At 43.7% G+C, this 72089-nt stretch overlaps 1 protein-coding gene across 2 annotated transcripts; it reads left to right on the top strand.

Annotated features, from left to right (window-relative positions):
- Positions 1-21987: 21987 nt before the first annotated feature.
- MYL3 (myosin light chain 3) lies at positions 21988-57088 on the top strand (the record flags this gene model as incomplete). Of its 2 annotated transcripts, none has more annotated exons than XM_081996727.1 (6): positions 21988-22259; positions 46402-46429; positions 51581-51730; positions 52888-53061; positions 55363-55440; positions 57060-57088. In XM_081996727.1, the coding sequence occupies exons 1-6, from the start codon at positions 22137-22139 to the stop codon at positions 57086-57088; spliced, it is 582 nt and encodes a 193-aa protein (XP_081852853.1). In that variant the 5' UTR covers positions 21988-22136. The 2 variants fall into 2 exon arrangements, with proteins under 2 accessions (XP_081852853.1, XP_081852852.1); XM_081996726.1 differs by lacking the exon at positions 57060-57088 and adding an exon at positions 55584-55657 and having other exon boundaries at positions 55363-55467.
- Between the last annotated feature and the right edge of the window lie 15001 nt (positions 57089-72089).

Below are 72089 nucleotides of genomic sequence, written 5' to 3'. Positions count from 1 at the left end.
GAGTCACAGGGAGTGAATTCAGCATGGGATGAGCAGTGAGAAAAAGAGAGGAAGGAACAAGTGGTAAGGTTTTAAACTGAAATAGGGTAGATTCAGACTAGGTATCAAGAAGAAATTTTTTATGATGAGGGTGGTGAAACACTGGAACAGTTTGCCCAGAGAGATGATACATGCCCCATCCCTGGAAACATTCAAGGTGAGGTTGGATGGGGCTCTGAGCAACTAGATGTAGTTGAAGATGTCCCTGCTCATTGCAGGAGGCTTGGGCCAGATGATCTTTAAAAGTCCCTTCCAACCCAAACCATTCTATGATTCTATGAATAGGACCTAACAACTGTCTGGTGAAAATTAAGAGAAGGATCTGGCTCAGCCTGAGGAGCAAAATTAGTTTCTATGTAAGAAAGAAACCACATTTCTGGCCTTCTCTTTCTCTCATGTGTATTCTCCTCCCTCTGTTACTAGTTTAGCTCAGCCTCAAGTTATGACGGGACAGCAGGACTGCCCTGTCTCTGGACAGAAGCCCTGTTTTCATTCTTGAATAACAACCTGATATACCCTTCATACCTTCACACTCTCCTTGTTGCCCACCAAAATGTTTATGAATTCATCTATCCTCTTCTTCACACTCTAACACGCTCCTGCCAAGGACACTTTTCAGCACAAGGATTCAAGCCCTTCACCCTTCTCAAACACTCATACACTGCTCATCCCTCCATCTCTCCCTCCAAGGTATCTGTTGAGTCGTTCCAGAATGAATATTAATTTTCCTCAAACTTTCATTCTAGCAAAGTTCTTAACATAGGCACATCTGTGCATCCTAAGCACAGATCAGATGCCTCCTAAACTCCTTGTGATGCTGTGTGACACACCAGAACTCCTGAGCGAGGTGGTATATTAATACTGCAGTAAAGTCCAAAAATCCTTTGTCCCCATTAGTGTTAATACTATCTGCTTATTGAGTCCTGCTTTGCAATTTGCCTGAACTAAACTTGTTTGTACAGCCCAAATTACAGATGGAAACACATCAAGGTTTGGATATCTTTATTGGGATAAAAACCAATAGCGTCCAAATACTCTTGCAAGATAAAAGATGGTAAGCAGAACCATTGATGCCACTGACAACTTTGTGTGTGTGTGTCTGAACTAATACCTGTTGCTCTTCTCCTCTGGGAGATGGATAGTCCCGCAGACAACAGCTTTCCGTCACTGCCGTGTCTGTCTGGTTTTGCATCAGGGCTGAGAGGTTAGTGCTATGTGGCAATGCCAGTCCTGCTAGAGTTGCCTGGGGTTTTCCAGCAATCCCTTTTATGATGCAGAATGTCCCTACTCTGTTGAAAGGGACTTATAAGCTTCTCTAAGCACAACTGATGCTGCCTGCAATGGCAATAATGTGCCTTATAAAAGCTAACTCCCATTTAAATAAACACACGCTGGATTACAGTAGCTCCTATCAGAGGCTCGTTTCCAAATACTGCTAAAGAAAATATTGAAGAACAAGAGAGCAGGAAACATGCTGGAAAAATTACCTTGAGATAAATACTGTTAAAGTTTATTTTTCTACTCTGTTTTAATGTGGTAATAGTTGGGGATATTACACAGATGAAATTACATTGGCTAACTGGGTTTGCATCTTACATCACCGTTTTTCATCTTCTAGGATTTCCTTCCATTGGATTCTGGGGAATTTATACTATGCTAAGTGCTTTCTTGGTATGGAAAAGAGGAATCCTGGTGGAGGCGTGTTTTGTAAACATGCCTTGGCTATCGGTGCACAGTTATGGTAAGCATGCAAACTTGATGATTTTCTGTTGGGTGTGCAATATGCCTAGCACATCTGAAATTCTTCTATGCGCAAACACGTGTGTTTCTGAGTGCTTTGGACTATTTGAGATGACAAGCACAAGCCGAAAAGATGATTTGCTTTAAGTAAAACATACTATGTAATAATAGCCCAGGGACATTTCACATGCAGCTGTTAACAGCAGAAAGCAGAACAAATGAATGCAGTACCCCAGAACACTAAGTGTTTGCAGAGGGGAGGGATCAAGTTTTAAATAGACCCCAGATTTTCTGGTCTGCAAAAGCATTCCCTGTGTGTTGGAGCATGTAGAAAGTATTTGTAATTGCTAAGCTCCCTTCTTAATTCATGAAGAAAAATAGGTACCTCTAAGAGGAGAATCACCTCATCTTAAAACCAGAATGGAAAGTCAATTACAGTAAGCCGAGCCATCTAGATGATCTGAAGTATTTATTAATTACTGCTCTAAGAGACCTGCTTATCCAGATGAACTTTCACAATGAATTTTTCTGCACACATCTTTAGCTATCATACTTCTTAGAGGAGCTATCTATTGACTCTCTATGCCTATAGACTATGCTGGCTCTTAATTTTCTTCCTCTTCTTTGTGGACTTTGGTGCCAGGTTCTCAGTGACAAAGACATGGGATTTCTTTTCCGGGAATGTGATATTTTGGAGTGACTGACCCGAGGGACTCTGTCAGAATCTCTGAAAGGAACTGGGCGTCTCTGGAAGCTGCTACGAGACAGGTAAAGGAATGCAGCCAGCTGCAAAACATAGCTATACCTGCTATTTTCCTGACCGCTGGGAGTAGGATTCATCTCACTTGAAAATTAAGCACTTAGTCTAGGCGAGTTGTCCAGGCTGCTTAGAGAGGCAGAGCACTCTCAGGGAGCTCTCCTAGGTTAGACACTTGAGTCAACACAAGTTTACTGATACTACATGTTTACATGGATTCAAAATATGAACAAGTTAATGACAGATAAAACCCACTAAGTTTACTGTATAAAGATACCCACCCTGGGGAAGTCTCTGAGGCAGAAATTTCTGGAATGTATTTTGAGGATGTATGTTTGTTTTGATCTTGTATTCTTCCTAGGCATTTACTGTTGCCCAGTTTCCAAAAAGACTGTGCTAGGTGGATCAGAGGTCTGATCTCTGCAGTTCCTCTTACATTCTTATTTTTTTCAAGTGCGTTGAGTCACTCTCTGGAAGTACCTATATGTTTTCATGGCTAGAGAGCAAGTGAGCTTGGATCAGTTGTTACTGGACATGAGGAATGGGGTTCTTACATCATGTTAGACAACTACAATATAGACGTCTACACTGGTGTTAGCCGCTCACAGCACCCTCCAGTCATTGTAGAGGAAAATGACATTTTTAGGGAGCAATCCATCTCATGTTGAAGTCTGTCTCTTCTATAGACCAGAAACACTCTACCTGTAAAGTTTCTTTTTCTCTCCTGCATATTTTTCAGGGAACAACATGTTTCATACTAACTTCTGTCTCTTCTACAGACCAGTTGCATTGTGAGCTCAAAGTTTCTATTTCTCTTCTGTTTCTTTTCCAGACGTCTGGAGCACACAGACTCACAGTAAGTGAGCTGAAGTCCTACTCCATACATTTAGGTAGCTGAAGATAATTGCTGTGGATCTCACCTTTCATGTCCTTGTTCCAGACATAACTAACCTTTTTCATGCTTATTTTTCTCATAGAAAGAACTGATTGTGTTTTCTAGACTACACGTGGTCTGCCTTTGACTGGTAATCTGGTCCTCACGCCCAGCGCAGTGGTCCGGTGTGATGCTCTTGGAGTCTCTCCACCAGGGATACACAGAAGGCCTCCTTTGTTCTTTGAACTGTCCGGTCCACTGCTTCAGTTCACCATTTTCCACACAGCTCCCACCATGGTGGACAGGAAAGGTTTTCCCATGTTGACATAAGATGGTTTCCATGCTGTCTGGTGAATCTGTGATGTCTTTTTTAACTCTTGGAGCAAGAGCAAACAGTATTCCATGGTGCAGTAATCAGCGTTGAACAGTGAGGTGAAATTTTATTGTGTAGGTCTTGCAGGAGACGGTGATGACCTCTGAAAGGTCTTCCTGCTTCTTTCAAGATTTTTCTTGACCATGTGGCATTTTTTGATCAGAAGTACCTATCGGTTTATATAAAAAAACAGGATCTCTCCCAGACTCAGGACAAAGATGCCACATCCACAGGCCATCTCGCTGAGGCAACAAGCCTGAGATTCTCAGGCTCTCTGTAGTATGTAGTTGCCACACGGCAACACAGCAATCCTTGTTCCTTCTGAGCAGTTTCTTTCACTCACCTAACAAAATCGCCTATATAAGTGGGATGGTGGAACATGCTGTTAAATGTTTATTACTGAAAATTTGAGGGAAACCACATGGATTTGCTAGACAAGACTTACAAAACCAAGTTGCAATAAAAACTTTATAGCATCTCCCCCAGCACCAGAATATAGACTTCCTTTTTTTTTATGAAATGTGCATAAACTGATGGGCAAAATTTGCCTCTCTGGCTACATGGCAAACATCCATTTCTGACTCTGCTTATATGCACCAGATGAAGAGTTTTCCTGTTACCACTGCATTTGAAAAATTAGCATTCAACACACAAGTGAGATTTGCACTGCATGGGGCAGAGTTGCAGGAGGAAGCAGAGGGCAACTAGCTAGCATAAATTCCTTTTATTTTATTTCACTTCTTTCTCCCTCCACTTTGGGGACATTTACTATGAAATTGGTAGGTGTGATTCTGACATCAGATTGGACAAATGGTCAGATTATCTCAGTTTAACGAGTTACCTGTGACAGACCTCATCAATTAATTTCAAATGCCAAGCGTGGTGCATTGAGCAAAGAAATTCTGCTTTATGTAGCAAAGCTTGTAGCACAGGCAAATACAGTAATTTCTTCAAACACATTTTCCTTTCAACTTCAGACTAGTACTAATCAAATCTACAGGTGAAAAAATTATTAATATTAATATCAATATTCTGTACTGTTACAATACTGCACCAACAGAAGCAATTCTCTGTATGGCTTGGTGCTGCATAAAACTTAAAGTAGTTGAAAGTTCCAAAGAAAAATTAAGAGAATCTGCAGTGTGAAAACAACATAGTGAAGAAAGGGCTAAAAAGTTATTTTCAAGTTCTCAGTGTCCAATCCAGATAGGCAAACTAATCAGAGGGTTAAATTGCAACAAGGATGAATCTGCTTAGGCATCTGTACAAAAACAAACAAACAAACATAAAAATCCGCAAAAATATGTGTAATGGCTTGGGGAAGGAAACCTTCTATGCATCACTTGGGAATACAGATAATTTCCCATCCCTGCAGATTTTGGGAACATTCCTGCTGAGAACGACAGGTAGACTCAGCCCCGTCTTGGCAGAGGAGACATGAGTGAGATGAGTTTCTGAGATTTCAACCAACTCTGCAATTGCAGAGAAAGGGTTAGTTTTGCAAATATTTTGTTAATTCTTCATTTGCTTTTTTTGGCATAGGCAGGAAAACGAAACCTTGTTAGGATGAAGATTTATAAATAAGATTAGAATCAGGCCTAATGGAGCAAAAGGGGACTCTAGTAGTTTTTCTATTTGACAGGTCCTATCCAGTTTTGTCCCATATGTCAAGTAATGCTAACAAAGGGTTTCCTGTTGGAAGAACACTCTCAGGAAATACTGCTTGAAGTAAACCTAAACAGAATAAATTGATTTTGTCATTCTTTAGGGGAAAGATGAGGCCTTATAAACACATTTTAATTACATGCAATCACTTTTGCCTTCTGTGTTCATGCATATGCAATGATCTGCCTTTTACCTGATGTAACACAAGCCAAAAAGATACTCAAAAGTGGAGGAAAGTGGCTTTTTCAACTGTGTAAGTGGGCAATTCCTATGACAAATTGAACGGTGCTGAAGGAGCTTCTATGAGAGCAAGGAGAGAGGACAGGTAGAGTCAGAGGTTGAGTTGTCTCTCTTTGACCATCCGCCATGAAGACCGAAAAATTTCTTGCTCTTTGCCTGCTTCCACCTTCTATGCCCTGCTGACTGTCTTCTACAGATCATTCTTTGAAGTTAACTGTTTTTACAGTTTGCTTTGGAGCGGTTCACATGGGTGTTACCTTTTGCCACAAGGTTACCTGTCTTTGTGCTGAAGTGGATTAAGGAGTGTCCCACCTACCCTAATTCTGCTGGTTGCAAGGGCTTGAGGTTTCTTCTGGGGACTGGGAAGAACAGACGTTGTGGGGAGGCTAAAACCACACCAGCTATGTATAAAACCAAGCCTTCATCAGCAAGTCTTAATGACTTCGCCTGGAGTACCTAATGAATGTCAACATTGTCCTGTGCACTAGCAGGCTGCAGGAATACCAAACTTCAAACTGGTGACTAGAGACAGACAGCTGAATGCACTAACATTTTTGTCCAGAGGAACTAGGTCTGGAATCCGTCCTCTGCCCACTGACAGCTGAACCTTTGGTATGGTCCAGTATGGCAGACCATTTCCCCACCTACCATCTCTCTCTGTTGGTGAAATAAGCTGAGACTGAGTATTCCTAGGCCCAGCGAAAAAAGTCTAAGACTCTAATATCTGCTTGGCTAGTCCTGTGATGCTTTGGTCTCCTTTCCTTCTTCCTCCGCTTTTCCAAGTGATTAGTGAAAAAAAATGACTCCAGACTCATCTGACTCCTTTTGTCGCTGCTGGGACAGAGAAGACACGCAGATAGCAGAGCCCTTCTGGCTCGTGGGCCTTGTCATGGTTTTTATAGCCTGTGCAATTAATAGCTACCCTCATCAGGAAGGTTATTCAACAAGAAGAGCTGGATCCCATCTGTATGAAAACTTCCTGTGGAACCTGGACTGCTGTCAGCCTACCTGACTGCATAATTGGTACCATTCACTGACACACTGAGCCCAGTAGTCTACATGGTGACTGGGGCAGTCAAAAAATGGAAAAGCCTGGAAGATCCTCAAGACAAGTCCCAAGATTGGTTCACCCCCGCACGCGTAATCCTCACCAACGCACGGGGGGACTCTCCATGGAGATGGCTCCTTCCCATGAGGTCACCTTGGTTACTGAGCCCATCTAGGTTTCAACGTGATTTCTTCAATGCAAAACAGAGCTCTAGGATCAGATGACAGCAATTGCTCCCACTGCATCCAAAATACTGCCTCTCAGCAGAAAAATATGTCTGGAATGCACCGTCATTGTATTACACAGGGGCGCGATTTCACTGCAGGGGATACAGTAAAATCCTGAAAGATGTTGGCTGATCAACAGATCATGCCATAAGACTCTGCTCAGATTGCTTTTGGCATAGCTGCCTTGAGACAATTCTAATTAAAACCAGCTGGCCCTAACTATATTTAGTGATATTTATTTGGGTTTTGATGCTTCTTTTTTTCTTCTGTTTAATCCATATGGCTGTAAAGAATTTCTAAACAAGTAGGAATAAGCATGTTGTTGATCAGCTAATGAGAACAAGAGCTGGAAAAAAGGGGATGGCAAAGCCAACTGAAGGGCATGATATACCAATGAACTGGCCATAACCAAGAGAGCTGTCAAACTTTATGTGCTGTAGGGTTGTGACTGGAAAATAAAGTAGCAAATTGTCATACCTGTGTGACCGAAGGGGTGGGATTAGTCCTGATTCCTAATGGGGTTCCCAACATCCTGACAGACCCTGGGAGACCATCCAGTCCCATGGCAGGAACAATTACATCTATGCTCTTCCTGACAGCAGTGTATTTAAACTCACCTTAAAGCTTTCCAGGAGGCAAAGTTTTCCATAAGACAGATTCCAGCAAACAGCATTCATCCTAACACAGAGTTTCTCCTAACATTTAAGCAGAAAGATTAACTGTCTTGCAGTTTAAGCTATTGGTTATCACAGACATTGAGAACAGAGTAGTTTTGTATGCTTTAAAGCATTTTTTCATGTTATTGAAGGTTATCAATTTCTTGCCTTCTCTTCCCCTCTTCCCGTCTTTTTTAGCCCATACAATCCCAGTTCATTCAATTCGTCCTCAGAGTTCACATTATCTGGATATGTGGTGTTTGGCAGCATCTGGGGAAAGCCTACCTTCCTCTCCCTGCATGAAAACCAAACCTACTTCTGTGTCTCTATCTATCTATCTATAGCATTTGATGGGTTGACATTTGTGTGAGATGGGTGGGCTGCATAGCACGTGGTCATCCAAACTTCACAAGAGTAGGTGCTCACCCCTTACCAACCAGTACTCATCAGACAAGAATTTACACAACTGGAAGCCCCTTCCCTTCGTCCCTCCCTTTAAATCAACTTCCAAGCTCATGTTGTAACAAGTCAGATGGTCAAATAGCTTCTATTACCCTGGGATCTGAGCAACGCCCATCACTTCATCCAGCACCTCGTGAGTGGTGGCCAGGGATCTGATGTTTTGTGAAACCATACATTTCACAGCTGATGAACCAGAAGGGAAAATCTGGTAGATTCTGTGTTTTATGAGAATGGGGAGAACAATGCTGTCATCAGATTGCACTTAATCTTTCCCTCTTGGCAGCCCAGATGTAAGCGAGGTTGACATGCTGCTTTGTTTCAGACTCTGCAGTGCTGTTGTGAATATGACTGTTCTCTCTGCAGCTGTCATTCAACGTGACACAAATGGGACAAAATCAAACTCTACAAGACTTGGAAAACCCACCTGGTGGGTTGTCTATCTGACTTGTTTATTCTTATAACTCTCTTTTTCTGTAGTTTGCCTACATTGAGTGGTTCTGTACAGGAAAAGATGCCCAACAGGCTGACATTGACTGAAAAAATGTTCATATCCGTAAGCAGTTGTAGGTGGTTAACAGTTGTAGTTTTCTCTATAGATGTTTTTACCAGCTGAGGATGGAAAATGGGTGTAGCAATGTCCGTTTCCATGTTGTAATCTGCATTCATTTCATTAGGTTTACTTTGCACAGTTAGGTGAATCCCAGAAGACAATCATAGTTGCCTATCTTTTCAAGATACACTGAACAATTTGTCATGATTGCACTTCCACTGGAGGACATCTGAACAAATCTCAGTATCCACCTCTTCATTCACGTCTGCAGGGCTGAGACTTGATCACGAAATAGGTCTCTCCCTGCCCAGTATAGGATCTGCTGCAAGACTGACAGCCTGGGACCGCACAGCTCCTCAGGTCTGAGCTAAACACTAAATATTTATCATCATCACCCCCAGCTAACAGACAAATCTCTCTGTATTATTCTGATTCTCCCTTACCAAGTCCCAGAGGACTGCAGACTTTCCTCCACCATGCTTTCTGTGGAATTTCAGGAATCTTGTGCCTATCCAGTGCTCCTCTCAGAAAATATGGAAGTAACATAAAATAGCCCGGTTATTCAAAAACAAAATTAACAGGAAAATTTTGATTTTTTTTTTAAATGACAATGTTAATAATGCTTTCATATTGACCATATCCATAATATGATTATATTACAGAATCACAGAATCATTAAGATTGGAAAAGACCTTTAAGATCATCAAGTCCAACTGTTAACCCAACACCACCGTGCCCACTAAACCATGTCCCCAAGTGCCACGTCCACACGTTTTTTGAACACTTGTGATGGTGACTCCACCACCTCCCCGGGCAGCCTGTGCCAATGCCTGACCACTGTCTCAGTACAGAAATTTCCCCCAACACCCAATCTAAACCTCCCCCGGCACAACTTGAGGCCGTTTCCTCTTGTCCTGTCGCTGTTACTTGGGAGAAGAGACCAACTCCCACCTCACCACAACCCCCTTTCAGGCAGTTGCAGAGAGCGATGAGGGCTCCCCTCAGCCTCCTCTTCTCCAGGCTGAACACCCCCAGTTCCCTCAGCCGCTCCCCATCAGACTTGTGCTCCAGACCCCTCCCCAGCTCCGTCGCCCTTCTCTGGACACGCTCCAGCACCTCAACGTCCTTCTTGGAGTGAGGGGCCCAACTCTGAACACAGTATTCAAGGTGCGGCCTCACCAGTGCCGAGTACAGGGGCACAATCACTTCCCTACTCCTGCTGGCCACACTATTCCTGATACAGGCCAGGATGCTGTTGGCCTTCTTGGCCACCTGGGCACACTGTTGGCTCATATTCAGCCAGCTGTCAACCAGCACCCCCAGGTCCCTTTCCGCCGGGCTGCTCTCCAGCCACTCCTCCCCAAGCCTGTAGCGTTGCATGGGGTTGTGGTGACCCAAGTGCAGGACCCGCCACTTGGCCTTATTAAACCTCATACAGTTGACCTTCGCCCATCGATCCAGCCCGTCCAGATCCCACTGCAGAGCCCTCCTACCCTCCAGCAGATCAACACTCCCACCCAACTTGGTGTCATCTGCAAACTTACTGAGGGAGCACTCGGTCCCCTCATCCAGGACATTGATAAAGACATTGAACAAGACCGGCCCCAGAACCGAGCCCTGGGGAACACCACTTGTGACCGGCTGCCAGCTGGATTTAACGCCATTCGCCGCAACTCTCTGGGCTTGGCCATCCAGCCAGACATATGAGTGTGATATACAAAAATTAATATATATGTATATTCATAAATGTAAAGTTTCCTTGGCAGATTCATTGAAATATATTGTATTTTTCACTTCCTGCTATAAGTTTATGTATTTACACAGTAACTTACACATACTCATAAGCATGCATGTTGCAAAGCAAGCACTGCTCCAGATAAGCCGGTGTAACAAGCCAGACAGCAAGCAAATATGCTTTGATATCAGAACCTCAGAACATTCTTACAGAACCACTTTTGGGAAATACTTTAAAATGGTCAAGCATATCTCTGGTTTGTTGACGTCAGCAAGTATGAATTGGAGTCATTCTTTCCAGGAACCATCCTCTTCTATTACGTCCCTGCGGTGTGCTGTAAAACCAAGATGTGACTGGCCTGAGCTACTGGGGATCACATGTCTCTTATCCCATGAGCTGGAGTCCAAGGTCCACTTGCGTGCTTCGCCCCAGCATATGTTCAGTTTTGATGTGCTCTCAGACACCGCTTTGGGATCTTGAAAGGGATACCCAGTGCGTATTCAACTGCTGTCAAGTGTTAACCACTGGTAATAAATTGCTATTTTCGGGGAGGCAGAAGGGATTGCCTTTCTGTGTGCTGTGTGCAGGATATCCTGCAGACAACACTCACGGGACATGACTCATTAGTTGCTTCTGTAGTAGACTGATATCCCCTGCAGGTATGACAGCACAGAGGACACTTGGAGGAGTGCAGGTTTAGTGTCGTATTTCCCATGTCCTTGCGCCAAAATATCTTTTGGTGTTCTGTACAATACAATCTCTGGAGAAACTCTTGCAACTGAAACCGGGCAGGATCAGGCTATTATGTATTTTATGACTTTTTATTTATTTATATCAACATTTGCTACAGAGATTGGAGGTGTTCTCTGTGGGGATGGGCTTGTTTGTTTTAATATTGACATTTGTTCACTAGATATGCTTGGAGTAGGTTGTGTCTTAGTGCGAGTTTGACTGTTTCATGTATCCTACACAAAAAGTGTAATCCCATGGGGACCAGACACCCTTGGTATCTCTTCAAACAGAAAGCTGAAGTACTAAGAAAACCTAAGACCAGAACAACAGTCCTCTTACCCTCTTTCCCGTGAGTGTTCTAATAACCCAGTCATAGGACCATTGCAACACACAATCCACCTACACTTGTCTTCCCACTGCAAAGTAGCATCATTTTGGTCTCTTTATCAAAGTCCGATGGGTAGGCTTGGCAGATGCCTGGGAGGTCAACACGCTCAAGCCATTTTTGAGAAGCGTATGAGGATTATAGTGAAAGGGGAAAAGAGTCTTGTAGATGTATTCTTCATGTGGAAGGGTATCCATCATTAGCCCTTTCTATCACCAGCAGAGCACAATGCCAAAGGGAAAAAGCTTCAGCCTAAAATAACATTTGAGAGGTCAGTGACAAAGTACCGGCCTCCCCAGTGAAAAATGCATATTAAATAGAACTGACTCATGACAAAGAGCTTTCCATGTCCCAAAATCTGTGCTTCTCTTATCTCAGATGAGATTCTGTAAATGTTAGCAGTGGATCAGCTGGCCAACTGTAAAACTCATGCAGTCTTTAGTCATTAGATATCTATCCAAATCCTATTCCAGCTTCTTGAGTCTGTATATGGGGAATTTCTCTTGGCACAACTAAAAAGCTAGGGCAAGGAGAGGGAAAAATACAACAAAGAGGGGGAAAAGGTTAATTTTTGAAGAATAATGGAAGTTCAATTATATGTCAAGACCAAAAATATGTGTTTGGTTGACGCCTTTTTAAAAAAGATCTCAAGCTCCTTCAGAAATGTGACAGCTGATCAACAAAGAAATAAGAAATAAGAGGACAAGATGATAATTAAAGTGTAGCAAGAAATGTAACTAGAAATACACCCTAGGGCAAGCACAGGGTATGAATGCTGAGAGGGTTAGCATGGGATCACATTCCCTGTTCGTGGGCTGCATTGTGTCTGTGTATCATGAACCGATCCACGGGCAGATCTGGATCTCCATGTGTTTTGCACATACTTGAACGCTTACTCGGCTGCCAGAGCTCAGCTCCCTTTTCACACCTCCGTCGCTTCTTCAGCCAAGCAGTGCCTGGTGGAGGGTCCCCAGCATTTCAAGAGCGAGAAGCAGAGCTGGCCCTTGAGTCCTTCAGCCCAGGACATTCCTGGCGTTCCTCTGCCAGCCAACTCTATGTGACTATTGTTCCCAAGCTGTTGATTCAGATTGGGTTACAGCCCTTCACAGGCGGGGTTGAGTTTCACAACTGGGGCAGAAATTCCATTGTATGAAAAAGGAAGATGAGTATTTTGGGAAGTGACATTAATGTTACACCTGTGACATCACAAGAAAAGACTCCATGTTCCCTTTTGATAGTCCCTCTACTTATTTAAACAAACAAACAAACAAAAAAAGAGCATCAACACCAAGTAAATAACTTACTGTTAAAACATTGCTGTGTAAAGTTTCATGAATATGCTCCCAGCACATACACTGTGTGCCTTCTGCAGGAGTTGTATTCGGCTCCCAGGATGTCCAGTACAGTGTGGAAACATCCCGAGAAATTTGTTTCCCAATTCTGTCACAGAATTTCTGTTTGACCTTGGTCAAATCATCTATCTTCCCATTACAAAAACTCCCCACTCTCTTTTTCTCCTCCTATCACTTGTATGTATATTCCAAATTTTTATTTTTTCATTTCTATAACTTACATAATTTTTGTAAATTCTTTTTTTCTCCATGTCTGTAACTAGCAAGATGGAATTGTGGTTTCTGCTGGGACGTCAAGATAGTCCTGTGATTCAAATGATAACGATAAATGATAGCAAGGTGTAAATTACTTTCATTATCGCTGCAAAATTTGCCTTTATGGCTATGGCCTAGAATTTTTAAATATCTCTGGTAATAAAAAAGGAATAGAGAAATGAATAGCAGGGCCAGATCATGAGTCTTTATGGTTCATTTGAAGTTGTTAGTGCTCATCTCCAAGTAGGATTTGGCCTACAGGAAGCAAAAATTAGATAAGCTGGGTACTATTTTTGTTGTTGAACAGAAGATTCCAACAGAGGCCTGACTTGTTGGAGGCTGTTTCTTGTGATGTGGGATTTCTTCCTTCATCTCCCATCGCATCAGGAGATAACATAAGCTCTGAGCTTCCCAAAGCTATGCTTAATGCTATAGTTGTGTATGTCCTGGGAACTTCCTCTGATGGACTCTGGGCTTGGGCTTTGGTAACGACGAGTAGAAACAGCTCCCCAGAAAATTAATGAGTGTCTTTTGCACCTCACTCTGAGAGCATCGGAATGGAAAAGTGTGAGTCTTAGACTCAGTCTGGGACCTTTGCTAACGCCGAAGTTGCAATAATGCAGCAGTTATCACAACTTCACAGCTTTAAATACAGTTTTATTTGACTGGAGCACATTTCGTATAACTAGCCATCCTCATTAGACTTCCAGGCTTCTTGTCTGCTAAGTGGAGTGATACAGATGCCTTTGAAAAGAAAATAAGACAGATTACCAAGAGAATGTGTAAATTGTCCTTTTTCCATGTTTCATTGAAGTTTTTTGATTAATTCCTAAAAGGGAACCTGAATGGACAATAATACAAAAGAATATGTGTATTTAGGGGGAGGGAGGAAGGAGAGAAGGATGACTTCTAGACTGAGCTTGGGAACAACCTTGGCTTTCACATTATCGTGCTGCCTTTTGGTGCCTTCAAATAAGGAAAGAGTCAGTTAGAGGCCCTTAACAGAGATCTTTTTTAAGGTTGAAAGCAAGAGTCTTGATTACATGACGTAGTTAACAGTGGCCAGTGCTCAGACTCTGGACGTGACTGGAAAACTTCAGTTTCTGGAGGACTTGTAGCCAGCAGGGTGAGGGAGGGGATTCTGCCCCTCTGCCCCGCTCTGGGGAGACCCCCCTGCAGTGCTGCGTCCAGCTCTGGAGCCCTCGGCACAGGAGAGACACGGACCTGCTGGAGCGGGGCCAGAGGAGGCCCCAGCAACGCTCCGAGGGCTGGAACAGCTCTGCTGGGAGGACAGGCTGGGAGAGCTGGGGGGCTCAGCCTGGAGCAGAGAAGGCTCCGGGGAGACCTTCCTGCAGCTGCCAGGGCTGAAAGGTGCTGGTAAGAAAGATGGGGACAGACTTTTTAGCAGGGCCTGTAGTGACAGGACAAGGGGTAATGGTTTTAAACTAAAAAAAGGCAGATTCAGACTAAATAGAAGGAAGAAACTTTTCCCCGTGAGGCCCGGGTTGCCCAGAGAGGTGGTGGATGCCCCATCCCTGGGAACACCCCAGGTCAGGTTGGACGGGGCTCTGAGCAACCTGCTCTGGTTGGGGATGTCCCTGCCCATGGCAGGGGAGTTGGGCTAGATGGCCCTTACAGGTCCCTTCCCACCCAAACCGTTCTATCATTTTATAATTCTATGACTTCAGAACAAACTTTGCTTTAGGAGGTCTGACCTGCCACTGTGATTCATCTACTTTGGGACAAAAAAAATCGGTGTTTGATGATGGGTCTGGGTGAAGATTCTTCTCCCAAAACCCTACCATATTCCCTCCAGTGTGCGATACATTGGCTTAATTTAAGTGACAAGAATTTATGCGACAGATTGGCTTGTATGTGAATGTGCAGAGAGGAGTGGGCTGTTCAACTTTTTATCGATGACCCCATCAAGAAGGCTGTATGATTAATTATCTCTTGTGTCCAGTAACAGGTCAGAGGAGTCTCCTCAGATGTCTTCTTCTCAGACTTTGCTGTGAATCCAGATAACTATTTCTTTTTCCCTGCATCTGTCATTGGTCCCTTTTGGGCCATTTTCCTAGTATAGAGCTAGATATCCATGAATTCACTTCAGGTTTCTGGAAGAGAGCAGCTGTTACAGTCCCTGGGATTGTTTTGCAGCTAATGCCGCTGAAAAGAACACAGCTTGGAAGAGAGGAAGAAATCCACCTTTGCCCACCCCTTGTGCTGCAGCTGTCTCTGGTAGAGGTTTAGTAACAACACAAAATGCTCAGCTTTGCAATTTACAGCAGCCACATTGCAGTACAAGTGGGGACAGTCAAAGGCTGTAAAAATAGTTGCAGTGCCATATGAGCTCATGATCTCATACAGTACCAAAAAAGAGAGAGCAAAGGAGCAGAAAGGAGGAGAGCAAAATGCCACAGCTCCATTCAGATCAGCTGTGTCGATCCCATTTTCCTTATAATTTCCTTTATAAAGTTCAAAACATGAGGTGATGATGAAATGATAATGGTAGTGGGGACTTCTGGATAAATCAACATGCACCTACAACTTTCGCTTTCAGCATCTGCTCTAGGATCTGCAAGGTCACCCTGAAAAGAAATATTTACTTGCCTGCTACGCAAACGCTGATCAGGGTACGGGCAGTAACCTGTCGTCAACCTTCTAGCTGCTGAAGGCTGGTCATTTTGCTTTGTCCATGAGAAGATCATGAGTTGATTTGCTCATTGCTCCTAAGTTTTCAAAGGAGAAGATTTCTCAGACTCTGTTGAGTCCCAGAGACAAAGGCATAAAAACTGTGATGGATGGAGGCTGTGGGTAGGTTTTGGAAATAAAGGGATGTGTTATTTCATTCCCTTCCTGAAAAGAAAATTGAAATATATTAGTGGGGATGAACGAATATGGAAATGCGGAATTTCCTCATTTTAAGCATCTGAAAATTAAGCCTCCAATGTGAATGGCTGGGACTTCCTTTGCCAATACATATAGCGAAAGAAAAGTCTAGAAGGATATTCATCTTACCTGCTATAAAGACCAAAAGTTGGAAAGAATCACTACTTGGGAGTATTTCTTCATTTTGACAAAGAAAGGCATAGCTGATCGCTCATTTAAAAGCTAGACATGCTGAAGTTAAATGACATCACTGTCCCCTGATGTTTCTGATAAGAACTAGATGATTTTCTGAAGAAAATAAAACTCTATACCTAAAAGAAGTAGGCTATCATGAAGTCTGCAAAATCAGTGTTAATCAGTCCTTTTAATTGTCACCGGTGCTGCTTTGCTGCTTGGTGCCTTTAACATTATATTTTCTGTATAAAAGATACAGCTTTTTTTTTCTTCTTCCTTCTTCTCCCCCACCCCACTGCCCCACTGAAAAGCAAACATGTGTTCTCCTGATTCCAACAGTCAGAAAGTAAATGATGGTTACTGCCAGACAATCTACTATTCTGGTCCATATCCACAGCTGGTATAAATCAGCATAGTTCCCTTGAAGTTAGTGGAACTCACTGATTTATAGCAGCTGAAGAGTCAGTCCAAAGGCAGGCGTCTTCTCTTCTTTTGAGCTGATGTTCCTATAGGGAGCAGTGGTAAATGGTCAGACAATTCATCCTATGGACATTGGGAGCAGCAACAGTAATCTCAGAGAAAGTTCTCACTTTTACCTTTATTTCTGCCCTGCCCCACCTTTGCCCACAGCAGCTTCCCATCAGATAAACACCCTCTCAGCTGGCCCACCACATCCCTCTCTCCCCATGTGGATACAACCCCTTCTGTTCTTCCTTCCAGTACCTTGTCTTGTTTTAACCACTCAGGTGTTAAGGCATGGATGGAAAAACTGATGAGCTCTATGGTTGACAAAAAAATAGGGAGAGAAATGGAGATTTCTTGGAAGTTCCCCATCTGGTTTTCTTTCTTTTTTTTTTATTAACTATCTCTGCAATGCCATCGCCACTTGAAAATATCTGACTTTCTGTTTATAACTTGGTTATATTAAAGTACAGAAGTTGAGTAGCTTATGAGCAGATGTGGTTTGGATCTTGCTTTCTTCATCCAACATAAAATAAATTGTCTTCTGGTTGCAAATCTTCTAAAAACACTTTTCCTCTGTTCTCTGGGGAAGACACTCAAGCTGTGGCCATCTTACAACTCTAAGGACAGCATTCCTTATTGGGAAAAGTTGCACAACTGCTTTTGGTTGGAGAGAGAACATCTTTGACGTGCTCTCAACCTCTCATTTAAAGATGTCTGGAGAGTTTCCATCAATGGTTGTTTTTGAAGAGAGAATTGAAGTTTGAATTCAAAGATTAATTTTATTTTTATTTTTAACAGAAAAAAAAACCCCAACCTACTGGGAGGAATGTTATTCTGTTTAGAAGTGAAATATCTGAAAACTGATATGTTTTGGCCTCAAATAGTTAAATTCAAACATCCCACAACAATATTTCATGAAAATTGTTAGCTTTTCCGAGGTCTTCATTTTCCTTGGAAAAATTCACATTCACATTCACATTGTCTGTACAATGTCCTCTACTTGGTCTCAGGGAGCGTGCAGCAAATTGCAGTAAATGCAGAAAGATTGCTAGATAATCTCATCTATGCTCCCTTTCCTACGAAAGGTTGGATCAGATGATCTATTGAGGTCCCTTCCAACCTGGCCTGTTCTATGATTCCCATAAAACTGGACAGACAGACTTGTCAAGGACCAGAGAATCATAAGGCACTGTGGCAGTATTCCCAAATTTAAATGATTCAGATTTTGGCCAGAATATTTTGTTTTCATTTATATTCTATTTTTCTGGTTCTTAAATCCATTTTTTTCTGTGGGAAATGTCTTGATGAGCTCTGTTCTCTTTGAAGATGATCTCGGTCCATCTCTCAGGAGAAACTTATCACATCCCGATGATCAAGAGAATTTTAGGAAATTCACAGCTAGCCCAGGCTCCCATGTGAGACTCTAGGGTGAGGCTGGAATAGCTTTTTGGCACTGAGATCTGCTGCTAACATCTGTTGTGAGCACAAGCAAAAAATTGAAGAGCACCCACCTCCCCTGCCCTTCAAAACCTATTAATAGGAAGAGGGATTTTTGGTCAGGGTTTTTTTGCAGCTGCTGAGACTCCAGGGATCCTCGTGGAAGAGATGAATGGGGGATTTCGGGCAAGATTAGCTGCATTGATTTGGCTGTTTGCAGAAGGGTTTACAGGGCATTGGAGTATCTTTAATCCATGGAATTGATCCAAGACATCCACACAGCAGTGATTAGCCAGCCCTGCAGGTACTTAAAACTTTTAACATACCTCCCTGTTTTGCCTTGGTATTGTATATTTAAATAAAGATACATATATGCTGTAATCGCATAGATGGGGCTATTTTCATTGTGATGAAAAAGCAAAGTGAAGAACCACCTGAAGCTGTGAGAAAGGGATGATGTCTTAGGGGATTTTGGTCATTGATAGGTCTACACAAATAAACTAAACAGAAGTCAGGCTGGAATGTGCCGTGGGTCCAGGAGAGCAACAGACAGGTAGGAGACTGAATAAAATCCCAAAGCATTTAACTGGGATTTTTTGGCATTCCAGAAGCCTCCTCTCCAAGCAGGACTGGCAATTTACAAAAAGTGGCAGGATGCTGCAACCATTTTGATTTTGACAGAAGTGCAAAGGAACTTTTCTGTGAACTGTGTCAAGCCAGCTGTACCATGAATATACTTTATTATGAATATATATAAAAACCATATTGTGATAATCTTTGCATGACAGTATGACTACTGAATTTTATCTGAGAAGCTTTCAGCCACCTCTCTGGGTCACCATTGCTAGTATTTCTCTAATGTCTCTTTATTAGAGAGCAGCTGAGGGGAAAAAACCCAACAAACCCAAAACCAACAAACCCCACAACCATGGCTGATTTGTGGAATTCAGAAGAGAAAGCGAAATATGACTCTTCTTATTATTATGGTCTCTTCTTATCTCACAGAGGTGGAGGTGACAAGATCCCAAGCTGCTCTTGAGCTGCTGCTGGCATCTTAATTGCTTGATATTTTCCAGTGTTTTTTTCAGTTCAGGAGTAAGACCTGGTGGCTTTTTCAAGTGTTGTGTGAAACACATACATCTGCTGAGACTGGTGCCTGCTCAGATGCTGTCCTTGTGGTTATGGCTGCGCTCGGAGCACACGCTAATTTGCACTATGGTTCCACTGCTTTGAATTAGCAGAACCCAGAATTTCCCAGGTCTGTGCTGGCTCCTGTGATGTCAATCAAGAAGTCTGTAGTGGGGAATGTGGTGAAATTACTCCCTGGCATTTCTTCGGGGTGGTAGAAAGCTCTTTTAATTCTCTGGCCATGACTCATTTCAATGCAGAAATCAGTGCAGCAAAACTTTATAGAAGGCATAAAAACAATGCATAATTTCAGTTATTTCTTTGCAGAAATACCTACAGTTTGCAACATTTGCAGAGATTGCTTATTCTGATCAGCAGGGTACATCAGATGCTTTCCACACCTGATTCTTGTTTGTCCTCCACAGAAACTGGACAAATGAGAAACAGAAACCTGCAGAAAAACCTCTGCTCTGGGGCTTTGCAATATGATGGCAATCTCTAAAGATGGAATTCAGCCGAGGTAGGGTTCATCTCACTTAATTTAGGTGTGTACAGTATAAATATCTTTATGTGAACTGTGTGGCTCTGCTCCCACCACAGTCAACCCAGGCCATATATTCAGTTTGAGGGTGATGAATCTCTTTCAACTGTAGATACCTACGGCTTCACTCAGTTGCTTAAATGCAAGTGTCTGGTGTCATTTGAGATGCCTCTGCCTACAACGGCCTCTCCAGAACTGTGTGGGTGTCCTGTACTTTAATCAGGGGATGGGATTCATTTGCCCATGTAAGAGTTTCTAGAGCCATTTCTGATACCCTGAGATGTTATGGGACTTGCAAGCATGCGGTTGTGGCACAGACCCTATGGGAGACTGAGGCTCTTCTGCAACGGCAGCTGAAGCCAGGTGGGACCATCCTGTGCATCTCTGTTGCACTTCCAATGCCAACGAATCCCATCCTATAACCTAGGGACCAAATTTTGGTTTCTATCTTAGGGAAGCTGAACTGCTCGCCTGGCTGCACTGATTACAGCGAGGAGATCACTGTGTTGATAAGCTGCTGTCGGGAGTAGTGGGCTCCGTCAGAGTGGATGAACTGAAGAGGACCACTTCTCAAGGAGACGCATCCCTTCTCTACTACCAGCTCTGTGGTGGGGACCAGAATCAAGTTTCCTGGAGGTTGACAGGCTGCAGGGAAAAATGCAATTCTCCAGGCTGTCCCTGGAACACCAAAACACCTTGCCATCTCAGTCGGGAGCAGCTTATGGCTCCTGTTACAGACAACGTTTCCAAAGTGTCCTCTTTGGTTAGAGGAGTGAGCTTTGCTTCCCGTTATCCAAAAAGCACAAATAACCGTTACCATGGTAATCGCGCTATTGAAGCCATGTGTTTGTCACTAATACCGTGGCGTTGCCTCAGACCTGGAATAAGAAAGCTCTGGTTCAGGTAGGATATGGACCTGCGTGCTACGGGGTACAGATTCAAAGCCCGGCCCTTCTCCAGTCCCCCCTCCGGTCTCTCCAGTCTCCCCAGCTGTTTTCACTTACGGAAGCCGCGGTGGAGACGGGGGTGGCCCGCTTTCTGCGCAGTATTGATGTCGCACTTCAAAGCAGCTCGTGTCCTGTCAGCAATGGATGTGCCACGATTTGGGAGCAGCTGGGCAGGATAAAGCACAAGCGCTCTTCCAGCAGAGCCACCCAGAAAACCGAGGAGGGCAGGGAGGCAGGCAGCGGGGGGTCAGCTTGGCAGCGGTGTCGGGAAAAGCAGGTCTCAAAGGGGTTTGAACGGTAGATTGTCAGGATGACATAGTAAGTAAGTAAAACAAAGAAATTTGTGATCTCTAAAAGGTCTCTTCCAACCTAAACCATTCTATGGTTTATGATTTGACTGATATTTATCTGAAATGCCGGCACAGATCCCCTTCTCAAACACATTGCGATTTGGTGTGTGGTTGTCTTGTTACAGGGGCTGATGTCTTTTCGGAGAAAAAAAATCGAGGCCATGTGGAAGTGACTCTGAAGTTAATTCTCGGAGAGGGGCCTCCTGATTTAGAAAAATGACACAAGCAAATACAGATCTGAAAATTGTTAACTCCGTTTGGATGTGAAAGGGGGTTGTTTAAATAAAAGTAAAGCTGGGATTAGAAAAGCTTCAAATGGATACCCTTATCTTAGTTATTTTAATAGGAATTTGGCATTCAAGTGCTTAAAGTGGTCTGGAAAATCTCAGCCATGAGGATGTGCTTACAGACAGCCAGTGCTATCCCAGCCCGTGTGTGGACGTGTGTGTGCGTTTCCCTGCTCACTAGATGCATTCTTCTGTGAGCAATACTGGTTCTTTGCACCTTCCCAGGAGAAGACCAGCGTGTGAAAGTTCCCCTGTGCCAGCAGACACATCGCTGGTCAAACTCCCATATAGCCCCATCCTTATGTCTAAATATAAACCCATGCTTGTCTTTCAATGAACCGCGACACAACAAAGGCCAGGGGTGCCGTCCAGCCTGAAAGAGAGATATATCCTACAGCAAGTGAGCTGGGAAGGTGTCAGCACAGCCCTGGGGAGGACAAAACCCATTGATGGGACCTGGGTCGTAACCCAACCTCCCCCATGTACACGTACACGCATGCACACGAACACTGAAAATGTTTGACTCAGCGCCAGCCTCAGCCCTAAAACCCCCAAAATCTCTTTCCATTTAAGTGCTAATTCGTAACAATGCTGTAACCGGTGGTTCTAAAATAGCTGGGTAAATGTCTTGTCCTTTTATAGCAGTGGCCCTATTGTAAGCTCTGGCATGTGACAGGTCTGAGAGTGACACAATGTGTGACTTCAAGGGACTGGATGGGCATAAAGACCTGTGTGCGCTGGTGATTTATCCTGCAGCAGCCACCTCTTTCCTGTCTGTCTGTCTGTCTCCTTCTCTCCCTTTCTAAAGCAGCCCACCAGCAAACCAACATGCCTCCAAAGAAGCCCGAACCTAAGAAGGCCGAACCTAAGAAGGAAGAACCCAAACCAGCACCTAAACCAGCAGAACCAGAACCCAAAAAAGAAGTTGAGTTTAACCCAGCTTCTATTAAAGTATGTATCTTTTTAACCTGGCATGGGAGGAAGCAGGCTGGTGGGGCTTGGGTTGGTGGTGGTTCTGGTGGTGGTGTATTCAGTGCTGCGAGATGACGTTCTCCAAAAGTAGCTTGTGGTTTTGAACAGAAAATGAGCAGCAAAGGCAATTGCCACAGGTAAAGTAAGAGTGGGAGCAAAGTCATTGGGGGCTCTGCTAAACAGAGAAGCTAGAAGATGAATCTTATTTTATCTGAGGATGTTCAGACCTGTTTGTCCCATCTTATCTGCAAAGTAGCAAATTTCATTGCATGCAAGCTTCACTGACCTTAGAGGGAAACTTATTGCTCCTCTGCAGGCAATATTGCAGGTAGATGCCCGGAAGGCTTGACTGTACTCAGGGCAGACCACTAGCTAACCAATGGCCAAGGCTAGATTGTAGGCTTGGAGTGGTCTTGGAGCATGGGTTGAATCCATTTATCTCTGCCTGGAATGCATCATTTTCGTAGACATCACCAGCCTGGGACTTCCTTAAAGTGAGCCAGTGACATCTCCCATGGTTTTCCAGAAAAACCCAACTGAATAGCAAAGGAACTGTGTCCTTGTGTGTCTGTTTTAGAAGGCAGAGAGAAACTTGGGCAAAAATCCAGATTTCCTGAATGACCTGCTGCTTTCATGTTCTGTCCCAAGGATTCCTCCAAAGGGCATAAGCCTTCTCTTCCTCCTTCTCCTGTAGAGAAGTCTCTGCTGGGAAGAGTCACTGCTGATCTCAGCAGAGTTTGCTGAAGTCTTGCTCAAATGTCTAAGGACAAGATTATGTTTCCAAAGCCATTTCAGAAACAGGTTTTGAGAGAAATTGGGGTCACTACTCTAATCCTGATCTGCCTAACTGGCATTACATTGCCTTTTCAGTGAACCACCCAAAAGGAACTGGCAGGGAACTGCCATTGTTTAGGAAACACCCAAGGTTTTAAAGCCATGAGGTCGGTAATTCCAGTGAAATGCTGCTGGAGGTCTGTTTCCCTTTCAAATGCCTTTTTCCATGGGAATTGACCCTTCAGCAGATACCTGAGAGTGACTCTTTTATTTCAAAAGAAATTTCTCTCAGAGAATGATAAGGAGAAAGAAATTATATATTCCTATGGAAATGAGCATGAAATGGACTATCAAAGAGCGACCTCAACTTACAAAAATGCAATAAGCAAATAAAGATCTAAAAATGACTAGTTCCCCTTTGCTCCTTCCGCAACCACACCCGTTCACAGGCAGTGTCAGAGACCCCTGCACGCGTCTTTAGGAAGAGCCTTCCCACATTGTTTGCACACTAAACACCCCATGACACAGACACCGCCGGACATAGCAGGATTTCTCTGCAAGGCATTGTCCTTTGGTAAAAGGCATTGCCCTCGGGGAAAAGAAGAGGAGCTTTGCAGCATCTCACAGGTTTCTGTCTTGTGGGGATTTGGACCAGACAATGACTGGGTGCAAATCAGCACTATTTTGTTAATTAGTTTAAAGCAGCCAGATTCCTTCCTGTTTCTGACAAGGAATTGAGCAACCAGTGGGGGAGTCCTGGTGATCATCTGTGTTTAAGGTGAGCTATAGGAGATGGGACAAGTCTAGATAATGCCAAAGACGGACAGAGCTCCACTGCCATCCATGGCACCAGCTCCTCTGGGACCCGCTCTTGTTAGCTCAAAAAGTATTTCCTCCTCAGGAAAACACAGAAATTATGTGAGTAATGGAGTAAGTTACTCTGTCTCTCCACCATGCCTCCTGAGCACACCGCAACAGGTCTCGTGTGTGGCTTGTAACTCACGGGCTGCTGAAACCATTTGCTTCTTCCACATGGGAGTGACTCCTGGAGCTGGGGACTGCTAGCAGAGGAAGCACTGTAAGTGGATTTGTTCTTCCTTGAATCATAAAGACCTTGAAAATCTTTCAGTTTAAATACCAGTGAAAAAAAAGGAATCATTTGTACCTGTATGAAGAAGTCAGGTGAAAAGGAATTCAGTTTTGGGCTAGTTTTTAGAATAATGACACCAGAGTTAGTGCTGTGCTCTGAGAAGGACTTCCACCATGACCTTGGGCAGGTGGTATGTGGTGGGATCCAGCTCTCTACTAAGGTCTCTGTACTTAACATTCCTGCACTGTAAAAGGAGGAGGGGGCAATTGCAGTAGCTTCTCTTGGAGGGCACAGATACCATCAGCCGGGATGCCATGACATTGTAGTAATATTCAGCTGGGATACTATGACATTGTGGTATGAAGGGCAGCTAAGTCCAGTCGAGAGATGAGTTGTAATTTAAAAAAAAACACAACAAGACAAAAAATGATACGACTCAAAAAGTAGTCACGCATCTTTGCAGTCACCACAATTTCAAAATCGTCAAATACATTTTCATCCAAATAAGATTTGAAACCAATTAATTTCTACATTATTTTAAACTTACTTACTCTGCACACATTCATGCAAATTCTTATTTTTCCCTCCAGTGCCATTTGCAATTATGGACTCTTATCATATTTTTTAAAGTGCTAAAAAATATGTATTGAGTTCCTAAAAAATAAGTAAATTCAGTACTCCCATGATAACATCTCTTATCTTTGCAGAGACTATTCCATTATCTACTATATTCAAAATTGGACTAAGGAAAGCATTGGTAGATGCATGGTTTGGGTCTGGGTGTTGTTTCTTTTTTTTCTAAAACTCATAGCTAGGAGAGATGATATTCTCTGGAGAAGTTTTTCTGGGAAATTTTCAATTAAATGTTTTTAATCAAAAATTCTTTTCTCAAAATTGAAGTTATTTGTGCACAAGGGCTGGGTCTGGAAAATATACGGCTTCCTGTTCCATAAACCTAGCTCTGGTGGAGCTCAGGCCATCTGGTGTAGATCAGAATACCTCCCTAGATCATTGTACAACTTTTGAAAAAAATGCTTTAATAAGTTTTGAAATTCTCCAAACATTCTGTTTCTGCATTCCAGGATGAAACTGGTTCTTGTTTTCATGCAGAAGATAATCTATAGTTTAAAAAAGGCAAGGAGAACAACCTTGCATCAAAACAAAATGTTAAAAATTACCAAAATGCATCTTTTGATTGGAACGTCTCAACTTACCAATATTTATTCTCAAACCTTATCATGCAATTTTGTATTTGAAATTTTTAAACTGTTTTTTAGACACTAAAGATCTCAAAACTACAATATTTCCATGGAAGAGAAGAGTACTTCTTGTTTCAGTTTTCCTCACTGTTACAGTCTGCTGGCACGATAATGGTGTAAGAAAGAGCCTTATTTTGCACTCCAGGATCATATTAGATTTTCCCATTGTCTTTCTCTTGTTGTTTCATGGTCTCAATCTGTATTGAGTCTGTATTGGGCCGTCAGTTACAGTGACCTATATGTGAGGGACGTCTCCTTATGTAAATGCAGTTATTCTGAAGTTTTAGTGTTACTCACATATACATTCCCGTAGGATTTAACCCAATACATAGACATTTTCAAAGTAGATTGGGTGTGACTAAATGTTGTTTGCAACTCATAGACAAGAAGTTTTGGGTTTTTTTGTGGTGGTTTTTTTTTTTCCTAAGAGTTTGGCTGAGTCCACAAGGAATTCTTTTTTAAGAAAGTGTTTCTCTAGAATGGCCTCTGAACCTCTTTACTTTGGGGAACGGATTGTCCTTAAGATATGTCGTAGCAAGAAAGTTGTCTTTTCCATATATCCAATTCATTTCCTCTTGAATGCTGTCTTTTAGCAGAGGGGTGTATTTTGCCAGAAATATATTCTGCTCTCCTGAAAAATAGTAAGGCTGATGAAAAACAGGATTCATCTTTTATTGTTATGGACACAGAAAGTGGGACTGGTTCATCTAGCTTTAACCACCGGAACGCTGATCACCGATCTTAAACAGAACCTCTATAACCAGCAGAGAGAAACTCTCTAGAGGTTTATCCCTCGCAGCAATGCTAAACAGCTCTATCAGGATGGATCGAATCACCCGTGGGAGATGCTGATCCGTTGATAAAGTGAGATGAGAGAGGTATTTGGGTGCCAACATGTCAGCAGCTAAAGTTAGCTGAGATGACATGTGCTCAAAGTCCAGTGAGGCCTGGGTACAAAAAACCCAGAGAGAGACAGCTGGCGTAAGCGAGGGCCTGGAAGGGACACGGCTTACCATACAGAGTTATCCTTAATAACCACACTTTCTGCATCATCACTTGATGGGCTTATTGTAGCCGCACGCCACAACGCAGGTGTCTGGGGAGAAACCGGTCATCGTTCATTTTTGTGGAGCGCTGTGATCTTGCGGCCCTGTGAAACCTGTCCCCCCTGAAAAGCCCTGCGGGCTTCCGGACCTCTGCTGGGGCACTGTGAAAATAGAAGATTCTTCCTGCTTTCCGGAAGAAAAGGTGTAAGGGCGTCCGGGACGGGAGCAGCCACGTCGTGCAGCGCCTGTGAAGGTGGGACGCTGGCGGGCTCGTCCGCTCAGCGCCGAAGCACCGAGGGTGCGGCGGCAGGGCCGCGGGCGGGCGCGCTGGGAGACGCCGCGGCGGCACGAAGCAGGGCTGAGCAGGCCTCGGGGCAGCTGCGGTCTGGGGCGAGGGAAGCGAAGGTCTCTTGGGGGAGGTGGATCGATTTTCAAGGAGAGAAGTCTCACTGCAGCAGCGAACGCCCTGCTTCTAGGCAAGATTGCCAGAGCAGTTTTGGTGCCTTGCTGAAGAATTTATTCCAGGCTGAAGTGACTGCAATGGCTGTTTCGGAGTGAGCTTCAGCAGGGGAGAAATATATATGAGTTACTAGTGGACATACAATCGCAATGGGCAGGGGGGCTGGACTAGGTGACCTTAAAAGGTCCCTTCCAACACAAAGATTCTATGATTCTATGATTCTATACCCGTGAGAAGGGCTGAGATGGCGTAATGGAAAAGCAGGAGTTACTTTGTGGATAAAAAGGATTTTGTTTGTCGGGTAAATGTGTTGCAATAATGTGCACGAGAGGAAAAAACGATCTATTAAACATGAGGCTGTATTAAATAAATTCATTTTATGGGAGTAATGAATGTGTGTACAAGAGAGGGTGAAGCAGCACGTGGAGTTTTGTAGCTGCATGACAGGTTTTGAATCTACCTCTTATGCAGAGAGAGGAATTTAGCTACATCCCTGACTTCTGTAAGAAGAGAGGGGAGTGTGTGTGTGTAGGGGTGAAGGGTTTTGTAGGCAAAAAGGTTTCTTTTTGGATAAGTAAGCCGATGCGTTAGCCCACTTGAGAGAAATTCTGAGTGTGCAAAAGAAATATTTTATCTGGATGTGTGAGGGGAATGGGACATGAGCTCATGGGCGCGCATCTCTTCTGGCGCGTGAGGCTCAGCAGTGGATGACCTTGTAGCTGGCTGGTGAAGGGAGTGTAAGGTCCTTTGCAGCATAGACCCGTGGAAAGCATGACACAGCAGGGGTTGCCTAGGACAGAGCTGGGCTTTTCTTGCTGGAAAAAGCCATTTGCTGGGCCAAGTTTGGGCCACGCCAACATGGGCATGATTTGAATCAGCATATTGAAGAAGCCCTTCCCTCTGCTGCAGAGACAATCGGAGCAGGTTTCTTCAAAGCCATTCCCCAGTCTGGCTCAGCCCTGCTTTACACCAGGAAAGCACGTCTATGTTAAGAGTGCATCAGGCAGAAGGTGGTACAGAGCTGTGCCCGAGCCACCCACGCAGGGTAGCACAGCACTCAGTGTCGGGACCATTTCCTTGAGTCTCTGCGTAGATGATGACCTGGGACATACCAAAGGCAGACAAACTACTTGGCTTGTCTGATTCAGAACAAAGCCTGTCTGTATATCCCATGCAGCGTACACATATCAAACCCAGCTTGGAAGAAGAAATCGTGCTATGTTTTAGTAAGATGTGGGGGGGGTGCAGGTCTTTGTCCACTTAGAAACCTGTCAGGATGTTAGATCTCATTGAGAGTTTGGCCAAGTCTTCCTTGAGAATGACATGACAACTCTTTACGCATGTATACCTGAGCCTCCAAGATCAGGCACCCAGACAGCTGAAGGTGGCCACCATATGCGTTCAACCTCCCAACACCCTCTCATCTTTCTCCAACCTATTTTTCCTCTTGGCTTCATTCCTTCCAGGTGCTACGCATTCCCATTGTCATCACCATTATTATTACTGGCCTACAGTGCATCTCAGCAGAAATACTTTTAGAGAGCAATTTCCCTCCTGTGCTCACATATTTGAAGGTTTCTGAAGTGGGCAGACACCTGCCAGGCTAAGAGCCCACGCTGGGCCTCTTTCTCTCAGTGGTTTCTTCCTGAGCCTTTCAAGCACAGAGAAATTTGAGTAGTAAGTCTTGAGGAGGCCCCAGGCAAAAACAACTTAAAGTTTAGCAAGGACAGGAGACCCCATTGCAAGCTTGTGGGAGTCAGTAGGAAATTTTTCCTTTTGCATTTTGTGGGATTTGCCTCTGACTCACCATTCTTGCTATGGACCAGTGCTCTGGCAAGGTATGAGAACTTCTGTAAGCTTATTGTGATTTATTTTTAATTCAGCGAGCGAGGAATGCCTCTTAGGTATGTGCTCAAAAATTGCACTGATGTGGCAAAGTATCTTCAGATGCATAGAGACAACTCCCTTTTCAGCATAAGAATGGTACAAGCTCCTGTAGCTCCAGAGGAAGATTTCAGATGCCATCTATTTTTGATACCAGATATCTTTCTTAGGTTGGGATAAATCTTTATTTTAAAGTCGAAAAAGTTCCCTTCTAGGGAGGGAACCAAGACATTTAGCTTAGATAAGATGTCTATCTCGGTGGGTTATAGTGAAGAAAAAGGAGCTCCACCCTGGAACCTTTGGCTGCACCAGTTCAAGTTACTGTCGTCTCAAGCACAGGGTCTTAGTAGACTATCCAGGTGAGTGCAGAAAGTCACTGGAGGTTTGGATTGCATTATTAAAAAGTTTCCACAACTAATTAACATGCGACCCACTGTCCTCTTGCACTAGCAAGCTAATGAACCAAAGTGCCCTGATATCCTTGGGATGGGATAGGAGAAAAAACAGAAAAGAATGGAATAGAAATTCCATTCTATCGGAATAACCAGGATAACCAGGGTCCTCCGCTCTGCTCAGCCTACACCAGATAGAAATATGAGGATGAGTGAAGAAGACCAAAGCCTCCTGCATGATCTATTAGCATTTCATGTCACTAAGAGTGGCAAATATTTGTTTTATAGAGCTTAAGGCTGTTTAATCATCTAATCTGACATCTGACATCTAATCTGACAATCTGACAGATTTTGACCCAGACAAGCTTTACTGAGCCTAAAGATTTTGGTCAGGGAAAAGCATTTTGGGTGCAATGAGAAAGAAACAAAAAAAATAAGAAAAAAAGGTGGGATTCACCTGCCGTTTTTCAGGCATCTACAAATTAGATATTCAAGGCTGAGCTAGTCTCTTCAGGCTCACAAAATCACAGAATCACAGAATCATTAAGGTAGGAAAGACCTTTAAGATCAAGTCCAATCGTCAACCCAACATCCCCGTGACCACTAAACCATGTCCCGAAGTGCCACATCCACATGTTTTTTGAACACCTCCAGAGATGGTGACTCCACCACCTCCCTGGGCAGCCTGTGCCAATGCCTGACCACTCTCTCAGTACAGAAATTTCCCCCAACACCCAATCTAAACCTCCCCGGCACAACTTGAGGCCGTTTCCTCTCGTCCTGTCGCTGGTTACTTGGGAGAAGAGACCAACCCCCACCTCACCACAACCCCCTTTCAGGCAGTTGTAGAGAGCGATGAGGGCTCCCCTCAGCCTCCTCTTCTCCAGGCTGAACACCCCCAGTTCCCTCAGCCGCTCCCCATCAGACTTGTGCTCCAGACCCCTCCCCAGCTTCGTTGCCCTTCTCTGGACACGCTCCAGCACCTCAAAGTCCTTCTTGTTGTGAGCGGCCCAACTCTGAACACAGGATTCGAGGTGCGGCCTCACCGGGGCTGAGTCCAGGGGCACGATCCCTGCCCTGCTGCTGCTGGCCACACCATTGCTGATACAGGCCAGGATGCTGTTGGCCTTCTTGGCCACCTGGGCACACTGTTCAGCCGGCTGTCGACCAGCACCCCCAGGTCTTTTTCTGTTGGGAAAGGTGGAAAAGTTGCTAAAATTTACAGTTGCTAAAGAGGAAAAGGTACTTTCATAATTTCATTTATTTCAACTGAAGACGAGCATCTAAGGCAGATCGAATAAAGCAGTGGTAGAGAAGAGGTCCCACTGAAGAGTAAGGACACTCAAGCTATTATCTGGATGCAGTGAAGAGCCCTGGGGAGCTTATTTTTGTGCCCCAACTAATGAGAACTGCAAATCCTTGGTGCTCACCAGTAGAACATTGCCAGAACTGGACTCTGCCTGGATGCAAACCAGTAAAACTGTCTGGTTTGTACGGTGCTGTATAGCTCCACCGGTTTGGATTTCTTCCAGTGTGGGGACTTTTCCACAGTATAGACATTGGCTGCTGAATGTCAGTGGTTCTTCCTGAGGCCCTACTGTAAAAGAAATGAGGGACCCACTCCAAAATGCTGGATCTGGACTGACCATGGAGGAGAACAGCTCTGCAGGATCCTGAACCTGAGGAATGTCTACCACGTCTGAAAGAAAATCCTGCATCCTCCCTACCTGTTGTCCCCTCAAAGCTGGGGAGGAATTCAACTCCAGTAGCTTGTGGTCCTTCCTAGGAAAAACCTGATCTGAGTATTTCAGGTCATAGTGGGCAGGAAGTGTTTTGGGTGGGAACTGGAAGAGGACCATCCTCCTGGAGGGGTCCCCTTCCCCATTCAGGACAGCTGACGTCTGAGACATCGCACTTTTCCTGCATAAATGGTGCTTTCTCCTACACAAGCGTGCACGGGGAGGGAATCGCAGCTGGAGGATGCTGTTAGGGCTGTCAGAACAGTCTCCAGCTACCACAGGTATTTCGCAGGAGTTGGTGGCCAAGACATGCTGCCTTGCACATAAAAATCAGGTGATGGTCAAGCTTATATTGTCCCATTAGCGATTTGTTTCAGTGCTTCTGGACGGACCCCAGAGATAAGCGTAATTAAAATGCCACATTGCCACAGCACGCTTTTAAAGGCAGCTGTGCTCTTGTATTCTCTCCTTTATTTATCACACTGCATGTCACTTTGGAAGCACAGGACATTCCCAGCCAGGCCGGCCGTTGTGGGACAGCTTTTAATAGCGGAGAAAGCACCTTTCTCCCTCCTGTCGTTTCTTTGGAGCAGGTGGCCCCAGGCTGACAGGAATTTGGCAGCTTGCTTAGCAGAAATGGATCAGTGCCTGAGAGTATAAAGGGTATTTCAGCATTAGGAAACAACCCATCGCCTTAACCCAGTGAAATGTTTCATCAGAAGAGGGGATGTGGGACGACTCAAGTCCCCGGGGCTGAGGGCGTCCCCGAAGAGACGATCCCCAAGGGACGCATGGCAGGGTGCAGAATGGTAGAGAGTAGGATGTTGAGCAAGCATGCGTTAAAACACAGCAAAAGGGTTCCTTTGTGGTGTGTTCCTTTCATTCTTAGGGCCAAACCCAAATAGTACTGGAAATCGAAGGAGCTTTCCAGATTAATTTTATGGGCCAATGAAACTCTGGCTATCTGTGCATCTCTCGTTCGCAGAGCTGGGTGACGTTTCTCATTAAAAATGTTTTTCGGGAAGATTTACAAAGTGCAGTTTGATGGTACCAGAATGTTTTGTGAGTACATACAGATTTTGCAAAGAGCTTTCAAAAAAATCTGAAAAGGATAAAGAAAATTGCCAGTTTAATCTTTTTTTAGTTAATTCCCTGTTTAATTTTTTTTTTAATCTAAAGAAGCTATTAATTTTAGAGGGTTCTTTCCTTCATATATTAAAAAATAACCAGAAATTTTTAATGGCTGAAATGACTTCAATTTGGGCAAAAGAGAACATTTTGACCAATCTGGAACAATTTTTCTCCCTCATTTCCAACTAAAACTGTCATCAAGTAGAACAGAAAACCCAAACCAGTTTTCATTCTTAATCAAAATTACTTTTTCCCTGAAAATTCAGAAATTTGTCAGTGGCACCCTAAAATATGTAGTAGTATGATTTAAAAAAAAAAAAAAATGTTTTTCCGTCTATTTTCCTCTTCCAAGTCTTTGTTATGCATCTGCCAAAAAATAACTCTTCTGCAATGTCTGATGTCTGTGGCACAGAGACATACAAAACCAAACCTGTAAACAGCTCAGCTTGGTCTGAGAGGTGTAGAGATGAAAACCTACCAAGTTTCATATGCTCTTTTTTATTTGAAATAATTCAGAATTGCAGCATCACTGAATCCTCAGACCTTGAAGCATGTCAAGTTAAATGTACAGCTTTCTGCGTCTGTATCTGGATTGCTGAGAGGCAGGAGCACAGTGGGATTTTCTGAACGTGACTTTCCTTAGTGTCCCATAGAAAGAAGACGACTTCTGTACAGGGTTTTAAACACCATCAACTTTATTTCCCTAAAACAGAAGAAAAGGCTGTGGCACCGGGTAAACCCTTCTGAGTCATTTGAAATCATCGAAAGCCAGATTTTCTACGAGGGTCTCTGGGGTTTTTTTCATCTCCTCCCACATTTTTCACCCCTGCCCGTTTCACGCCTTTACCTGTCTGCCCTGGTGTTCATACACTCCTTGTCTCTGCAGTATCTCCCCTCCTGCTTTTCATTTACGTGTGAAGCACAGAAATTGTACAAGTTGTGCAAAGCAAAGAGTTGTGCAAAAGCAAAGAGTTGGTTTAAAAGGGTTTGCGTTGCTCTCAGCAGGACGATTTCAATGCAGTTCTTATTTCCCCGGTTTGTTTTCTCTTTTCAGACTTTATCTCAGACAAGCGAGGACACAAGAGGTTGTTTATTTCTGCTTTGCCACTGAATGAACTTTGCAGCTTTTTGAAAAAGGGGAGAAGACAGAATAACAAATAAGCCCTATTTTGGCAGTTTCTGGGGTTTTCAAGTGGCCCTGCAGCAGGTCCTGACCTTGAAAGCCCTCACAGCAATACATCCTGCCGTGGAAATTTATCTTCTGGTATCTCAACCAACATGTTTGGCTCTGCCCCGCTCCGGGGAGACCCCCCTGCAGGGCTGCATCTAGCTCTGGAGCCCTCGGCACAGGAGAGACATGGACCTGCTGGAGCGGGGCCAGAGGAGGCCCCAGCAACGCTCCGAGGGCTGGAACAGCTCTGCTGGGAGGACAGGCTGGGAGAGCTGGGGGGGCTCAGCCTGGAGCAGAGAAGGCTCCAGGGAGACCTTATTGTGGTCTTTCAATACATAAAGGGGGCTTACAAGAAAGATGGGGACAGGCTTTTTAGCAGGGCCTGAAGCGATAGGACAAGCAGTAACGGTTTTAAACTAAAAGAGGGCAGATTTAGACTAGATCTAAGGAAGAAATTTTTGACAATGAGGATGGTGAAACCCTGTCCCAGGTTGCCCAGAGAGGTGGTGGATGCCCCAACCCTGGGAACACCCCAGGTCAGGTTGGACGGGGCTCTGAGCAACCTGCTCTGTTTGGGGATGTCCCTGCCCATGCCAGGGGAGTTGGACTAGATGGCCCTTACAGGTCCCTTCCCACGCAAACCCTCCTGTGCTTCTATGATTCTATGTCAGCTTCTCCAACATGTGGTGTGGATGTGGCCTCTGTAGGCTTGTTTGCATGTCTATAGTGAGGTAGGTTGTGATTTATAGATTTGGCAAGTAAGCAACATGGAGATCTTGAGCTATGGGTGTGTGAGCTCAGGGTGGAAAGGGAGTGACAGTTGCCTGACCTGCAGCCTTACCATCATCCCTCCAGCTGGTGCCTCCCAGCCGTGCTTTTTCCTTTTCCTCTCTCCAACGTGCCCTTTGATGAGCAGGGAGTTATTAAAAGCACACTCTGGGTACGGAGCAGCTCTGTAATAAGATCTGCATTTCTCACATAACTGCTAAACCTCAATCAATATGGTTTTAATCGCCATTTGTGTAACGTGCAATAACTATTAAATTTAAATTAAATGCACAGCTCAGAGCACGCAGAAGGCCCTGGCCAAAGTGCTAACTTTTCCCAAGTTGCTGGAAAGCTGGACTGTAGAGACATATTATTTATTCCTCACATAAACCAGTTTAATCTTAACTTGGAAAAGGGGAAAAAATGTTGAGTAGCTATAGGAGGGAAGGGGGCAGGGAGGAACAGCGGCTCTTAATCGAAACAGAAACTTCGGGTTTCCCCTAACTTTTGCAAAGATGTTGATGTTCAGGCAGAGGTGCCTGGGTGCACTTTTCCCTGGTGTCTGTGCTGACAAACGCGTTAGCGGGTGTTCCCTGCAGGCAACGGAGCCACACAGGTGGTGAGTTGGATGGGGACATGACTCGGAGCCAGATGATGATGAGTTGCTTTCCTTCCTGGCCCTGCACCCCACGCCCTCCCAGGGGCAGGCTGGCTACCAAACTGTCACCATCCCTTGCCGTGCTGGCCTGGGGCAATGCATCTCCTTATGAAAAGCATTCCCAACTGCAAGCACCCTTCAGCTTCACTGTGCAAGCCCCAACGGTAACCTTGGGAGCAGCCACCTTGGGTAAAGACCTATCGCTGTACTTACATGCTCCAGCATCAAAATGGGGACAGCGATAATTATAGCTCTGAGATGGGCTTTCGTGAAAAGTTTTGATATGTTAGAAGAGTAGGACTGATATAAATACCCAAAATCTACTATGGAGAGGTTCCCCTTGGTCCCAGAAAAAAGCAGGGTGTATCTACACTGATGTTCAGGCAGAGGCATGCAGTGGGTACTTGCCAAAAGCCGGGTAACCAGTTAGCTCTGCACCAAGACCAGGAGCGTGGGAAGAGCTCTTGCTGCTTCTCCATGCACATTGCTCCAGCTGAAAAGACCTGCCTCACTGCACAGGCTCTGGGACTTTGGGTGCTGAAGCATCCCAGCCCCTCCTAAAGAACTATTAGACTAACAGTGAGCTCCTCCACCTCCATCTTCTTTCCTCCCCCAGCCCATGGACTAATCCGTTTGCTTAGACTTTGTTGTAAGGTTTCCAAGTGGCAAAAAGGATTGGTTAAACCCAAGTATTATTAAAAACAGCAACAACAAAGCAATGTCAAAGCATATTTCCTAAAAATATTTCACATATATATATGAATGTATGTATAAAATTATCATATGGTGGCCAGTGTAAAAAAGTGGAAAGAAATATGGGAAGGGAAATGGATGTAATATTAGTAGAGGGGCAATGCCAATATAATCTCCAGAATGTTTTTTCTTCCCTCCTAAGCAAATTTCCTTCTTGAGTTTAATTTCTTTGTATGCATGCATCTTACATGGCATTGTTCACTCCCCTGGACTATCTGCAATCTGAACCCTAAAAGAGCAGACAGGCAGAAGAGGGACTCAACTAAATCTAAACTGAAATCATCGTGCTATGCTCAGGGTATGTGGTCAGCTTGCAGCCCAGCTCTCTTTTTGAGATAGCTGCTTCCCAGAATCCCAGCCATAGCCAGGGAACTGGGTGTTACTGCCACTAATAACAGGGATCAGGAGAACTTTAGCAGCTTTTGCTCATGAATGATGTCCACGTCATGGACTGATTCCCAGCAGGGGGTCAAATAGCATAACCCCTTCCAGTCACACATGCACCCATGTGGATTTATCCCAGCTGAATATCTGCATCCTACTTTTCCAAAGATCTGTGCTCTAGATACAAAAGATCATATCCTCTAGATTTAAGAAGAGAAAATGGAGATTTATACTGGTCCTTTATAAATCATCATCTCTCTCTTCTGGTTTCTCCGGCTGTCTTGGGGGTTAATGTGTGTGTATGGTTGTAAAAGTGAGTTGTGCATACGATATATATTAGGAAGAAGTTCTTTACAGTGAGGGTGTGAGACACTGGAACAAGTTGCCCAGAGAAGTTGTGGATGCCCCGTCCATGGAATTGTTCAAGGCCAGGTTGGATGGGGTTTTGACCAACATGGTCCAGTGGAAGGTGTCCTTGCCCATGGCAAGGGGGTTGGAAATAGGTGACTTTTAAGGTCACTTCCAACCTAAATCTTTCTATGATTCTGTGAGAGATATATATGTAGCAAGTGTATATATATATATAAAAAATGTATAGTATGTTCATGTGTGCATAGACATATATCTAGGAAAGACACGTGAGCGTACGTTTAGGTATATTCATATGTGCATATGAATCAATACCCACATATATACAGACACATATATAGACGAGCGAACCTTTGCACCCATACATACCCTTGTGAAGTTTCACTTTATCCATGTGAAAGTACCATGCAAGGTGCCTAGATGGCCAACCCGGGGACCGTTGCCCCTTCCCAGCCCTCCAACAGGTTCAGGAGAGCCGAGCCCCACAGCCCGCCCTGCCGGGACCGCTCCGGGAAGGAAGGCGGCACTCAGCCCGCGCCCTGGCCAGAGCCAGCCCAGCCTCCAGCCTGCAAAAGCTGCCCTGCTCCAGCAAACTTACGCATCCAAAACCCAGAATAGAAACGGTGACAATCTACCGATCGTGTTTTCTGGGAAGCAGCGGAACATTGCAGCCACTGGGCAGACGTGACTGAAAAATCTCCTGCGAGAAGTCTGCTTCTGTGAAGGATCTTAGAAAAACAAATGGGTTTATAACCCACCCAACCTTAAAAAAACAGCAACGGAGGAGCAAGGAAATAAAAAAAGGCATCACTGAGAACCCAGCTATCATTAAGAGCAGCCTGACAATAACTGCTGAGGGCTTGGAGGGAAAAAAAAGGGAGAAAAAATAGAAAAAAAAAAAGGAAAAACAAAGATTAAATGTTGGTAAGGAAAATAGCTCTAACTTTTCAATGCGTGTGGTTAGTGTTGACTAGTAGGTAACAGCCACAGCCTAGCAGGGGGTAAAAATATTCTCTCTCTTTGATTTAATGGTTGCAAAAAGAAACGCCCCCCCAAATACACCCCTCTCTGTCCAGAAATGAAATGTCATCAAATGCCGTGCTGCTTGGTGACAGCGCTTTATAAACACGGCAACTGAATCCGCCTCCAACATCCTTGCGCGCGATGGCAGGAGCTGGCTGTGACGAGTGCGAAAGGGCTGAGGCTGCGGGACATGCCCGGGTCTGGTGGGTCTCGGGAGAAACCTGTTTTTCAGTGTCACCTTGCAGACTCCACAGCAAAGCCTGGAAAATACCATCACGGGGCAGAGCACTTGTTAATATGACCAGGTTTTGGACATTGACACCGTTTGTAAGAGGACCGAAAAAAAAACCAACCCAAAACAAAACTCTGAAATGTCAGCTCCAATTGTGGTTGTAGGGATCTTCAGATTTGGCTTCTTTCTACATAAATAAATAAACCTCTAAATCAAGCAAAGGACCCCAGTAGGCTGAACTGAAAGGAAAAACTTGTGGTGGTGGCAGGGAGAGGGAAAGGGTTTCTTCTTTCTTTTTTCCATCGGAATTTGAAATTTCGATAAAAGGGCAGGATTTAAAATTTCCATCCTCTTGACCAACCTCTCAGCTGGGGCTCAGCTTTTTGGACTTGAGCTCCCTGGTGATGCTGGGGGCGGGCAGGAACATCCAGTACGGCTGCGGTTACGTAGCGAGATCAGAGCACACTGTTTTTCAGCTCAAAATGAATAACGTCCTGCCTCGGAAAATAATCAGAAAAAAACCCAAAATAAAACAAAAACAACCCCAGACTACATAGTATGGCAGATATTAGTTTGTGCTCGTGGATTTTCTACGGGGAAGTTTTGGCCCATTTGAAACTGGGGCTGGGTTACAGTGTGATTATTTTGGGAGCCGCATGTGCGCTACGCCTGCCAGCGTCGAGTAACAAAAGCAGAGCTCTCCCCGTTGCCAGCACGTTATCGCGGTGACTCCTTGGCAGCTTAGTCCTGGTTTTTTTCAAGACAGTTGCAGGGCAAGGGGTGTGACATTTTGAAGAGGTCCAGCTACTGTTTGATTTTGCAGGAGCTGCAAGGGCATGAGGATGGACTGGATTTGCCGGGGGCTGGTGGTTGGCCTCATGCCGTCCCTGGGACGGCTTGGGGTGGTGGTGGCTGCAATGCCAATGGTGGAGAAAACAAACACTTTTGGGACAGAGTTGAGAGAGAGTGATTACAGAATCACAGAATCATTAAGGTTGGAAAAGACCTTTAAGATTATCAAGTCCAACCACCAACCCAACACCACTCAACCATGTCCTGAAGTGCCACATCTACATGATGTTTGCATCATGTTGCACAGTGTGGGATTGTGTCAGGGTATGTCTGGGGAAACCTTCATATTTTCTACTCAGGACACTGGAGCTCTTTTGTGTCTATTGCTGGGCTGTAAGTTGGTAAGGAAAATAGCTCTAACATTTCATGCTTGTGGTTAGTGTTGACTAGTAGGTAACAGCCACAGCCTAGCAGGGGGTAAAAATATTCTCTCTCTTTGATTTAATGGTTGCAAAAAGAAACGCCCCCCCAAATACACCCCTCTCTGTCCAGAAATGAAATGTCATCAAATGCCGTGCTGCTTGGTGACAGCGCTTTATAAACACGGCAACTGAATCCGCCTCCAACATCCTTGGAGCAGGAGCTGGTTGTGACGAGTGCGAAAGGGGTGTCACAAAACACTGTCAGACTAGACCTTGGAGGAAGAAAAGCACGGTAGATAGTTGTGGTGGCTGGTGCTGCTGGTGCAGTTACTTTGCCAAGGTGTTTTGTTTCTTGAGGGACCTCGCTGTGTATGAAGCTTCAGCTTCCACATCCAAAAAAAGACTCCTTTTCCTCCTGGAGGTTTTTGCTTTACAGATGTCTTTCTGCTACGTCTTTCCTGAGACCCGTCAAACTCATTTCACTTAGTCCAACTAAATGCCTCATATGGTCTCATTCACTACTAACATGACTGGCACGTCAATCAGCAACCTAGAGGAGTTACACAACTCTGTCTCTGAAAGCAAAATTAGTTCAGAAAAGGGGGGTTGTTTTTAGGCTTGGTGGGGGAATTAAAATATTAGAAGAAAACAGCTTGAATTTTCAGGATGAGGTTTCAGCAACACACAAAAAAGCCACAAAAATTCTTTTCTGGCAATTCGAAATGGACTTGTTCGGCCCAGAAAGATTTGTTTTGTTAGGGTTTGGAGTGATATAATGTGGGGGAGTTGGATTCTTTAAATCAATCTTTTATGAAATCTGCCATTTCTATATAAAAATATTTGAATTTAAAATTAAAAAGAGGTAAGAAAAAGCTGCCAGTATTTACAAGACACAACATTCGATTTAGGAAATGACAGGCAAAGAGAAAGGTTTAAAGGTTTTTATGTCAAAATAATAAATGTAACAATAATAATAATTAATAATAATAATAATAATTTTTCTTAATTTAAGCTGTTTACTGAATTAAATACAGAAGTGTTTAACTTTTCCTGGGCACTTTCCAACATATCATATCTACCAAATGTGTTATCTGGTCACTAATTTTCCCTGTCTGGTTTGAGACCTTCCATCTTAAGATCATCATGTTGCAAGAGGCACAAGTGCAATGCTGTCCCATAATTATGTGTGGAACGGTGGAGTCCACCTGTCCCTGAGCATGTGGATTGAGAGACGGGCCTTTTTCCTTCTTAGCACCCACTTACCAGGAGTTTTGAGGGTCTGAAGCCCCCAGGAAGTCTTGCAATGTGGTCCACAAGCTGTACCCTTGGGGTTCTTCTCCATCAGAGACCCAGCCCACAGCTAGTATCTACTTCAGGCAGACGGCACAGGCAACATCTGACCCCAGGCTCCCCTCCAGGGCTTAATAGAGGGTATTTTTTAGGTTTTATAATTTCTTCCATGGTTGTGAAAATCTGAACAAACATCTGCTGCTCAGGCTGGTGAAGGGGGGAGTTGCAGAGAAGGCGGGAAGCCAGACATCAATAAATGGCTGGAGAATCCAAAACCATGTTGCTACAGGGAGAACAGTCAGTCTACAAAGTGTTTTATATTTCTGGTGCTGGCCGTTGCCAGAAGCTGTCTCAGTTCTCCAAAACGGTTGTGTCATTCTCCTGTCGAGGCTCTGGAATTTCCCTTTGCAGTCTGGAAAGTTGTGGCAATGCATTCCCCATTTGAGAAAGCGGGCTATCAATTTGTAGGCTACTACCAGAGTTGGAAAAGCACACTGATTGAAAAGCACACTGCTCCTTCAGCCCCCAGAAGATATTTGCAGGAAAGCAAGAAGCAAGGGGATGCGAAGCTCTGTGCTCTGGCTTAGGCTGAAGATGCAGAGCATCAGCACCAAAGGTGAGGCTGCTTTGAGTGGCCACGTGCTTGGACAAGCTTCCTACAAAGTGCAAAGCTGAGCCTGTGCCCTGTAGACTCATCTGGCTGTGATTCCTCACTCAGTTCCTCACTCAGGATATTCAGAGTATGGCGGAGCAGATTCAGTCTGAGGTCTTGAAGTTCAGGATTGTGCCGTATTTCTTTACTTAGGATAGGAACCTCATGGGTTCCCCAAATCCATTTCTCAATCTCTCCACAGTCCTTCACTTCCCACTCACCTTCGGTGCAATGGGTCTGCTTCAGCTCTCCCCCTCTCCAGCTCTGTCGCCACCTGGGAGCATCCCATGGAGTGACTCTGAGACCCAGACCTGAGAATCAAACCTTCCTAACCCCAAACCAGCCACGGCTCCGTCACACGAGGCTTTTGCATCCATTTCTTGAGGGACCAGGTGAATCAAAAGCCACAACATGGCAGACTTCATCCAGGCTTATTCCAAAATAAAGCGGGGACCTAGAAGCCATAAAGTCTGCTGGAGTTATAGTAGGAGCAGTGGTAATATACTGCTGTAACTGCTCTCAGGAAACCCAGATAAAAGAAAGATTCAAGATGGATCCATCTTTTGGTGGAAAAGAGTGCAGGCTGGAGAAAAAAAGTGCTTGTGTAATTCCTTATGTAGCAGCATCCTCTGCATGACCTTGAGAAAGACTTTGTCTCATTTTCCTGATTTTGAAATACGTATCTTTTTAATGAAAACCTTCACCAATTCAGCTGAAAATAATGTCTGATTTATATTTTCACTTCACTTTCATTACCAGTATAGTTAGGTATTGTAAAGGGTCAACAATTCAGTTCTCTATTTGACTTCCAAACAATATATTTTCTGCCATTCCAAAACAACCTTTCATTTCAGGCCAACTTGAAATAATTTTCCTTCTGAAAACATTGGGGACCAAACATAGAACTGAAAACAGAGTATCAGTAGAGTTTTATGGCTGAATTTCTAGTCTGCAAAATTTTAGTTATACTTCAGCTGTTCCCCATAAGACCAGGTGGAGCATCTTGTAGTGTCATGTGTCACAGCTCATATACTAGTGAAGAGTCTGTATGCTATACTATGCTCCACTCCCATCAGACCATGAGCTGAGTAGAAATAATGAGCAAATTTCTTAGGGCAATGCTGGGAGCTAAATGTAGATGTCCCAAAGGTGTTTCAGAAGTCAGAGGTGAGACATCAGGAGTGAGTATCGAACAACAGTAAGGGTTGGAGCTCTATGAGACTTGACCATGTGTCAAGATTTGCCCATGGGCAGTGGAGGAATTTATGTACATCATAATTACTCTGCGCAGAAAGTGATGGGAGAGGGCATGATAGGGATGATGTGTATTAATAGGTTTAAAAAGGTCTTAGTGGAAAAAAACACATGCTTGTGAAACACAAATGTAACCTCAACACAGTGATACTGATCTCGATGGCCTTCTGGGCCTCTTTCCATCTGCTGTATTTTTGCCTCCTAAATCGGTCTCCCAAGAGCACAATAATTAAAAAAAAAAAAAACTTTTCCTTCTCTAAAACTAGCCCTGGCATGGCTAAGTGAAAACCTTGTTGTTTGTATTAGGATTCCTCACTGTACTATGAAACAAGAAGAATATTGTTTCTTTTCTGGAGGGGCTTCTTGCTTGCATTGTCTAAATGCTTCCCTTAGATAACCTCTTGACTGGCGGTTAGCAATGGTTTTATTAATAGGACTTATTTCAGACTTAGTTATGTCTGACTTATCATGCACAGAGTTATGTGCTTGATTGAGATACTTCGGGTTTATAAAAAAAATTCCCTGAGATATGAAGCTGTGAATGACGTTAACAGCGCCAAGGGGTGCGTGCATCCCTCCTGGTGTCTCTGGAACAAAACCAGCTTAATGCCATTGTTTAGGCAAAGCAGACAATAGCATTAAGGGACAGCTAATGTCACCAGTGACCAGGTGATGGTCACCTAAAGCCAAGTTTGCTAAAACAACAGGAAAGCTGGCATAATGCTCCCTGTTTGTTATGGAAAGAACTTTAATTCAGACGTCTGGTGTCTTCAAAGAACATGCAGCACAGGCCACACATCTGGGCAGGAGACAAGAGGAAAGAGATTAGCAGTCAGCAGCTCTGGCTCTCATATGGATTTGTACCAAATACCACCACTGTGAACCTTGGTGCGGTGGATGCTCGGAACTCATAGGAATGTCCTTGGCTGTAAAACCTCAGTGGCCAACAGAAAAAACACCAGGGGAAACTCAATTCTTCTGAAGTGACAGTATATTTAAAACAAACAAACAAACAAAACCCCAAGGAAAATCATCCCAGTCTACTTCCAAGGAACTGGAGCATGTAAAGCCATATCTGGGAAAGTAAATTCACATTAAGCCTGTGAGTAGGTTTTGCAGACTCCAGCTTTGAGTGATGAGGGCTGTTCTGCTGACCAGGCTCAGCGATGTGTGGGGTGATGCTTGTGTGCAGTGGTGTAAGTACCTGGAGGCAGGAGTCGATCTGGACATCAGAGATGCCACTGGGGGCTTTCACTCCCTTGGATGTCCGTTGCGTTAGAGCAGCAGACGCAGAGCTGCTTCAGAGCATGGATATGAGTCACGGTTTCTGGGTGCAACACATTGGGACACATTTGTCCACTGCTTGGCTTAGCCTGACACAATTTTTACAGCCTGTCCTCTGGATCCCTCCTGCCTGAGGTCTCTGGGGGAGTCTTCATGGACAACTCTACCTTTGCTCTTGGTGTACAGACATGTCTTTGGTTTTGTGTGCTCCCCACTGTTCTGAGGAAGAGGGGAGGGAAAAAAAACCCCCAGCTGTCTTCAGCCTAAACATAACCCAGGGTTCGTTCCGTCCATGTGCAATGAAATGTTGTGGCTGGGTAAATGATGACTCGTCTTTCCCTACAACTCCATGGTGGTATGTCCTGAGGGAGAAAATAGCAGCAGCCACCACCCACACATCTCTGCAGCTTTCCTGAGAGGAAGTCATGCCTGGGTGGTAGGTCTGGTCAAACCGTCTGCCACCTCCTTGCCAGCTGTCACGCATGGTCCTCCAGCTCTGGGTGGTTTTTTTATAGGAGCCATGATTAGAGGTGAGGCACACTCAGCCCTTCAACTCAAACCTTCCCTTTGATCCATTTTGGGAATTTGCAGTCATCATTTTTTTGCTCTGGTTTTGCAGTTTCTCCTGATCTGCAGTCTGCCAAAGGGCTAGCTCACGCTTTAGAGGTGGGACTCATCAGATCAGAAAAAGCCATCTACATCTGTGCTAGTTGCCCACATTCTTGTTATTGGCATTGTAGAACTGATTGATCCACTCGGGGAAAAGGAGAGCATAACTCATCTTCTTCCCAAGTATAGACCTAAAACAAGTCAAATCACACCCTAGAAGTGCCTGTTCCCTTCTACTGCTATAAAGCAAATGTGGGGTCACTCACACAACTGAATGTCTGCATCTAAGTGTAGCTGAGAGGAATTCTTCCCCAAAAGCAATCCATCATAGTGATTTAAACATGAGTTGCCAGCAGCTCTGGCCTTGTTTCACCCTCACTGGCTATTGATGCCTGAATAAACTCAACATGTAATTAGCTTCACTCAGATTCTCAAAGCTTGATATAATTAGACACACTGAGCGTAAGACTGCTGCTGACAATGCACCTGTATAAATGTGTTCCCCAATGGCTATTTATTTCCAATTAAACTAAGGTATGTGGATTTGGGACAGGACCCAATCTAGGTTACTATAGTCTTCATAACAAAGGTGTGTTTGGACCACTCCATGTGTTAGGAAAAAGGAGAACATTGCTATTCTTCTGGGGACTCCTTTCTTGCATTCTTTAAATGGTTCCTTCTGGACAGCCTCCTGGCTGACACGTAGGTAACTATTTTATTAATTGAATTTCAGTCAAGGTAAATCATGACTGAGAATTGCAAAGTGGTAATCCCCTGAATGAGCTAGTTCAGATAAGGATTGAACCAGGCAGACACAAAAATAATGGCCGATCTTCAACAATTACAGGATTAGTGTTGAGTCCTGCCTTCCAAGCCTACCAGATATTTTCTGGTTCTTCCTTCTCCTAAGCCAGCAGATGCTCAGAAACACTATGGTGGGGAGAGATAGGCAGGACACTGGTAGGAAATATGAGTTTTGGGCTGTCTGTATCTTCCCTGTAGGCCCTCATGGTGTCTTATGAATGCTAGAGCTCCTTGTGCTGCTCAGGGTATCTGGAGACAGAAGAGCATCTGAGGGCTGTCCACTGAACTCTGGGTAGAATAAAGAGGTTGGTGTTGTCATGCTCTGCTATGTCAGAGCCATCCTGGCTGTAGAGCTGGGGAGTTACAACAACTCCACCTCTTAATATTATCAAAATCCCAAGCAGATGATGAAGGGATGTGTCACGTTACATTTCACCTTTAAACAAGGAGACAGGGAGTTCGTGTTTGAGGTTCTCACTATGCCTTTGTTCCACTTGGCTGCTTTGCTAGCAAGGAACAAAATATGATACAAACAATGAGGTGGTTGGCTTCATAAGGAAAATCTGACTCAAAATATGTGGGGCTGTACATACGTTGAGGAGGGGGGAAGGTCGTATATGTCCACAGAGGAATGCTTCCAAGGGTGTGCATTCATATACTGTTAGGACTGTCCCAAATGTATGTTTTGCATGTATGTATTTGCATGTTTATGCATACCAAAATACGGTTTATCTTTATTTATGTATTCACCATAACGGCAATCTGCCAGTCTTCTTATAGTGCAGAAATGTCCCCATCAGCAGAGACACCACCCTGTTGGTCTTCCATGAGAGGCAGATGTAAATTGTGGTGTAAATTCACATTTGTGACCTGTGCCTATTCATTCAGAAGCTTGGACCTTACATTCTGACTTTGTGTTTCCTTCTTTTGCATTTGAGCTCAGCATCGGCCTCTTGGCATCTTGTAGCATTTGTAGCATTTTTGGAGTCTGGAGCTGCTAGAGGGCTGTGCCACCTAAAAATAGGGAGTGAGACAACCCCAAAACATAGGAAACAGGAGGAAATATGAAGTGATGAGAAAACAAGAGACAGATGGCAGAGTCAGAGCAAGGTCCAGAGAGTTGTCCAATATAGTACAGCAGTGGTTATTAGAGGATGCTTTAGGAAAAGGTACAATAACTGGGCAAAACTTCCCTGAAACACACGCCTAAACCTCAAGCAGGGCATTCCTAAGCTAAGTAGTTCTGTACGTTTTGTACTGTACAGAAATGGATTTCTTTTCCAGGACATGGTCCTGTGACCCTAAACACACAGGTAGACTGTGAACATCCACAGTATCCCATGGCCAGCTTTCCACAATCCAGATGTAAGGGCAGAGAACCAGTTCCTTCACTTTCCTTTGAGTCTGATTCATGCCAGCTTCACTTGATACCCCCTAGATCTTCCACTGGAAAAGACTATGGACAGTAGATCCCTATCTGTCTACAGGTGAAACCCTTTCAGTGAAGTAGCCTGGGATTTACCATGGTGCTACCATAATCACCTCTGGAGAGGGCATCCAGAGGGTGGGATGGGGGAAAGAGACTACTTGGGATAGGGGAAAGAGACTCCAGCAGGAACACAGGAGCAGCAGAAGAATGAATGAAGGGCATCTGCAGCCTTCTGGTGAGCGAAGAGGTCCTAAAGGTGGGGCTGGAATAGGGAAGGTGGGGGAGGAAAGAACAAGAATCTATGGGGTCTATAAAATTATTTTCTTAGAGTTATAAGACAGTCTTTTTCATGGACTTCACAGCCAGGATGATGACAGAGACTAAACCAGTGCTCTTCTTATTTGCTTCAGTTTTCTGTTTTTTATCTGACTCTTATTCTTTGTCTCTTTCAGGTCGAATTCACCCCTGATCAGATTGAAGGTGAGGAATATGTGTTTCTCTCCTGTGCACAGTAAATACCATTACTGGGAGGTACTGGCAAGTGCTGGAGTGAACACGGGTGTGGTATTTGAGCTACCTTACGAAGGCTGTGTTTTAATTCATGGCTTTGTTCAAGATCCATCCCTCCTCCAAATCCTCTGTTGAGTTGGTCCAGAGAGAAGGGGGAAATTCATGCACCATGCAGAGCAAGTGCTTATTTCATTAAAGCAAACATCAGCTCTACTGCCAATGAGGCATAACAAAAAAGATAAAAACGCCACCCCCCCAAAACCTCAGTCCAAATATATGCTCTTTCTTTAAGAAAACCCACTAACAAATTACCAATCCTTTCAAGAGATAGTCTCACAACTCTGCTTTTGAGAACTTTTCCCTGTATTCAATCAGAATTTAATGCATTACAGTTTTGTGACAGCTCTCCAGAAACCAGTAAATAATGACAGCGAAGGCATTTTTTTTCTTTCAAAGCAAAACATCAGCATTAGATTCTGAACCACTTGTCCCAGTCCAAGAAACTAATACTGAAACCTCATGCATGAAGTCCTGGGAACACTACCACTGCTTCTGTCCCCTTTTTCCTCAACGACCAGCCTGCACTTACTTAAAGGGGTAATTGATAGATGGAGGCAAATATCTGGCAGAATTTTGCTTTGGTCTTTAAACACTTGGCAGAACTTGGTAGAGCCTATGAAAGATGGTATCAGAAAATGGGTTAATTAGACCAGATATAAAAACAAATAAATCACTGGCTATCTAGTCAGGCTGATTCAGAGAGGAGAGATACAGAAAGAATGATTTTCTGAACTGGAACCAAATGCCATAGTATCTTAGAGACTGAGGCTTTGCCACAGACTTCCAACATTACCTTGGGATTTTCAAGACCCTTTAATGGCTTTAGTTTTTATTTTCTAGTAACAGGTCAAAAGTAACTCATAATTGGAGGTAACTGTTAATTTCTGGGAATCTGCCCCTTTTCCAGTCCAAAAGGCATGGGAGAACCATAGGAGAGGCATAGTTCTGAGCCACAAATCTTTGAACTATTCCAGCAGCACACAACAGTTCTCATGAGTTTTGGGGACTGGATAGGGCCCACCTAGTTTCTATGTCTTATTTTTTCTCTCCCTGAGGAGAACTAGCTTTAGAGACTATATCAGAGAATAGGGGGAAAAAAAGACATATTCAGAAAAAAATGGGATGCTTGTCTGGCCATCAGCCCATCGGAATGGCTAAGAAATGGCAAATTTGGAGCAACTACAGGGCTGCCATAAAAGGTAGCAGGTCTACAGCAGATGCAGACTATCTCTAGAAAGATAAAGTTGCATCTTCTTTCTTTTCTTCTTTTTTTTTCTTACAGCTGCTTTCTGGTCCAGCTGTACTCACTGCATACACAAAGAAAAGTTGGGGATCCAGGACTTGGGAAATAGGATGTCCTTGAAATATCAAAGGGAAAGCCATGTGGCCAGAAGCAGATAACATTGTGTGAGAAAGACTATGAGACCTCCACATCAGCTACAACAGCGTAACAGTTATAGTGTGTGCTAGCACTGGGGAGGAACGTTAAATCTACTCAAGGTTAATCCCACAGTTGGTTCATAGGTTCTGCCATCAGTTGCCGGAAGGAGTGCCTAAGGGCCTGACCATCACCTGGGGACTGATCACTGCTCATCAGTCAGCTCCTCAATTCCTTTCCTCCTGGCCTCTTCTGGTTCTTTTTTTTTTTGTTGTTGCTTTTTTCGCCTTCACCTGACCTTTATAATATTCTTCGATTCATCAGTGAGTAGGCAGACAGATTGGTAGTTTCTAGGTAGATATTTACTCCTAGGTAGAGCTTAGATGCTTCAGATGTAGAAATGTATCTACCGCACAGTCCACAGTTGTCCCTGGATTGTCCCTGGCACGTGCTGTCCTCTCTACTAGTTTGCACATGTCAAAACCATGCCAAGAAGCATGCTAGCAGTTTAAGAAAGTGGACAATCAGTGTTATAGTGCTTGGAACTGTTTTATTTTGAGGTTAAAAACACAGGTTAGAAAGCAAGCACCACTTGCCATGATTCATAGCTGTTATACTGGCTGTTGGCATGACTTGAGAGTTGGGACTCACAGGAACTCTAGAATAGATCTTTTTTATTTCTTTTCTCCTTCCCATTCTCTTCTCACTCTCTGAAACTTCCAGGATTGTCAGGTCTTCCTTTCTTCTGGGTTTCAGTTGCACATGTTTTGTTCTGGGTTCATTTTCAGCTCTGCACTGTACTGTTAATTTTTGTCAAATTTCCTCTTTCAGGAAGTCATCAGTAGGTCAAGGTCACCTGTCATACCTTTATATGTGTTTTTTTTTAAAAAAAGACCTCTAATATATAATAATCACCTCTCTCTCTCTCTCTGTTGACCAGATAAGGACCTAGATGTCTCAGTGAGACTATATGCTTCCCCATTTGTCAGCTGAAACTAGATCAATAGGAAGTTCATCCTATGTGTTAGATATTGCTGGCCATCGGTCTATCACCATTGACCCCAGCTGGTTTTCTGGCAGCTGATTCTGAAATGAGGTGGTGAGGAGAAACAGACAATGCAGCATCTCAAGGTCATTTCCAGCCCTATCTTCTAGGGTAGTCTGAATGTCTTCCTCTTGCTAAGGAAAAGACTTTACTGCACCAGGCTTATTTCCCTGCAAGGATTCAGTTTTATGTTAGCTCCCAAAATATGACTCTCAGGAGAATGGTTTGCGGGTGAAGCCATGTGTCACACACTCCTCTTTACATGTGTTCCTGCCTCATCTGCAAGTAGAATTCATTGGTTGTGGCAAAGTGTATTTATGAAACTGAATTCCTCGCCTCTTCAGCCCCCTAAATTGCTCAAAAGAGAGGAATATGAGCTATTCAAGACGAGAAGATAGGTAGCAATTAGGCATGTGAAAATATACACTGCTCCTGCCAGTGGTTTAACGGCTAGCAGGAGGGCAAAGAAGACCATAGCCATGATGGTTTCATTGCTTTGATGGAAACTTGCATTAAGCCAGCAAATGCAAATGCAAATGGGGGAAAAAAAAAAAAAAAAGCTGCTTCTGTATATTGACAAAATGGGGTTTCCAAATGCACAGATCAGTGCTCTGGTGAGAGACACTTACATCTGATTTTAAATTAAAAAAAAAAGAAAAAAAAGAGAAATGTGATCTGCTGGTAACTACGACGAATCGTGAACCTTTAGGAGGTGGTGCGCAGGGTGCCCAGGCAATCGGTCTCAGGGGGCGGGTAAGCGGCAGGCAGATGAGTAGCTGAGGGACGTGGGTGTATTTCTCATCCACCTCAGCTGCTGAGACCCCCAGGAAAGGACAGAGCTGGGAGTGGGGCTCCGGCCCCCTTCCACTGTCAACAAGGAGCCCATGAAAATCCACTATTGCCCTCTGCTGGAGTGAGGGCTGTCGATGGGACCTGGGCTCCTGCCGGGGACAGAGGAGGCAAAGATCCAGGGGAGAGAGGCAGGGAGAGAAAGAAATAGAGAGCAAAGAGGAGAATGCAAAGAAGAAAACAAGGGAAGTGTTAATTAGTCCACAATGAGAAAATGCATCACTGTTTGAAAGTGTTGGATGAGGAAGGAAATGAGTCAGGTATGAGTGGTATGATAAAAATGACAAGGGAGGGAGAAAGGAGGAGAGGCAAACCCAGCAACATTAGAAGAGGGAAATAAGCAAAGAAGAAGAAAGAAAAAAGAGGGAGGTGGAATAATGAGGAGGAGAAGGAATTGAGAAGGGAAAGATGGAGAAAATCTAGCATGCAGATTCAACCATGGCTGAATGGTTGAATGAGTCAGGATCTAGGGAAAAATAGATATCCTCGCTGTGTTTGGCGAGTGGGAGGGAAACATGCAGAGGGGTAACAGCAGGATTCGGGTATTCACAGCTTTAAAGCCAAAGGCATATTTGTGATCACTCACAGACGGTGCACTGTGCCGTGTGTTCAGTAGGGGATACCAGCCTGTTACTGCTGCTTGTCCCCGAGATGATGCTCTGTCTCTGCAATGTTTCTGCACCTCCAGTGGAGAGAGGCGAAGCTGAGTAATTAGTGTGCCTGGGGAAATCTCCCCTGGCATCCTGCACTGACCCCGTTAATTAGAATCATAGAATCATTTAGGTTGGAAAAGATCTCTAAGATCATCGAGTCCAACTATTAACCTAGCACTGCCAAGCCCACCACTGACCACATCCCTCAGTGCCACACCTACACGTAATCAGTGGTAGAACAGGGACCCTCTCCCATGGGAATGCTCTTGCCAAGATATTGCCGCTCACAATGGTAAGGGACTCCCTCTTTGGCCAGAAGTAAAGAGAAGACATGAGGATATGTTCACAAGGATGTGGTGGAGGGGAGCTGGCTGTCTTGCAAGGGGAAGAGCTCTGCATGGGTGCACAGGGGAAAGCACGAAGATGCAAAACCACTGGAGGGAATGATTGCATCTCCACACATGAGACCTGGCCTGCTGTAGGTAGCTGATGGTATACCAAACCTTACTTCTCCAGGTGCAGTTAGACCGGTGTTAGAAAAAAGAAAAATCAGAAGTTTCTTCTAGATCTGCTCCTTGTCACTGTTAAATACAACAATTGATAAATAATAAGGCTTTCTGTATACCTTCACCCTCCCCCACTAATAGACTGTGGTGTGATAATTCCAGTAGGTTATCATGGCATATCTTGTTACCTGCTAATAGAGGTTCTCCTTTACGTCGGTGGGTTGTGTCAGTGCTCTCTAAGTGTCTAATGCTGAATCCAATATCCAGTTAACTAACGAGTAGAACTGCAATTGAATTCTGTGCCATCCTGAGTGCTCCTGATGAGCTGGAAAGCTCTCAAGGGCAATCATTTCTGTGAGGTTTTCTGCACTTCCTGATGTTAGCTGAGATGGAAATACCATGAGAAGGACATTTGACCTCTCCAATTCCATTCCCTGACTGAACCGGAAAATGCAGGGAAGGAGGAACACAAACACTGCAGATAACAGCAACAGCAAAGCTCATCAAACTTGTTCCCAAACTGCAAAATAAAAGGGTCAGGCAGAGATAGTTAGGGGGAAGGTCTAGGCTTGCTTTGACTTTATCTGAGGGAGCATGGCATGCATTTCATTTAATCTTTTTGTCTTCCAGAATTTAAGGAAGCATTCTCACTCTTCGACCGGACTCCTAAATCTGAGATGAAAATCACATATGCACAGTGTGGAGATGTCTTGAGAGCTTTGGGGCAGAATCCAACCCAGGCTGAGGTCATGAAAGTGCTTGGCAGACCCAAACCAGAAGGTTGGTGTCCTCCTCTGTGTTTGTTTTGAAAAATGATCACTCCACGAAGTATTCTTGAAGCAGATGAAGTCTCCATTTTCTGATGGGAAGATTAATTGTGAAGTAACAAAGGATATGGAACAGCCTCTGCAAATCATTAGCAGAAAAGTAAATGAGGAAAAAAGTGATCTTGCAGTCAATATAATTGTCTCAAATTTAGGAGAATGAATTAATTTAATGGCCCTGTGCATCAATGTGTTTTACAATAACAAGTTTTTGCCTTTTAAAATTGCTTTGATGACAGGCATTCACGTGTGTTTACCACAAACACAGGCATTGTGAAGACATCCAAAAAAACAAAGGGATAGACTGGTTGTGAGGACACAGCTTGTGCTACAAAAGTATGTGTTAGAAGGTCTATAATGACTGCAGTAATACCTCCCTTCAACAGTCACCATACACTGGATGTCTCTTCAGAACGTACAAAATCTCTCTCAGACCATCTCTACATTCAGGTGTTTTCTAGACCACTTTTCTGTCCTTTCCTTCCCCTGAGGTGGAACTGACATTAGGCCCACACTCAACAACTATGATGTGTCAGAATATGGCAATGACACAGTGGCAGGTAGGACAAAAAGTCATATGAGAACAAAATGCCCTCTAATGCTCTTGAAAGGCAAAGGATCATGAAAATGGGATACATAGCCCTGGTCCTGCCTATTTGCTCTGAAGCTCCTCTCCCAGTATGGTTGTAAACATCTCTGTGTTATAGGGCTGCAAAGCAAAGCTGATTTTGTGTTGGGAATGAGCTTCTCCCACTGTCTTCTGCTTAGTTTTCATACTTTGATTTTGCGTGAAACAGCCTTGGGAGTTTAACAATATTTTTTTCCTTGATGTTTGGGTATGTCAGATACTAGGAGGTATCTATCTATCTACCTACCTACCTACCTACCTATTAAAAACTCATATTTCTCTCTTTGCCAGACCCCTTTCCCACTCTGACTATCCATTCTTCCACATGTACTTATGATATTTCTATGCTCTTCTCTCCCCTGTAGCTGGCATTTATTGCCGCAGTTCTTCTACCCTCATCACCTACCCATGGTGGATGCCCCATGGTTAGCTCTCAACTCTCCCAGAATCTACCAAAACTTTAATTTCCATCTGTACCTTTGTAGACATGAACTCAAAGATGATCGACTTTGAGACCTTCCTGCCCATGCTCCAGCATATTGCCAAGACGAAAGACACGGGTACATATGAGGACTTTGTGGAGGGTCTGCGTGTCTTTGACAAGGAGGGAAATGGAACAGTGATGGGGGCTGAACTCCGCCATGTTTTGGCTACACTGGGTAAGGTGAAACTTTGTTCATGAAGTTTCATCACTGAGGTCTTTCCCACTCAGCTTGTCTCATTATGGGTAATCTTTATGAAGAAAATGACCGAGCAAAACTTCAGCTATCCATTGTCCTCATTTATACAGACTAAAAAAATTTCCTTAATAATGAAGCTAAAAATCACTGACCTACAGCTCAAATGTTTGCCTTCCTTCCTCCCTCCCTCCCTCCCTCCCTCCCTTCCCTCCCTCCCTCCCTCCCTTCCCTTCCTTCCTTCCCTTCCTTCCTTCCCTTCCTTCCTTCCTTTCCTTCCTTCCTTCCTTTCCTTCCTTCCTTCCTTCCTTCCTTCCTTCCTTCCTTCCTTCCTTCCTTCCTTCCTTCCTTCCTTCCTTCCTTCCTTCCTTCCTTCCTTCCTTCCTTCCTTCCTTCCTTCCTTCCTTCCTTCCTTCCTTCCTTCCTTCCTTCCTTCCTTCCTTCCTTCCTTCCTTCCTTCCTTCCTTCCTTCCTTCCTTCCTTCCTTCCTTCCTTCCTTCCTTCCTTCCTTCCTTCCTTCCTTCCTTCCTTCCTTCCTTTCCTTCCTTCCTTCCTTCCTTCCTTTCCTTCCTTTCTTTCCTTCCTTCCTTCCTCCCTCCCTCCCTTCCTCCCTTGTTCTAGTATTTTATTTCTCCAATAAATATTATATTTCTTCACCATAAATTATCCAAACATTAGAACCTCCATCTATTCCTTCAACATCTGTCTCCATTTTTCTGCATCTTCAAGAAAAGTTTTAAGATGAAGCACTTTTTTATCAGTCATCTGTTTAATGGAAGTGTCTCTGAAATGGAAAGCCCCTGTTTTTAAAAGAGGGATCAATATTTCTCTGTCCTCTCAAATTTTGACTTGAGAAGCTCAGTTTTTCACAGAGAGTGATGACAACAGAATGAGTGCAGGACAGAAAATTTGGCTGTAACTCAATGACAGGGTTCCAATTTGGATTAGAAGGCACTGACATGTCATCTGAATCCAGTAAGCATTTCTCATGATCAGCCATTTCTACTAACATTTGTCTGCTATTTTAAAAAAAGGTTGAGCCTTTACAAAAGAGATTTGATTTAGACCAAAGGATTCCAACGATGGGTTTTGACCTGGCATATCGATTCAGAAAGCCAAACCTTTTATGCCTAGGAGTTTTCATTCAATGACACGTCCATCCTGTTAATGACACAAGGAATAAGAAAAGAAAGCAGCGCTATTTTTGTTTTTATCATTGATGCTATGGGATTGGTTTGGGGACCAAATTCAGTTATGAAAAAAAAACCCCACAGGGTCAGGATTGTTGCCCTGTCTAACCCTACCTGGGACAAAGAAACCACTGTGGGGACTTTTATGAGTTTCACAGTACTGAAAGAAATAATTTTGTACTTACCCATCTATTTCCAGTAACCCCGAACAATGTGGCAATGTCTGCTTTTCAAATACCAAGAGGAAGTACTTAAATCTTAAGAATTAACAGTTCTGTTCAGAGTGGAGTCTCTAAATACTTGTCAAATACTAGGCACAGACAAATATTCTGTAAATTAACACGCTTTACTCTTCAATTTTCAAATGATCCGTTGAATTTTCACAGGTTCACATCAGTTGAGGACTTGTTCCCATGTGCCAGAACTCACTGATGGAAAAGTGGAACAACATGAGTAACAGGGCACACCCAAAGCATTTTATTTTATTTTAATTTCTATGATTTCAGCTGAAATCACCCTCAAATTTCTCCCTTACATTTCTGGAACTCATTTGACCTCATCCTAAAATCAGTGCCTAATATCAGAATAAGGAGATAGATCAGGTTGATCTCTGTTTAACCTGAATGAAGCCCCACAGGCAAATAGGCAACTAATATTTAGATAATTAAATTAAATTGAATGGATCACTGATCCAAATCAGAGATCCTAAGTTTCACCTTGGAATCTTCCTGAACCTCAAATTCAGAGGCAAACTGGTTGGTGACTCTACTAGGAGTTTGCTTAGTGAGGACTTGGTTAAAAAGTGACTAGAGCCTTCAGGATTTGACACTTAGAGAAAGCTTATTCTTAGAAGTATGAGTATGTGAACATGATATCATGTGGGTTTCCATATTTATTCTGTCTTTTTGGTTTTCAGATCAAATTTTCTAAGTTTGCAAGTACTAAAGTAGCTAGGAAGCAGTCAGCACTACAAACTGAAAAAAAAAAAAATCTCCCCCTCTTCTCTCTCACTCTCTTTTGGTTCTTTGAACTGTGTTTTTTAAATTCTTAAAAAGACCAGCAGTACTGAACAGGTATTTTGTTTTCCACCCAGGGGAGAGGTTGACTGAAGAGGAAGTTGATAAGCTAATGGCTGGTCAGGAAGATGCCAATGGTTGCATCAACTATGAAGGTAGGTATGATCACTCCGTTCTGAGCAGTGCTCATGTTTGAAGGCTTAGAATCACAGAATCATTAAGGTTGGAAAAGACCTCTAAGATCATCAAGTCCAACTGTCAACCCAACACCACTATGCCCACTAAACCATGTCCTGAGTTATCCTGAGAAAATTTAAGCCTGTGGAAGATCTGACTCCCAAAGATCAGGATGTGTGCTTTTCCAAATTTTAGACCAATTCAGATTCCATAATTAATCTGATATACTCTATCTGTTGAACGTTACTTGTATTTTTCATAGCTGGCTGGCCATGGCCCTTTCAGGAGTTGGGGCTGTATATTCTTATTTTGTATGCCTTTTAAAAAAAAAAATTATTTTTTCTACCTGCTCCCACAGTTCCTTGTCCTCTCAAAAAGAGATACACATTCCTTTTGAGACTTCCTTACAGAAAGTCAATAAATTTTCTTTCAAAATAAATAAAAAAATAAATTTTCTTTCAAAAATTCAGCAAAAAATGTTATCCTTAGCATCTTCTTTGTTCTCCTAAGAATCCTACAAGACGTTCCAAAGATCTTCCATTTTATTTCATGGCTATCGTAGAAAGACAGAATAAAAGGGTTTGGTCATGAGGAAGTGGACCATGTCTCTCTCCTGCATCTTGCAAGCCTAGATGCTTCAGGCTGTTCAATAAAATCACAAAATTCTAATAAGGCTCATGAACACACATTATCATACACAGCTGAGTCCTTCTTAAGGCTAACCGGTGACTGGCAATTGTATCACCTTGGTGGTTTAGCTGGTCTGTCATATTCACTGAACCTTTTATGAAAGTTTGGGTTGGTGGTCTCCTACTTAAAAATGCTATAGCAGTGATTTGAGCTCAGGGAAACGTTTCTTACAAGTAGTTTATTGGTAGAAATCTGCAGATTCAACCTACCCAAATGACTCATGAACTTATGCTGAATTCAGAGAAATTCATAGAATTGGAGAGATTATTGGGAAGGAAACAAATATTTCCTTAGTGCGAAATGTATTTTTGCTTTCTCTTTTGAATTTCATAATCAGATATAATGAATGGGGTTTTTTTAATGGAGAAAATTGGAATCCAGAACTTTTTGAAACAAAAACTTAATTTGGTTTTGAAATACCTTGCTTGCTTCTAAAACTGAGTTCACTGGAGAGATACAGTCATGATACCTGACTTGGTGACCTGCTGTGGATGCTGGAGGTTCACTCCAGAGGCACCTTCAGTGCCTCCTGACTTAGTAGACATGTGCTGAAGTCTTGAAAGCCTTGCAGGATGAGGACCCAGGGTTTCTCATGGCTGTATACTTTGGAAAGACAGTTCTATACGGCAGTCAGGATAAGGGATTAAGCAAGCTATGGACCAACTGATGTGGTTGTTCCTTTCCACCAGCTGCCTGGACTGCTGGCCACACTGCACTGTACGTATATTATCCTAAGGACTTACAAAGTATTTAGCACCTGGTATCTGGATTCTTATTTGCAAAGTGACCTGGTCTGCACTGCATCAGAAGAATAGTGACTTTAAATAACAATCGATCTGAGATACCCAGGATCTGAGTTCAATGAAGGGAAATTGAGAAATGATCCTTCTCTTTTTCTTGTTTCCAGCTTTTGTGAAACACATCATGGCTAACTGAATGCCAGGTGAGTCTCTTCTGTCCTCCTTGCATATCCTATTATTTTGTTTTTTGCATCTGAGATAAGCTTGAAGAATGTGTGAGTAATCAAAAAGAGTGAATATTTTCAGCATGCTGTACAAAGAATTAGGACAGGAATGAGTAAAATGTTATATTCATCCTACCAAGTACACAGAAAATCGGTGACCTTTCTGCAATTGTCTGGTAAATCTGGACACCTTTATTTTAGAAGTCCAATATAATACATCCTAAAAAGATTTGATTTCCAAGGAATAAGTGTTTATTCCTTTATGATTGACTGGAAACTTCAAAGACTGCATATTTTTCATGTCCACTTGCAAGTCCCTGCTCCTAGACTTCTCCTAAAAAGGCAAGGAGATAGAATTGATCTGACTAGAGAAAGAGTAGGCAAAAAATACAAAGAAAAGTAGATAAGGAGGAGTAATGCATGCTTATGTTGCTGAACCTACACTTGGAGGATAATTACTGGCCTTCCGTAAATCTGGCTCCCAACATCTGGCAAATGGGTTGGTTTTCCAGGAAAAGACGTGGGCTTTGTCCAGCACATCTTCTGGCTTTATTCAATAGTGTTCTCCAAACCACAGTACCATTAAGGGTATCTCTGTCTCGCCCTTGCAAATGAGCTGAACTTTATTTCCAGTATTTCCTGGTCATAATTTATTTTTGTATTCCTGGAAAAGGTACCTGCTATTTTCAACTGGCATTCACCATTATTTATCTCTGCTCAGCTCCTGGGGAAAGTCTGACCTGAGGGTTAACCAACCCCATCTATTCTGCAAAGTATCTGATTGACTAGGAAAAGCATTGGCTTCCTTCAGATTTTTTCTGTTTGTTTTGGGTATTATTTGGTTGTTGTTTTTTTTTTTTTTCTTCTGCTTCGGTTTCTTTTTCTACTCTGTCCTGACCAGGCCTGGCTTTGTTTTGCTTTTGGAACTGACATTATCCCAGCCCACTGAAACCTGTCTGCTGTGTGGTGACTTTTGATTATGTTCACTGGCACCCTGGGAGAGAATTAATTAGGAGTCACATGCAGGTCTTCGGGACTTTTGTTCTAATATGTAATTGAACAAAATGTAAACTGCCTAAAAAGACGACTGACTTTTTTTATTATTATGGTCCAGTTTTCTTTCTTAAAGGCATTTATCTTCACTGAACATGCACTCAGTTTTCCAATACTGGCTCCCAGTTTTTGATTCCAAAGATCTGGACTGGCCCACAGCCATAGTGGGTAATCCCACAGCTAGCGTGATCCTTACTTGTTGTTTAGAGATATTTTCAATCCTTAATTCTATCTTAAACCCACTGCCATGGGAAATTCACATTCCGATGCCAAAAGTCTTTCTAGTGACGTAAAGCAACGCCAGCCACTGAAGAAGACAAGTGAGCACTGGTAAGCTGTAAAGCTGGCACAGGGCTGCGAGCTGCAGCATAGGGTCAGCAAAAGTGTCTTTGCTTATGGCAGGTTTGGAAAGGCAGCTGAGAGCTCCTGACTCACAGGGAACCGATGTGCCACTGATTTGCCAATGAGCCATGATGGGCGTCATTCAGGGGTGACATCTTCCACTCCCTGCTGTGTTGCTGTTGGCATGTTTAGGGAGACAGATGCAGGCTTTACCCTTGAAAGGGTGATGGCCCTTTGCCATAGAGCATATAACAAACAAATCCCAAAACACTGGATTTGAACTCAGTGGGAATCTGGATCTGAGTCCAAAAATAAAGTAGTGGCTCGTGTTTCTTGGCCATTCCCATATGCTGGAGGAAAGCTAGAGCTGTATCCCAATTTAAGAACTGAACCGTGTCTTTCCTTTTCTCTCTCAAGCATAGTTGTTGTGACTGCTCCGTATTGACTTTTCTTATATAGAGCCCCTCCACTGGCTTGTCCCCAGGTGCTATGTACTATTTATAGCGTAATCAGTTACATCTTCAGTTAGTGACTCTTCCAACTGTTTTTTTCAGCCCGCCAAGGTCAGGTGTTCTTCAGGATTATAGCCAACTAGTCTTCCTTCACAGTCGACATTGCTGTAGGAAACACTCCCAGATTGGTTACACATCTACTCCTTACGTTCTTCAGTGGGAAAAACATGGTCATCAGAAGACATTAACCTTTCTCACATAGGCAGAAAGCACTATACCCTACTTGTGGTCCAGTGACCACCGTAGTGTGGAGCAGAACTGTGGGATATGTGCAGTGGACTACATGCCCTCCCTGTGAAGGAAATGCACACAACTCCCCCCCTGCCAAGCAACTGAATGTGTGATGAGCAGAGACAACCTTATCTCATGGCGTATCTCTTGGGTGCGTATCCATTCATGGGAGCTGATCAAACAGCACAAAATGCTGGGAAGGAACATCCTTGGAGGCAAGCTGGATGTTGTCTAAATTGTTCAGATACCTACTTCTCTAACACAGACCTTGTTTTAAAAATATACCCTATTTAACTTTAAAACTGTAAGCTCAAGTAGTAGAGCAGTACAGCTGGAGGGGCTGTCCACAGTGTGTACACAAAGGCTCAATTTGGTGTCCCACACGTAGGTTCTTGGTGTTGTTTTAGATGCTTCAGGGGTCTCAGATATCCATGGCCTCACAGATGGGATGCAGAGTCCACAGCAGACTGTGGCTTGAACTCATGTGAAATCCTAGAATATGCCATCAGTATTTGACACGTTGCCATAGTCTTCCACGGCTCCCATCAGATAAAGATGCCTACAAGTAAGTGTCTACATGAAAGCAGGGTATCTCTGTTTCCAGACCTAAAAGAGGTCCAGTTAGATGGAGCATGCAGAGTGATTCACCTCATCTGAAGAACGGACATAGATGCAGTGAGTCCAGCTGCCAATGTTGAGGAGGACAAAACTCTCACGAACCCTGTGTCATATTTGCCATGTGTATGGGGATGTTCTGAATGCCTTGGGGATCTCAGATTGCATCAGATGCTTACAGTTCAGGAACTGAATCCTGCCTGAAATCTAGATGTTAGCTAAGAGAAATCCCTGTGCTCAAATGTTGCTGATGGGAGACTGACTACCCGTAACAGAAGAATAAATGAAGTAGGAGAAACTGTCTAGCGGTTCAGGAACAGGACTGTTTTTCTGGAAAGCTGAGTCTTTACCATAGCTGCATATGTGAGATGACTATATTGACTCCCATGCCTGTTTCCCATGTTTTCTCCATCATTTACACATTGAGTGTAAGATTGTGGGGTTGGGACTGACTAAGGGTATTTTGTCACGTTGTGCGATTGCTCTCTGATGTCAGTTGGCATCTTCATAGAGCAGACACACTCAGCTGCAGGCCTTGCTGCCAATAAGCTGAGTGCAGATGCATGAGATGACTGAGGCTGATTCCTGGTAGTGGTGTTTTTTCTTCTTTCTTCCTCTAATTCTTAAAAATAACTTTATTTTTAGGACAAGATAGGCGCCGAGAACCCCAGATGCTGGCCTTGGATTTCGATGTCATGGAATGTCTTCTCATTTTTCATCCCAGATTCCCATTACAGAGCTACAAAATGTGCTGTCCCTAAAGTTATTTGGATGAATGTTTTTTTGTTTGTTTTGTCTTGTTTCTTTGTGGGAAGAGGGTGGCTTCTGTGGAGATTTTATACATTCAGGAAACTGAAGAACCTGGAATCTGAACTATGAATACCTGGGCATTGTAATTTTTTTCTGATACAAACAGCAATACAAAATTGTTAAGGGAGAAGGAAGAAAAGGGAAGTAATTTTTTTCACGACTAAATCGATCAAAAAATGTATTTGTCATTTAGCCATATCCTTCCTTTCCCTCTTCCTTCCAAAACAACTGGACCTTTCACTTTGTGTTTATTGCATTTGTAAAAAAATACCTGAATGGGATAAAAATAGCTGAATGATAGAAATCTCATGTATGCAAGCCATACCTATAATCTTTAGAGAAAAATGGTAAAAGTAGAATGCCCAGCAATCAGCAACAAATTCATTGTTCACATGTTTCTCAGCTTTGGAAGATACCACTGTTAAAGGAAAAAACCCAAAGCAAAACAGAGGTGCACACAATGTTTGCTAAAATGCATCTCTTCTCCACAAGGATTACTTCCCATTCCAACAGTCTGACCTGTGAAACAAGTAAAATGTCTTTCCCAGTGCAAACTGGAAATTATTCTAATATACTTATCTTGGTCCTGTAGCTTTTCACAGCGAAACATGCGATTCTTTGTCACCTGGCTTCACTGTTGTTTCTGTGTCTGTGTGAGGGAAGGGGAAATGGGAAATAAATGCTGCTGGGAAAAATGTTAGTAAAGGCAAAAGAAAGCTGAGAAGCGTGAAAAAGCACACGGATTAAGTTGGATCATTTTCTGGGCAATAATAATTTAAAAAGTAAGAAAACCCAACAAACTGTATCCTTTAGGGGTGGAAAAAGGAGAAGTTAGAGGCAGGTACAGTTTGTTAGGAAATACCAAACAATCTAAGTATGTGACATTCCATTTAAGAAAGAGGTATTGTTAAAACAGACAACTTGGAAACTTAGTGGAGGGAAAATAATCAGTGGAACAGTGTAATACCAGGATACAAACTGCATAGCAATGACTGAATAGGTCATCCCCACAGAGAAGAATTGCTATAATGAGGAAATACAATCTAATTACATGAATATACGAGCTGTAACAAAATGTACCATTGAATAGCCATAATAGGAAAGCAGCAGTTAGAGAGCTAAATGTAGTATCGAACTGATGGCAATAACCATAAAATGCTAAAGGAAATTCAAAAGGCTACTGCAGAGGGAAGAGTAGAAAAATGCTAATAATGACAGGAACATCTTATATCCAGCCTAGGTTAACTGTACACAAAGGTGCAAAAAGGTAAAAAAAATTGTCACCGTGAACCACTGGTTTTAGAGAAACCACCTCTGAAGCATCAGTCCTGGACAGAGCCATGCATTGAACAGGCCATTGATAAGGCCATGAGATGAGCAACTAGGTCTGCTCTAGTGTGCCGGAGGTGGACACCAGAGATAGTCACCACCAGTGGTCCATCTTCTCCTCAGGGCTCCCTTTGTGAACATCCACCTCCATTCTCAGTGTTGACTCCTGTGATTTCCTAGGGCCTAGTTTGTCTTGGGGCAAATACCATTTCACAGGCATCTTGCCCTCACTGTCTTGTAAATGCATATTTGGACCCTAATGATAGCTTAATACTGGTTAGAATCAAAGGTGTGCAGTAGTTGGAAAATACAGTTCTTTCTCCCTTTCCTGTTGGTGCAGTGAATCACCTGGGAACGTCTCCTGTCTTCTGTGATAGTCTTACAAGAGTATCTCTAGTTTAAAGGCCCCTTGAGCTCTATGGCTCATACAGCTGAGGAGCACCGTGAGGGCTCAGCACAGACACACTCTGCTAGCAGGTACTATCTGCCTACCTCCTCTTTGTCCTCCACCCCCTGTTGTTCTGCCACCAAAACTCATCTCTAAATTGAGCTATTGCCACCACACAATGAGTCCTACGTGGCCTAGTCTAGGGACAGACCTGTCAAAATTTCCAGCAAAATCAAAGCATCGTTGTTCGTTCTGACTTCCTTTCAGAGAGATTTAGTTACCCCATCAGGTACAGCTTGGGCGAAGGAGAAATCCTAATCTCTCCAGCGGGCCATCAGCTGCTTTCTTCCTTAACTGCTCAACCCAAAGCCACCAGCCTGCTGCTACTCAGACTCCCAGTAACGGGTCACCTTGAGGTATTATATCTAAATCTTGCAGAATATTTCACCATACATTCCCAAAACAACAACCTGCACAGACGCAGGTGAGCCTTTCATCTGGGCATACAAGGCTCGCAACTATTTCAGGAAAATTTGAAGGGCTGGTAGTGTTGCAGGTCAGCAAGCAAGTGCTTTGGTGGAGCAACATGAGAGGCAAAGATCAACAGGCCAAGCACAACCACCTGACTTGACGTGCGCCAGCCAAGAGTGCAAGGCAGGAGGACTGCCAAAGTGCAGCACGTGGGGCCAGCTGGGTTCACTGGTGGCCCAGTGAGAGGGGAAAGAATAAAATCACAGCTGGTGTTTCACCCCAAGGGCATTGGTAGAGCTCTTTGAGGAAGGATCCACAGGTCAGCCCAGGGTGCTGTGTGTGGGAGAAGGCTGGAATTGTGCCTATTGCCTTCCGTGTCTCAGGATGTGCTATTGCTGAATTTTGTTTCCATGAGCACAAGATTCATTCACAAGCAAACCAGAATAAAGCAGCAATATCTCCTCCTTCCTCTCTTCCTCTCCTTTACCCCTGACCCTAAATGAAAAAAAAACCAACAACAAACTCCTATCTAGAGAATGTTTCTTTAAAAAAAAATGTGGGCAGGAGACATGCCAAGTTTCTAGAAGGTCTTTTTATAGCAGTAGCATCTGGCTCTTTGGGAGGCTCCGTAGGGAGTTTTGTTGGTGACTTTACATCTGCTGTGGTTAAGCTGCTAATGGACTGGCTGTCTGGGCTGCTGCCTGCTCCACTGATTCCTTAGTACCACGCTTTGGTTATTTGAGGAGTTCGAGCCTATTGACTTCTTGCCAGAATTACATAGTACATTCCAGCAGTAACTTGCATTGCGACACCCAGTCATGCAGAAGGGGTTTCACATGGAGCAAGGATATTGGCTGGCATTTCATTACCCTCTCCTTAAACCCACCCAAGCCTGGATTAGAGCAGTGGGTGAAGCGTGGATTTTTTTGATCCGAAAGCCAAAGGGAAAGTGAATACTGCAATATTTCTTCAGTGATGCCCACAAGCAAATAAACAAATAAGTACATCAATAATTTAATCTGGGGGGTCAATTAAAAATACTTTGCCCCCTAGTGATATGTTCCAGCTCATTTTTTGACTTATTCATCACTCTGAAAGTTATGTTTTAACCTCAACAAATTAATTACTGTTTTGGAGTGAAAAATCAAAATGCATCCATCTGCATAATTTTGAAATGAAACATTTTTACATTTTCAGTATTTTTCTCTATGACCAGAATTACTGTTTTTTCAGCAAAAACTGTTGTCAAAATTACACCTGATTTTAAGCATGAATTTTCTCCATAATGCCATTCCCCAGAAAATCTGCATTTTTTCCCAGAACTTGTTTCAGGATTAATTTTTCTCAGCTGACCCATTTGATTTTTCATAGCTTTTGCTCTTATGATGAGATTAATTGGCCCTTAGAAACACTGTTTTTTCCCTCCCCTGAGAATAAAATTACCCTAAACACCTACTTCAGGAATAAGTTTTTTGAACTCAGTTCAGTGGCCTAAACAGTGATATGTCTTGCCACCTGCAATGCTCTAGGCTATTGCCCAATTTTGCTCAGAAATATGCATATCTTCTGCAAGAACTGTTTTGAGTTTTTATGGGTGAGATTCGTCCTGTTCAACTCGTAAGCTTGACGGATTTGCTCACAGATAGAGACTGTCGCTTCATAGACACTGCCTACATACTACCTCACCCCCCCTTGCCCCACCGAGATAAAGCCCCCCCAAGGTAAAATAGGTTTCTTTATCTGACTGTAGCAGCAGTGCTTTAGAGGACTAATATGTAAAAATACCTGTGAATTCATGTTTACTGGTAGGGTTAGTATCTTTTTATATGGTACTGTTCTTAAGCATATATTTGAGTGTTCATGCAGAGGTGTAACCACACTGCACGCTGTAGACAACGTGACCTATGAATTCACTAAACTCCTTGTGACACAGTGTAGCTATTTTTTCCCAGTTTTATTTAACATAGAAAATTCTTTGGATTCCCTAAAGTTTCTTATGCAGCCTCTGCCCATCTATCCTTCTCCCATTTATCTGCTGAAGTTGTTGAAATATGTCAAAAGCCCAGCAGAACAGCAAAATGAATGTTTTCATTTATAAATCCAAAAGTGCCCGTGTTTCTGAACTTGCTGTTCTGTGAATTCCTTCACTTTCCTGTAATAAAAGTGCCATGGGAGAGTTATGATGCATGCCAAAGATAAAAGACAGGAGAAATTAAGAAAGAAAAGTATATATGTGTGTAGGTAGACCTATACTGAATTGAAGCAACTGTGCGTCCTTTGGGACAGCACTAGCATTTGAAGCTGTGCTTCTGTTCCCACCAGGAAGAATCAATGGGTGCACAGGAGTAAGCACACAAACACATAGATAACGCAGACTCACACAGAGTCGCTCAAGATATGGTTCGACGTTTCTGGAAAAAAGGTTTCTAGTTTGACGATACTAAGCGTTTGGAAGCCTAGTGACAAATCTAATGAAAAACAACAAAACAACCTCAAAACCCATGGTCGTGCAACACAAAGTACTTCTCCAGTTTAACCTCAGCGTGTGTCTTCAAACCAGCTCAAAACTTCTGAAGAACTTCACTTGGTTTAGGTGGACTTGTGAGGCATTGCTCACCAGAAATAAGGTATCAATAGTGTCTTTCTGTAGCTTCTGCAAAGCAGGTATACGAGTAGAAATTCTGCACATACTCTGTATCGTGCACACCAGGCAGAGTGACAGTATCAGGCCACACACTCATGGATGGTCTGGATGAAAATCTCTACAACTTCCTGCAGAAACTCAACCCCTTCCAGCTGCACTCACAGAAAAACTTACATGCACAGATACATTAAAGACATTACTTGAAAATTCTTTGACAACTGCCATTCCAGAAGGTGCCTTTTGTTTATCTGAGTTAGGTCTTCACATTTGTCCTGCGTTTCAAACCTTCTAGCTGCATGAGGATGCACTTGTCCGCAGAATGGATCAAATTCTGTCTTAACAGGGGCAGAACAGACACTGCTGGAGCACCAGACAGGAGCAAAAAAGTTTCCCATTAGAGAAAAAGTGAAAAAGATGTGCTTTGGGGACAGAAGAAGAGCAATAAGTCTGTCATGCGGTGCCTTTCTGAGTGAAGGAAACAAAACAACCTTGGGGATTCCTGTCCTGATCTAGGCAGACATATCCTCAATCCAACCCTGCTCCCACCGGAGTGTGAAAAATCACAGCTATGGTGCAGAAGAGATTTCACCTCACCTGGGCTGAGCAACCTGAAACCTTAGAGAGTGATGCTTCTGCTGATCACTTTAGTTTTGAGGAGCTCATTGTCTGATGATGCTTAGTCATGTTTTAATCCTGCCAGACTCCCTGTATTTTAGCCTAGCACCCACCAAAGAAACCTTTAAAAAAAGAAGAAAAAAAAAAAGCCCTTTATCCTAGTCAACGGAACTGCAGAAAAAAACCTTCTAGAAGGTGCTGAACCCATAACTAATACCTCTCCACTGCCCTTTGTAAATGCTGAGGGTTGGTAAATAACGGGAACAAAGATATTTGGAATGTGCCAGGATGTCTCAATAAGCCATAAACAGTCACAAAGTAAGTCCATGCAAAGCCTATCTTTGAGAATCAAGTATTTCTTGAAGGGAAATGTTTTTTTAAGTGCTTGTGGTATGCAGAAAACAATATAGTTATCTTTTCGATTGCCTCCGTCCATTTCATGTCTCTGTGCTGTTAGGCAGTGGGATTTATTTATTCTCACAGAGTACCCAAGCCTGAAATGTCACTGTTGATTTTGGTAATGGGGTCAGTTCACTCTCTTCTTCCAAGGTAGTAGGTACAGGTATGTTTCTAAAGCACATAAATAGCTTTGGATGCTAAATCCCCCCCAAACCAGTTACAGCACCCGTGTGCAAATGAGACAGAAATGATCTCACATAACTCGGACGCCTACAGTGTAGATATGCAGATGGCACACCCAGCACTGTCAGGAAGGAAAAATATTCAGCCCTTGGTCATGATTCAGCTCTTCTATTTTAGACATTAACAGTAGAATAAAATACCTCATGCTCAGAACTCCACCGAATGTACTATCTGTACCTCAGCTACCAACGAGGAAAGCTTGGGTGGAGGGCTCTTCTCCAGACACCCACATTTGATCCGGTTTTCACTCTGGCTACCTCAACCTGAAAGGACAGGTCCTTGAAAACATGGTGTATGTTCACCATGTTGGTTTTGTTTTGTTCTTGCCCAGAGCATTGTTCATTTGCTGAGCTGATTGCTTGAAGCTTCAATTCATATCTGAAGCAGCTTGGGATCAGTGTTTGTTCTGACTTCTATTTCTCCAGCACTGTAGCATGATGAGTGGAAATGGACTGAGGTTACCTGAGGTTACCTGAGAGATACTCCAGGTAACTCTATTTAGAAACAAAATCCAGGTTTAGTGTGTGCAGCTAATTTATTGTCTTCATAACAGAACAATCCAAAGCTAACTTCTGACCAGATCCAGACCTCCAGTAAATTTTATGAAGATCTCTCTGAGGTCCCAGATACATAACACCTATGCTTCCACAAAAAAACACACCAAAAAAAAAACCCGCCCCAAAAAACCCCAAAACAACCCTCCTGGAGGTTTCTAAAGTGTTCTGCTGATTTTTTGGCCTTGTGGATGGAGTACATGCTTGTTTGATCCGGTGGGGTTGGGTCTGGTGAGGCTTTTGCTGCAGGGTGGGGACTGGACCTTGCTGGGGTTGCACATGTCCCCAATTTTAAGAGGCAAATTTTACAACAGTGATGTAACTCTTTGAGTGAAAGTGGATCTAGGGATAAACTGAGTAGCCTGGGACAACCCAAAAGGATTGAATTTTACCCATTGCCTACGGGTATTTCTGAAGCGTCTGTAGTAATAATACCGCATTAATAAACCATCTGACCATCTGCAAGCAAACATGTCTACAAGTCCCTGTCTTACTGAAGCAATTGCACTGCTGGACAATGGAGGTCCCAAAAATTTCCTTTAGGTTGCGTCATTTAAGACACATATGTCGAGACAGACACCAAAGGCAGAAGATTGGAGTGGAAAGACATGAGGTACCAGAAACACTGTGGCAGTGCACTGCAGAGGCCTCTGCCTCCATCAAGTCCTCTCAGAAGATTGATTTCCTTTTTCTGGTTCAGCAATGTAAAATGCCCCCAGGAGGTCCCAGGATAGACCCTCTTTTGCTGTTCAACAGATGGAGTCTCATATATTTTGAAAAAAAGAAAGTGGAGAGAGGAGGCTGATGCCTGCATGTGGGAGGCAGCTAGCAAATGCAAAATATTTCATTAATACATTCCAGCATCAGGAGCATGATGAGCAAAGCCCAGAATGAACAGAGGCACGATTAGTAACTACTACTCACCATTAATAGCTGTTAATTTGTAAATCCCTAATAATTGTTGTTCTTGCCAAGGGTTACAGCCATTGACTGGGACCATGCTGTGCTTGATGCTAGACCAAAACAGAAGAAAGAGACAATGGCTTCACTGTGCCATTTGCAGTCTAGTTTCTTTCAAAACCATTGTTTTCATCAAAATACATATTTATGATGTTTGTCTAGTGATACATGGTACTATCAAACAGAAAAGTGAGCAACTGACAAAAAAAATTCCATTTTAAGCAACATTAAAGTGTGCAGGAACTGGATGAAAAATGACGGAGGAAAATTCTTCAAAGTAAAGCCCAAATTTCCACGATTTTCTAGAGTCAAATTGGAAATGAAAAGTGGCAGAGTAATTTCACATTTCTGTTTTGGAGAATGAGAATGAATTCTAGTCTGGGAAAAGTTATCATCACCCCCATAAGCTAGCGTTTTTCTTGCTGACACTTTTTTCTGCACCTCTCCTACATTCGCATCACAGCTGACTCACATTGTCACGTCTCACCCCAGCAGCGAAGTGTGGGCACGTCAGCTTTGCGAGCATTTCATCCCTCGAAGGAATCTTGCCACAAAGGGCTGGAAACTGCATCCTTTCCAACTACATGCCCAAAATCCCTGTTTAGAGGTATTCCCAGAGGACAACTGCCCTGCTCCAAAGCTCTCCGGTGCCATCCCTTAGGGGATGCTGTCCCTTAGGGACCAGAGCCTGTTGCTGTCCCTGCAGACAGCGGTGGGAGCAGGTTCCATGCTTGCTGCAGGTGATACAACGGAGAATTTTACCCTCCCGAATGAGCGTGACCATTGGGCTCGAGAGAACTGATTCAAACCATGAGCTGATGCAGTGAACTCTGTTTATGCTTGTTTCTGCCTTTATATATGTTGCTCAGTAGCCTGAAAAGGCGTGAGTGTCATCTGGTGCATCTCTGCCAGCAGAAGCTCTGAGGATAATAACACAGACAAGACTGTTTATTTTTTACTGGTATGGTCTGTGCACAGCGGTGAAGCTGCCTGATCAAAGCTCCCTTACTATAAGCCTGCTTTACCTGAGTGATGTAGCATTTCAGGCATTAATGAAATCTAGATTAAGTATCAAGCTAGCGAATTTAGGAAAGAGCAAGGTCTTTGGCCGTGTGCACGGAGGAGATGATGCACCTGGCATCACGTCTAGATGCTTGTAGCTCCCTTTAGAAATGCAAATATCAGGACTTTATTCACAGCAGCGTCCATGGAGGTGGCAGCGTGTGCACGGGTAGAGCAGCGATGTGTATGTAATGGTACCTCTGCAGCCACATACATTGTATGTAATTGTACATACACACAATGCAGCCCTGTGGGTTTAGGTGCATGTAATATCAGCTACCAAGTATTAATAAACACTGATTATAGTGTGACTCCCATGTTATGAACTTACAGCCTGGCCCTGTTGCATCAACTGAGGGGGCTTTTTCTGGGAGAACAGTTAGCCAGCCTCACAGCTGCAGACTTTAGAAGGATGCTGTGGCAGCTCAGGGAGTCATAGGGCACCTGAGACCGTGTTGAAGTTCTTCTCATCCTAAAGAAACAGACTATTTCTGTTAAAAGAGACTCTTTGTCCATAGCTAACAACGTAGTGCTTACGATAAATGGGTTTGGGAGCCTAGGAGCATCTGCTATAGGGCACTGACACATACGTATAGGAGCCAGCTTCCCATCGCTGCTATTTAGAGCAGGGGTGATGGATTAAAGTGATTCTTTCCAAGGTCAAAGCTGGAGTCTGTTTCAGAGCCAGAGTAAATACTTAAGAAATACTGACTACTGTCCAGACCTCATTTTTATGTACACAAATACTGCAAAAAATGCAATCAGATAAACATTAATAAATAATACAGAAATAACATCAGGATGCCAAATTCTGCTCCAATGCCCAGTTTGCCATAAAAGCAAAGATTTGAAATGTAAAATCCCAGAAGACAGCTGAAAATATGTGCCACAGGGGACTGGTATATATTTCTAGCAGAAATGAAAAATACTGTTATAGGAAGTTTCAAGGTTAGACTTGGTTCATGGCATAGATTTGTGGGTGGCAAAGTGTATGCCCTGGGCTGTGTTGGCAATGTCGTGCTGGTCCTGGACAGAGCTTAAAATACAGCAACCGTCTAGAAAGCTAAATAAAGTTTTCTTAGGATGAAAATATAGCCACAATTTATGGGAACACACCAGAATAATTTGAGCCACATGGTTATGTGGAGAGCAGCTTTGACTAACATCACCTCAGAGATCTAATGAGCTGTTCCTGCTTATAAAAGCCACAGGAAAAGGTGCAGGAGAGAGAACGGAATCAAAATCAGAGGATGCTTTGTTTCCAGGAATAATGTCACAAGGAACTGGAGATGACATTTCTGCCACCCCCCTGTGGGGAGGGGGAATTGTATCGGGTACCTTGTTACCCCATGGCAGACCTTTCCCGTATTCATTTATTGAGGACTTCGATAGCTGGCTGCATTTGCTGCCTGCCATCCCGCGGTGGCTGAAAAGGAAATGGGATGCCTTGGGGGATGTTTTGGGGGATCGGTTTCTGATCACAGCTCAGACACTAGCACCAAAGATTTCTCTGCAATGCACATATGCTGCTCTTTTCTAGAGATCCCCTTTTTAGCCATTATCAATAAGATGAGATGATGTAGAAACATCTATTATGGATAATAGCACCCACACATCCTGTATTTACCCGAGTTAGATGCTCGCATGTATGTGACTACATAAGGCTTTGCAACCAGTTTGTCCTGTGTCTGTGTCAAAGTGTGCCTGCGTCTGTGCCTGGTTCCTGTCCATGGGTGAAATAAGTTTGGCAAGGGAGGGGATGTGGCAGGTACGTCTGTCTATGTGTATTTCTACGTAGGTGCCCGAGTCTGGATAGTCATAGTAAGGTGGTCTGTGCCTCCCTTTGCATTTACACGGGCAGGAGCGACAGCCTGTTACCGCCTGGCGTAGTCACGCTGAGAGGGCAAGGGTGGCGAGAGACCAGAGCCAGCACAGGCATGCGATGCCCGAGGGAGATCCAGCCTCAGCAAGACGTGGTGTCTGGAACGCGGCGTGGCAGATCGGGCTATGGGAAGCGTTCAGCCCCGCCAGTGTTTAGCAAAGCTCTCCTTTCCCGTTCCACAGACGCTCGGTCTGGTCCTGTGCTGGCTGAGCTATAACGAGGGATGAAACGTTGCCTCCCGCGTAAAAGGGAAATTTCAGGCCTCCCTCCTGCCAAAGAGGAGGTGTGTGGTGGAAAGAGGTGACCTGGGTCTCAAGGATGTCTGAATGTTTTGGGTTGGAAAAATCTTTAAAAGAAAGTGGTAGAAGTAACTTGCTTGTAATCCGTGAGAGCACATCTGTTCCAGAAACAGCTCTGGGGAAAGAGTGCTCTGGAGGCACCACGGGGAGGTAGGTAGGTAGTGGGGCAGGCAACCCGAGACTGTCTTTTTCTCCATTCTCTTCACTTTTGCTGACTGTAGCAAGAACCAATTTCCCGGGTGAACCTCAAGTCCAACATAGATACTCTATAAACGAACAAAACCTCAGAAAGACAGGAAACCTCTAGAGACAGGACAGCATAGCCAAAGACAACAGCTCTTGAAGACACCCAAAAATGCTCTGCCTCCCCAGGGCCACCGTTGAAGATCTGTTGGCTCCATTTTGGCTGGGCTATTTTTGCGAGAGGGCAAGATGCTCAGCCTGTCCCCAGCTTCCCTGGATGTTGCATAAACAAAAGACAGACCCTTCTTCTCTCTCCCTCCTCCCCTCCCCTTCCCAGGGGGTGACCTCTCTCACAAAACCCTCTAGGAGAAAAACAAACAA

Source organism: Phaethon aethereus, assembly GCF_964289735.1.
Source record: "Phaethon aethereus genome assembly, chromosome: 2".
NCBI classification, from domain to species: domain Eukaryota; kingdom Metazoa; phylum Chordata; class Aves; order Phaethontiformes; family Phaethontidae; genus Phaethon; species Phaethon aethereus.
The sequence above is the reverse complement of the archived record's forward strand: the minus strand, read 5'-3'. Positions and strand labels throughout refer to the sequence as shown.